The sequence below is a fragment of the Camellia sinensis genome, chromosome 3 (genome assembly GCF_055761805.1).
Source record: "Camellia sinensis isolate YWXY chromosome 3, ASM5576180v1, whole genome shotgun sequence".
Lineage (NCBI taxonomy): Eukaryota > Viridiplantae > Streptophyta > Magnoliopsida > Ericales > Theaceae > Camellia > Camellia sinensis.
Genome location: NC_138963.1, coordinates 218,517,734 through 218,589,822, shown reverse-complemented (window position 1 = coordinate 218,589,822; position 72,089 = coordinate 218,517,734). Strand labels below are relative to the sequence as shown.

Genomic DNA, 72,089 nt, shown 5'->3' with positions numbered 1-72,089 from the left:
CGGCTCATGGGGGCCCACTACAGGTCCCGTTTTACTAATTGGAACCGTTCAATGTGTAGAACTCATTGAGTACTATATGCTTGTAAAAAATCACTTTAATCGGATATCGATATCTATCTGATCGGATTAGTTTTTTGTCAACCGTTAACTATAACACCATCCATTTTTTATACAAAACTGATTTGATCATTTAGTTAGTGATATCCAATCAACGTGCTTTTTTACAACATATATTACTCGACGAGTTCTACACATTGAACGATTCAAATTATCAAAACAGGACCCGTGATAAGCCCCGATGGGCCAAACAACACCGTCTTGTTTGCTTCTCCTCATGTTCCCTTTGTACAAATGATGGTTTGCTAAAGTACAACTCACGTGACATGTAAGTTGTATTTTTTTTTTGTAAAATTATTATTATTATTTTTTTTTTTGATAAAAGTGATAACTTTTTAACTTTTTTTTAAGATATGCCAAATCAGCCCTAAGCTTAAAATTGAGAACAAGGGACCACACTTCATATTTTGGAGACAAGGTTCACATGTAGAATAGTATATAATGAATAATGAAAGATGTTATATTCTTTCAATCTTTTTTATTACGAAAGCTCTAGATCTAGATTTGAAGAGCAGTTGCTTATTCTTTGAAATTCTTTAAATGTCTTTTCAATGTTTCTTAAAGAAAGTTGTTGATGTGATTAGCATCATTTGGTTTCAATCCAAGCATGTTCTCCTTTTTTTAACATCTTATCTCAAAATTAATACATTTTATTTCATCATATTGTAACCTATCAATGTCTAGGCCTTTCCTTTCTTAGATCAAGAAAAAAAAAAAAAATCAATCTAATGGTACTACTAATATTATTATTATTTAATGGATTTGGCACCCACTCTGGCCTCAAAGAGTGCTGTCCAAGCCTGTTAGCATCAAAAGAATTCTGATAGAAACCCAATATGACATGGCACAAACCCAACACAATTCCGACCTTATGCAAAGATTTCTGTTTTGAGTTACATTGATGATGAGAATAAAAATTCCAACAAAAAAGGAGGTAAGGTGGATATTATTAAATTTTTTTTTTTGTGGATGATATTATTCCTCTCTACCACCTTGTTTGATTTTTTTTTTCTGTACCAGTCGTTGCTGCAATTGTCATAACTGATTTTTATAGTATTGCATGTATTTCTCAGAGCCACTCATGTGGCGAGTTGGGTTTTGTTGTAGGGCAGCCATGTTGGCTTGGGTTTTGTCTCTCCGATTAAACTGTTGTTTTACGTGTACAAAATTTGATTATAAAATCAAACACAACCCTCTTACATTGGGTAAATTGTGTCTGATTCTGTAATCAAATTTTATATATTTACAGAGATTCTATATACTATCCAAATAGTTTATCTATTATTATTATTATTTTTTTTTTTTTGTGGTAGATACATTTATTTTTACTCAAATATTGCTCATTTTGTACCAAAAGAAGAAGGGTGATTTTCAAAATTATAAGAGATAAATCATATTTTAAACAAATTTTAAAAATATATTTGTAATTTATCAAAAGTGAAAAGTCTTCTCTTATGTACAGCTTTAACCTTCCTCCTAGTTTGGACCATGGAGCCTTTATGGAATCTTATCTCCTCTGTAGTCCACATATTAAAACCTTCTTCTCAATCATTAAAATCAGTATTGGGCTCGGCTTGGCCCAATATTACTGACCCAATGCCGTATTCCCCAAAATGCCCCCAATTTTTACCCACACACTCGAAGTTGGAGCCAAGAGTGAGAAGGATAGAGATGTCAATAGCACTGAAAAATGGGAGGAGTACGGGCCTGTACGGGCCTGTACAGTTTGGTCAAGGTCAATATCAATGTCTGGAACTTTTTTTCAGATTCAGATTTAAGAGGCTCAAAACCTATTATATGAGACGGAGAGATTCAATGATGAAAAATATTTGACATTCATCATCTAAGCATAGTCTAAAATAATTTTTTTAATTTAATTTATAATAATATAATATAATAAGTGTTAATTTTTAGCTTGTTATACAATATATAAAACTCCACCACGTTAATCACATTATTATTGATGAATTTGAAAATTTAAATTGTGAGTGTCTGACATTTTTTTACAGACATAATGAGATTGGATTGGATATGTTGATGGGGTTGGGCTCCACATGTTTTCTGGTCGGTTTTGTTTCAACCACTCAATTGCAAAACCCAACTCATTTGGGTTGTCCGGCCCAGCCCGGTGGGGGAGATCCCCATGTGACCCATTATCACCCTACACCCTGCTCTAGTGGGGACCTGCCGTACTTAAATGGGCCTATTGCTCACGTGCCCAATCTGTGGCTTGTTTATTTTAGCTGTCATTTCATAATATTGTCATTTTTTTTTATTTACAAAAAAAAAATAAAAAAAATTGCTTTTTAAAAACAAAAATAAAGAAATATGTTTAATGAATGGTAAATGGTTGAGCTTGGACGGTAGAGGTGGTTGGAACTTGGTGGTCTATGTCCAATGACCATCAAATTTTCAATGTTTCAGAAAAGATGATTAAAACTTGTTGAAAGTCATGTGGAACGTTGTTAACGGTTAATGGTGGTCGATGAAGACTAATGGACGGTAGGACTACAAACAAGCCAAACCGAGTAGATGATGGGTCGTTGAACACATTAAAAATAAATCTTAAATTACACCAAATTTTTTTAGAATAATGGCAAGTTCAGGTATCGATCCACATGGACAATTGTGAAATTAAACTAATTTAATTATTAAATTCCTAAATTAATTTTGATAAACAGATTGATTGTTCATAGCCTAAATTAATAACAAATAAATTAAGTTAAGAAATTAAATTATTAATAATAAATGAAATTGAGTTTACTGAATTTGGGGAAAAACTAGGGCAAAGAGTCTACCACTAGCCACGTAATTAGGGTTTCCAATTAAAATCAATTATGCTATGGTTTGAACGGATTAATGCTTCGCAACTACAAGCTCAAAACATTTAACGAGAAGATCATCACATTCAATGTACGAGCACGAACCATCTCAAGTAATACGAATCGTTCACTCCAAACTAAAGTAGTGATACGACTCGTTCCTCGTAGCATGGTTCGTCTCATACCTTGAATGTGAAGGAATAGAAAACTCATGTATGGATAACATTCAACAATCACAGAAAGTCAAATATTCGAAAAAATAATGAAAAATATATAAAAGAAACTTCTAAATCACCATACAAATATTCAAACCTTTACATAATTAAAAATCAAAAAGAAAACAAAATAATTACATGGCTAGGGTTTCATCAAAACCCTAGAAAAGAAGACTAGCCACTCATGGAGGAGTGGAAGGAGGTAGATGGAGAAGAAACCACCATAGGAGACATCCTCGAAGCTTTTAGTTTCTCTTCCCTTCCAAACCCTAGCCTCTCTCTTTAGGTCAAAACAACTTCCGGACCCTATTCCAGCCTTTTCCTTGCCTTTTTATACTTCCAATCTCGTCCAAACAGGTTTAAAATGTCGGGTTGACTTTCCCAGAAAATGTCGTGCGGAAAAGTCAACGCAAGTGCGGCTCGGTCAACTCTCTCCAAATTCTGTCTTTCTGCCCATTTTATGCTCCGACTATGTACAACCTGATTGACATTCAACACACATAAAGTATACGATTTGGCCAGCAAGTGAAGTTAAGAGATTCTAATTAACGGCCTCAATGGTATACAATTCGGCCTTAATCAGTCGAGTTTTAGTATATTTGAACTTGTTTATTAAGATTTTAACGAACTCGAGTTCGAGCTCAATAAAAATTAACGAACCGAACTCAAGCCAAGTTAATTTAGGCTTGACTCGAACTCGAGTTTGTTCACGAGTCTTAACGAGCTAAAAAATTTATAAATTCATATTTACATCTGAGACTGAAGTTACAATTAAAACTTTGATCATACAATCATATATATACAATATATATCAACATTCCAAAAAAAAAAAAAATCAATATTTTATCAAAATAATAATATCTATTGCCACTATTATATAAATATATTATCTATAGTTAACTATCATTTACATTTATATTTTTTAAATATATAAAAAACATATTTATCTTATTTTTTATACATATTTTTATATTATTTAATATATAAATAATAAATATTAAACGAGAATGAACCGAGCTTATGAGCCAAACTTTAGAATGTTTGACCTTATTTATTAAAAATTTAACGAGCTCGAATGTAAAAAAAAAAAATAATAAAATTAATGAACCGAGTTCGAACAAGGTCTTACCGAGCCAAGTTCAGGTCTCTTTACGAACAGTTCTGTTTATTTGCAGCCCTAATAGACCGAAAAAGAGGAAAGAGTACAAATTTATTTTAATAATATATATCGTTTCTCAAGAATCAATTCTATTTTTTGAAAAACTAAAAGAAAAAAGGAAAAATTACTATGTAGTCCTATGTAGGAGATCTATTTCCCTTCTAATCTCAATATATTTTCAATAGATTAATAGGTCCACAGTTTTTTAAGTTTTGTACCCAAAGGTCCCGTTTTTTATTTTCGTATTTTGTAAATGATTGTATTACCCTTTGTTTTGAGATGTATATATACGTGAAAAATCAAATATTTGCTCCATTCAAAAAAGAAAATCAAATCTTCGCCTCTGCGATCTGGATTTCTCTTCGTTATGGCAATCTCATTGTGCTGTGTGGTCGATCTCATTGTGCTGTGAGGTGGATCTGGTTGTGCGATCTGAATCTCTGTATACAGGCAATCTCTGCGTACGTTCTCTTTCTCTCTCTCTCTCTTTCTCTGTGTATCTGGTTTGTATCTGTCGATACATATATGTATGTGTCTGTATGTATCTGTCGATACATACATATACATATATATATATCTTTGTGTGTGTATGTGGTTTGTATCTGTCGATACATATCTATATGTATATATAGATAAGCAAATTGGCGTGGTATCTGGTTTGTGTTTGACAATGTTGTTTTAGTTCTTTGTTTTGTGATAAATTTTGTTTGTTTGATACTTATTTATTTGATTTTTGTATGTGATATAGTGTAATGATTTTCATTTTGTTGATTTTGTTTATTGTATAGTGTAATGTGTTTTGAAGTTGTAGTTTGGAATTGTGAATTATGGTGTTTTGATATTGATATGTTGTAAATGTATAATTTTGCAGTTTGAAATTGTGAATTATGCACTGTTGGTACTGATATGTTATAACTGTATAATTTTGCAGTTTGAAATCTGTGAACAATTGTTTGTTGGTTTGTGATTTTGTAGTATTGTAGACGTCCCCGAACGTCCCGGGAGAGAATCCCGTTTTGTTCATTGGGGCTCACTACAGTTCGGACTCAAATTGTCACGGTTCTTAATCTGATCTCACAATGTACGACGTGAGATTGATAAATCACCAAAGAGTCCAAATCCGGCAAATCGTTTTGGAAAACTGATTTTTAGAAAGAAGTGCCAAACATGGACTGCTTTGCTAGATACAGAGTCGTCACCTAAATATTTTATTTTGAGGGAATTTAGGAAACCCTAACTCGTTGCCTAAGGCCACATGTTCGTCATCACCAAAGTTGCCTCAGCTCGGGAACTTGGGTACGATTGGGGAAGGTCAGCTATGAGCACCCTCACTCACCCGATCAAAGATCGACCACTACTAAACATGATATCTCGTTTTTGAAAACACAAGTGTTCTTATTCCGATTAATTAAGTAGAATTACTATGTGATGCGAGCAAAAGCATCGCATATCCATTTGTTTGGAAATGGTTTGAAGTTTGCTACTCGCAAGTAGGCTAAAACACGGATTCTAATGAATTGTTCCAATTCAAGCAACCCAACCTTCATCCACAGGCATTCAGGCAGTTATATCACATAAGCAATTAGCCTCATGACAAGCATGCTGTCATGTTAACATTCACATACATGCAAGATGCTAAAGCATAAACACTCACAGTGTACTCCGAGCCAAAACAAGAAACTAGTTAGTAATCATGCATGATCCTAGTTCATGTTAGCAATCGTTAATGCAACGCATGCAAAATACAACTAAGATAGGCTCGGATACCCTAAGAATGGCATGTGAAATGCGACAACTCGATACACGTATTCAAGTTGGAATTGAAATACTATACAATTAGTATGATGCGCCGAGCCCGGTGCGTGCAATACGAATGAATGTATGCAAACATTCTATCATAAGTATGCTAATTGAAACGTTCCCTAAGACTAACCATTGAAAGCAGGTAAGTAAAAGGGAGAAAGACGTGGGGTTGAAAGACATGCATCACACACACGCACGCTTATTACAAAATTCGCCCTCTCTCAGAGGGTCCAAATAAATAATACAAACCAAATAAATAATTAACTACTCTAGCTAATTAAATATTACAAAATTCTAATTAATTAACAAATCAATTACAAAAGGAGGTGGCCGCAGCCCTGCCTCGGAATGATGGGACGATGCATGCTCGATTCGCCTCGCTTGGAAACCCGTTGCCATGCCACATGTTGCCTCTGTTTACACTGTTCCGCACCTCTGAGAACTGCACTAGTCCCAAGGATGCTTCTGGACTACTCCCTGAGCACTGTGGGAGGTCACTGACTAAGGAGAAACACCACCGGCTATGGAGAACTGGTCATCGACCAAAATTATACCACCGGCTGGGTTTTGATAGTCGGCCGGCATTGAAAATTGCCGGCCGGCCATTTCTTCCTGCAGAATACTGGTTTGCTACAACAGAGGACAGACCAGACATGGCAATGCATTTTCAAAGCAATTTATGCAACACCACTCTCCTCAGCATGTTTGAGACTTAGAGGAGCGTGGTTCTCGACCCTCGGGCCATCAATCACGCATTTCAATACATGATGGCCCAAGGTGCCAAGTGTGCAATTTGATATCAAATGAAATGCACACAAACACACAATGATCCTAACCTCTATCATAATTGATCAAGAGGCAAGGGATGCAAACATGCACAATGCTATGCAACCTAGACATGCAAGCAAACTAATGCAACATGAGCATGTGAACAAGCATGCAAACATGTAAGCATGTAACAACATATTAAATTCATGACAAAATGCAAGCTAACAAGCATGCAAAATGCAACTTAAGCATACAACAATATGCAATGGGCCAAGTATGCAACAACATACAAGGTAAGCATGCAACAACATGCAAAGGATGGTCTTAAAAAAATATGGGCAGCTCTTAAATAGGCCCAAATCAATGGCCAATATACTAAGGGATAAGGGACAAAGTCACATACAAACATGCATGTATAATGGTCCAACACTTAAGCATAAAAGGGCAAATTTTAAGGACACTTAAAAGGGACAAACATGGACATATGGCATACATTGTAAGCTCTAAAATCATGTTAGAAATGGTGCCAAACCAACTAAACAAATCAAGCAAAGCATGCAACCAAACCCAAAACTTGAAACTAGCCAAAGGACTCAAACCAAGGCTACATGAAGCAAGCCCTAAAGGGCCAATAGGACCTAAAACAGTCCTAAGGCAAGTCTAATCAAGACCCAAAACCCACTTAGATGGCATCTAAATGGCCTACACATGATGGCATACACAATGGTCCAAACATGGAGCATAAAATAATAATTCTTTAAGGCACTAAAGGAGCATCAAATGTAAGTAAATAAGCATGCCATATGGACTGAAATGACATGGTAAGTGACTCCAAATCACTGAAATAAGCCAAGTAATGCATGCTAGGGGGTTCAAAACTCAAAGCCTTCAAGCTAGATTGCATGGTAACTATTCAAAGCAAGTCATGAATGACTCAAACGACCAAAAACAGACCTCAAGCATACCAAAAGATGGATAAAAACTTCTTGAAGCCAAGCCAAAATCATGCTAGAAAAACATGTTACAACATGATGCATGTTAGGCCAAAACAAGGGATTACAAGACAAGTGTATAGAGCATACATGGCATGTCTAAACCAACTCAAAAAAGAGGTATATCATGCTAAAATAACACTAAATACCAGCTAAGACATGGCCAACATGAACTTATGAAAGGTGCTCACATATGAGGCAAATATGATAAGTATTGAAAGCAACAAGGAGAGGGGATGCCCCTCTCCTTCTTAGGACCTCAAAACACCATCCTCACCGCTGAAATCCAAAGGGATTTCAGTGGTGGGAAGGCCAATACATGGTGGTCCCGGAGCTCACAAAAAGGGCACAGAAATGAGGCCAAATAAGGCTTAAGATGGGGTAAACAACCCCAAACACCAAAGTGATCTTAAACAACTATTTTAAGCACTTAAAATCAAAACTTTTATCAGTTATAGACTAAGCTTGAAAACAGATGCAAGATAGGTTAAAAGCTTGTGCAAAAATGGGGAAACTAAAGCAAGAACACTCACCCTTGTAGACCTTCTTCAAGAACAATAGTCCAGCAGGTTTTTTGAGTTCAAAGCAACCCAAGAACACTAAAATCAACCTCCAAGGACCTCAGCTCCAAGAGGATGGTGTAATACTAGGTGTTTGTGTACAAAAGTATGAACAAAATAACCTTATACCCATACAAATATGTAAAGAGAGGGAGATATAGAGATAGATAGATACAACTATTTCTAACCCTAATTTTCAGACCTCTGGAACCTTTTCTAATGAAGGAGAGGCCCTCCTTTATAGAACAAAACAAGCCTAAGCTTCTTGGAGAAGCTAAGACAAAGGGGTCAAGCTTCCTCAAGAAGCTAGAACAAAGGTTCAAGCCTCTTGGGGAAGCTAAGACAAAGGTTCAAGCTTCTTGAGGAAGCTAGAGCAAAGGGTTTAAGCTTCCTCAAGAAGCTAGAGCAAAAGGGTGCAAATGGTGCAAATCCTCCATACACGTGTATGGAGGACAGGTATGTGTGCTTCAGCTGGAATAGCTGGCATGCACAATGCCTAAAAAAGGCAAAAAAGAAGTCCCGGCTAGAAAATATGGCCGATTGACCAAACAAATGGCCGGCCGACCAAAAACAATGCCGACCGGCCATCACCAATGGCCGGTAGCAACAAAACAGGGCCGGTGGCCTCAAGCCAAGGCCGGTGAGGTGTGGGGATGACCAACAAGCCATTCTCTACCCTCAGAAGCAAAAACATAAGTGTTTGGTCCATGACCAAGCACAAAACATCCAAGTTGAGAGATCTTGAGGCAAGGCCCGTAGCCGAGACCTCCGAGAACTCAAAACGAACACGAACATGAATGATCACCGAGTGTTCAAACGGTGACGTCCAAGTCTTGAGGACGGTCAAAAATGGGGTGTCTACAAGTATGAAGGGGTGTTTCACGTTAATGTGCAAATACAGTAATTCTTGTGTTGCTATTAAGATTAGTGAGGGATGCAGTTATCATGAAGTTGTTGAGAAAATATGTGCGAAGTTCAAGGAGTTGAGTGTTGGTAACTTTTGTTTGTTTTTCTCTATTCCTGGATATTCTAATTGTATTGTTGAATGTGATGATGATTTGGGGAATATGCTGTCAATGGTAGGTGGTGTTGGTTGTCGTGTTGTTGATGTTGTTGTGGGTGATAAGAAAATTGTGGAGGTTGATGATGATAATTCTTGTAGGATTGATTCTGTAATTTGTGAGAGTTCTTTGGTTAACGATTATGATGATTTTGGTGGTTTGTTGCCTAGTTTTTATCCAGAACCAGAGAGAGTTTTGTTGTCTGCTAGTTGGAAGGGGATTATACATAGTGTTGGTCAAGAATTTGAAGGTAGAGTGTCGGCGTTCCGCATTGCATTGGCTAAGTATGCAGTTGAGTGTGGTTTTGCAGTGAATTATTTGAAGAACGATACAACAAGAGTAACTGCTGAATGTATGATGAAGTTGTCTACGGGTTGTAAATGGTTTGTGCATGGAAGAGTGTTGATGAATTTCAGTATTTTTTTATAATGAAGTTGGAAAATGTGCATACTTGTGGGGTTGTTGCTCATAGATCTTGTAGCAAAATGGTTGGTTCTAAACTTGTGTCTGATATTGTGTAAAATGATATTAGTGATAATCCGTTGACTCGTCCTATTGAAGTTAAAAAATAAAATAAAAAAGCAATATGGTATAGATGTTTCTTATCGAGTTGCATGGTTAGGAGTTGATAAGGCAAGAGGTGGGTTATTTGGTGATTTTGCAACTTCTTTTGACTAACTTCGATGGTACCTTGAGACGACTATGAGAACGAATCTGGAAAGTGTGTTTGAATGAGATGTGGATGAAAGTAGTAGGTGTTTTCGGAGGTTGTTTGTGGCATTTCATGGATGTTTGTATGGCTTTCAATTTTGTCGTCCGTTGTTGTTTGTTGATGGTACATTCTTAAAGGGGCGTTACAAGGGGCATTTGCTTGTAGCAACATCAAAGGATGGTAATCAAGGTATGTATTTATTTGCAGTTAGTATAGGTTTGGTTTGTCAGTGTGTTATTGTATTGTGAGTCTGTTAATTTTTACAGTTTCATGTTATTTTGTTTGCAGGTCTGTTTCCTTTGGCTTTTGCGATTATTTACGCTGAAAATCAAGATAATTGAATGTGGTTCTTAAGTCAGTTGTTAAAGGGTGTTGGTTCAGACCGGAGATTGACCTTTGTGTCAGACCGTCAACATGGATTGCTAGATGCTCTTTCTGTGGTTTTTTCTAATGCACATCATGCATATTGCTTGAATCATTTGAAGAGAAATTTGATTGACAAATTGGTGGGACTTCGTATTAACTATAAGCTGAATTTGATGAAAATATTAGTTAAATGTGCTTATGCGCCAACGGTTGCTTCTTTCCAACATTATATGGAGAAATTGAGGCGTATATTGGGAATGGTAGAGTTGATAGTATGTTGGATGGTTTGCAAAATGATAAGTGGGCGAATGCATTTTTTAGAGGGAAACGATATGGTGAGATGTCATCTAATGCTGCTGAGTCTTACAATAATTGGATTGGTGGGGCCTGTGAGTTGCCTATTACTTGTATGGTTGATATGATTAGGGTTCAAATCATGACTCAATTGTTGAATAGAAGAGCTGAATCTAAAAGATGGACTACGAAATTGTATCCAGTTATGGAAAAGAAGTTGGTGGACTCTTTGGAGCTAGCTGAGTCTTGGGATGTGATTGTTGCTAGTGATACTGTGCTTGAGGTTCATTCTTCTATTTCTTTTTATGTTGATATTGGTAGACAGGCTTGTTCTTGCCATGAATGACAATTGAATTGTTTTCCTTGTTGTCATGTTGTGCATGCTTTACGTAGTAGTGGTAGAGATGTGTATGATTTCATTGATCCCTTTTTTCATGTAGATTGTTTTAGAGAGTCATATAAGGAATCTGTTTATCCAGTGCCTTCAAGTGAGAGATTTGACTTTGATGGTGCCGATAGTTCGATTATCAAACCTCCTATAACGAAGAAGCAGCCCGAGCGGAACAAGAAGAAGAGGATACCTTCTAAGGGTGAAAATGTGAAGCAAATCAAGTATGGGAGGTGCTTGAAATATGAGAATCATAATAAGAAGACGTGCAAGGCTGCTATTTGAGGACACAGTCTATTCTTTTGGATTTGTATTTAAATTTGAGGAATTATGATAATAAAAAATGTGATACTTGCTATTATGGAAATAATGAATAAAGTTGGTTGAACTGTTTTTTATTTTTTGATGTGTTCTTTAGTTATTGAAGTTGTTTTGTAACAGTCTTGTTTTGTTTTTTATTTTTATTTTTTTTATAGGCTTGGTTGGTTTTATTTTTATGGAATGTTGAGAAGGTTGTTGAAAACTTCTTATTGAAACCGTATAATATTGAAATGCAGTTTTACTACATGATTCATTTATTTCTTATTTCATAGCGACAAAACTATAAAATTTTACAGTTTTATTTTCAATTTTGAAATATAGTTCATCTATTTGTTGAGTCATGAAATTGGATACACAATTGTGTAGCATAATTTTTGTTTGAGTAATGAAACTGTATAATTTTACAGTTTTAAGAATTATTAGAAACAACCTGATGAAACTGCATAATTTTGCAGTTTGAAGAATTATTAGAAACAAGCTTTACTGTATGAAAATATATGCAACCACAAACAAGTACACAAACAATCAAAAGAACAACCACAATAATAATAACAAGAAGAAGAGCAACAACAACATCAATGACAACAATCATTTTCACCATAATAACCAGAAGAATATCATTTCCAAAAGTATAAAAAGTACTTGTCACATGTTAAAAAAAAAAAAAAAAAGTACAAAGATATGTTCACTTGAATATTTGTATTGTCAAGAAGTTTGTTCATTGTTTCTATGGTTTGGTATGTTTTGTCAACATTTGGTAGTGCTCGAGTTTCCAAGATCGATTCTCATCATTGAGGAATTGACTGATGATTTCTGCTCGAAATTTGACCCACTCAGTTGGTCGAAGTGATTTCTGCACAGGTTGCCAGTTGGTACATTGGTTGATAACATTGCAGACGGTGATTGCACAATCATTCCTGCAAAGTTTTAGATGAAGTTAATTAGTTAGGTAAAACTGCAAAATTTAGCATATTGGAAGATTAGTTTATTGATTTTGTATCTTACGAGTGTGGGGTTTGTTGTGGGCATTCCTCAATTGATGCAATTACTGTCTCGCACTCTTGAGATGATAACATGTCTCCTTGATTGCTGAGTAATGCTTTATTCCATCTCAGTTGATGTTGTTGCTACAAAGTAGTTAATGGGTGTTTTTGTTAGTTATAGTGATGAGTTGAGATGTTTTTAAAGAAATGGAACTAAGTAGGAAATTTTATTTAACTTATAATTTCCTTTGCAATTTCAAAGTGCTTGTTATGGCAATCTTTTGTTGGTCTTAAAGAGTCAGAGTGTCTCCATATCCCATCAGCGTCGTCAAAGAGCACAATTGTCCAATGGTTGTCGTGGTTGATTGGGAAATGAATATATCTGTTTTTCATTGCTTCTGGAAAGTGGTCGTCCATCATTTTTTTTCTCAGTGCTTGATCTTAGTTTTGTAGTGGAGTCTGTAAGTTATATATATGTTTGAAATATGTTATAAAACTATGTAGTAAGACATGTTAAGAAAGTAGAAAATTTTGCAGTTTGAATAATATTGAAAGGTATGTTAAGTTTTGCTTACATTGATGAGTGTTGAGAAAACGTAAGATTTTCCCGCGTATGGATTTCTTGCAAAGGCTAGATCATTCTTCTCAAATTCTTCAATGGTTGGTTGGAGTGCCGATTTCTTTTCTGAGAAGGCATCAATGACCTGAAACATGTTATATATGAGAATGTGTTAGGTTTGTGGAATAGGTTATTGAATATGAACAAAAACTGTAAAATTGTGCAGTTGGAGACCTACATTCCCATATAAGGGTTCCCTGTTGGTCAATCTGCATATATCTAAAAAGTATACGTAATTTTCATCTTCGCTGCCAGACCAGACACAAGCACTTGCTTGTGTGTTGTTAATGAGTTGAATTTGGTCTTAGTCTTTTTTGGATAGGCTATGCCAAACCTTGTTTGTTTTGCGACATGAAATGGCGAGTGGCTTGTTTTGGATTGCTTCTTCCTTGAAATCATCACCACTTTCCAATACTTGAAGTTGTGTCTTCTCTTGATTAACATCCTCTTTTGGGTTGGTTTCAGCAGCAACTGCTTTCTGTTGGCCAATATCTTTTTGCATCTTTTCTTTCTGCTGTTGTTTTGCTTCATGAGCACCCTCTTTTTGCTTGGGTTCAGTAGGAGGTTCTGTCTCTGTTTCGATTTCTTCTTTTTTCTTTTCATTCTTTTTCTCTTTTTCTTCATCGGTACCCTCTGTTGGTTTGGGTACATTAGCAGCAGTTTGTGTCTTGTTCCTTGTATCTTCTTTGGCTTTTGTCATTGGTTGGTATTCAAAATCTGGGTCATGTGCTTGTTTTCTTGACTTTTGTTTGATTCTCTTGACCATTGATCTTTGTTCGGGACTGCCAGTTTTTTTGGTGGATATTTCCTTTAATTGATCTTCTTTTTTACGCAATTCAGCCATGAATTTTTATTCCATATATTGCATTTGTGCTCTCATGGCTGATATGAGCTTGTCCTTGTCGTCCTTTTTGGTTGGTGTTTGTGCTTGGTCATGACCTATAAAAATGTTAGATTGTGTTTTGGTTAGTTTAATTAAATTTTGCAGTTTGCTTTAGTATTAGACAATAGTTTACCTTGTGTATGAAATATGTTAGATTTCTCTTGGAGTTCTTCTTGTTGGTTTGTCAGTTCTTGTTCATTGACTTCTTGTTGTTGGTTTGTTTGTTGTTCTTCTTGTTCTTGTTGTTGGTCTTCTTCTTCATCAGTGTCTTCTTGTTGATCACATTTTGCTTCTTGTCTTTCTTCTACTTCATCATTGTCTTGTTGTTCATCAGGTTCTTCTTCTTCTTCTTCTTCTTCAGTTTCTTCTTCTTCTTCTTCTTCAGTTTCTTCTTCATCAACTTCTTCTTTATCAGTCACTTGTTTTTTTTTCATCATCACTCTCTTCTTCTTGTTCATCACTTTCTGGTTCTTCTTGTGGTTTTTGCTTTCTTTTATATTTTTGTTGTTCTTCTTGTTCTGATTCTAATTCTGATTGATGTTTTTCTTCGAGAAAGTCATCCTCATCACTGTTTAGAAGTCTTTTTTTTTTTTTTTTTGCTTATTGTCCTTTTTGTGGTCGTGTTTCTTTTCTGAAGAGTCTGTTGATGTGCTTTGATTGATATGCAATAATTGTATTTCTTGTTCAGTTGGGGTTAAAGCACCTTGGTTAACTTGCATTGGAACAATGTGGCATATATCAGTAATCATAAGATGAGTTGTACTGTGAGTAATGTGGGTTAAGTGTCGAAATATATTTCTTGAAACTGAAAAATTTTACAGTTTCATAATATGAGTGATGTGAAATAGATTTGTGCGTTTAAATGGTAAAATTTTACAGTTTCATAACATGAGTGATGTTAAATAAGTGTGTGCTTTGAAACTGCAAACTTTTATAGTTTCATAATATGATGTGTACTATGAATAATGTTAGTTAAGTATTGAACATATGTTGTTTGAAACTGAAGAATTTGACAGTTTCATAACATGATTTTTACTATAATGACTGTGAAAGGAGTGTTGAATAGATTTGTGCTATGATAGTATAGAAGACTTTGAATAACTTTTCAAAGCGAGCAAGGCTAATGTGTTTCCACTTGGAGTACATTTTGCCAAGGTTCCATTTCATAAACCTTGGTATGCGGATAGCAAATATTCAGGCAAGCCCGCACTCCTTTCTTCCAAGTTCCTGTCTGTTCGATCTACCTGCGAGCACGACGGCGGTGAGCTACCCGGCGGTGTGTGGCCGAAAAACCCCTCCGACGATCAAGTTAGACACACACACAGGGATAGAGAGAGAGAGAGAGGACTGAGTTGTGTTTTGTGTTTATCTCACCAAAAAAATGTGTCATCCACGATATGGGGGGCGCAAACATGCTTATATACCTTCGGCACCCTAAACCTACTCCCAGTGATCTCTCGACACGTGGTGCTGCTATCCCATCTGTCAGCACAAGTCTTGCTGAACATCACCTAACCCAACTGCCAGCCCACTCTACTGGGAGCTCGGCAGCCGAGCTGCAGCATCTCGGCTGTAAACAGCCATGCCGCGCTTTATGCCCAAGTGCTCCAATAACCGAGCTCCTTTCCAGCCGTGCTCGACTGCATTCCGGCGAAGCCAAGCTTGAGATTGGTCATACCAGTCAACCAAAGGCCTTCCTGCCGAGCTTCAGGCATGAACCTTCATGCCAAGCTATGGATGCGCGCTTTCCAACCGCGCAACGCATAAACCGTGGAACCTTTACTTGACCGGCCTCCGTGCCGACAAGGTCAAGCAGCTCGGTTCCACACGCCCTTGCCATTACCGAGCAAAAATCGCTTCTGGGTGGACCTAGGATACCACAGCCCAAATGTGTTCAGCCCACAATATGTCCGGTATTACCATGGCCCAATCCAGATCATACTTCTTCCTCTCAATTGCCCCTTAATTCCGTCCGCGCTAGCGTGACCGGGATGAACTCTTCCTCAATTCACAATTTGCCAAAGGCAAACCGGACTAATTTCCGCACTCGGTTCCTTGTCTTGCTTGGTCGACGCCTCGTCTGACCTTCCTGTCTCTTGACTTGCTTGGTCGACGCCTCATCTAACCTTCCTGTCTCTTCACTCTGACGCTGCATTAATGGGGGGACACGTGTAGCGTGCTGATTGGCCTCGAGCAGCTAACCGTCCCTTCTCATTCAAATTTTGGCGGCTTTTCAACCTCATGAGCATGCCCAACCTCCTTCATTCCACTCTTCTTGCCTTTCCTTTCTCTTTGACGTTCCAGAGCTCGTGCCATTCCTCCCTTGCCATTTCAGAGTTTGTGCTCGAAGAAGGAGCCACTACTCTCAACTAGTAAGTCCTTCAACTCGTCTTATTGTCATTTCATTTGATATTTCTCTTTTTAGGGCACCAAATCCGTAGGTTTTAGGACATAACCCCCCCCAAAACCCATATTCGCCCCTATTCTCTTCGTTGTTCTTCAATCCCAGTGATGAACATATGAATACGCGAATAACCGGGGCGGACCAGGCTCCAGGTCGCTTTTTGATCCCAAAATACAATAAGACCGAGCAATTCACAAGTTTATCAAAACCTTTAGCAGAAATCGGGGTAGGCAGGGAGCTTGGACGCTCGATCGGGCTAACATCTGGTCCGCTTGAGTGGCCGAGCTCCTTGGTTTGTCGTCAAGACCGAGGTGGTTGGCACTCTTCATAACCGAGCTAAAGTCAAGCTCGTTTTGCGCGACCGCACTCACACTTACCATTGCCATCCTTTTCTTGCAGAGTCCAAAGGGACCACTGACCAAATATTGAGGCTCTCAAAGACCGAGCAGCCACCAAGACACCAGTCTGTGCCAAACCACCTAGCCGAGCTAAACCAGCCGGCTACACATGGGGTGCTTCCGCTTCCTTGTCGACACCCCGGCTGCCATGGCCGTATTCCAGGAAGACTATGGCAACCAGACAGATGTTCACCTAGAGCTTGCCGAGATCGAGACAACCCCTTAGGGCAGATTAGACCAGTGCCCCTACACTGTTCTTTCCATCGTTGAGGGAGGCCTCCGCTTCCCGGTCAACCCTCTGCTGACCGAATTCCTACGCCGTACCGGGCTAGCACCCACACAAGTATCAACCAACACCTACAGAATAATCAACGACATTCACGAGCTAAATAACCGGCTAGGGACCAACTTAGGTTTAGCCGAGATACTACGACAGTACACACTTGGGCACACGGGCGACGGCCTCGCCTATTACTTAAAAATTTGACCGGGGAAAGAAAAGATAATGACTGGCACCCCAGACAAGGACTTACACGATGACGATTTTTTCTGGGTGTCTGGCAACTATGAAACGGCCGACGTACCGGGCTGGTTCATCAGCAAGAATTTCGATACCACATGTAAGCTGTGCCAACTTGCTCGGTCAATTGCCTTTGTTCCATATTCTGTATTTTAACATTTCTCTTCTTTCCTTTGCAGCAATCCAAGCCTTACAAGCCAACTACCACTATCCCAACGAAGAAGCCATCAGGGCCGTGCTCCGTTATAGCAACCGGGATTGCAACGAGCTGCTCGGCTACACCCCAACCTACCGGTACTCTGCTCCACGCTGGAGTAAAGTCACAGACTTTCTTCGTGCTCCATCACCTCCTCCAGACCCAACACTACCGGACGTGCTCCTAATCTGGTTAACTGAGGCGGAAGAGATGGCAAAGAGAAGCCGCATCAAGAACCTACTCACAGTAACTTCCACCGAAATCCCGAGCATCCAAACCTGTCCAACTACTGCCGGTCAATCCAGTGGGGCCGTGGTTGCCTTGGCTTCTCTGGCTGTCAGTCAAGCCAGCGGAGAGACACGTCGTGCTTGCAAAAGACCACGTGCGGACCCTTCTGCCGAGTTGGTGACCGAGCTCAGCACCGAGTAACCTGTCATCACCGTCGACCCAACACCGGCATGGAGGCCCCAACTCAAACACCGGGGTAAAGACATCTCGGTAACCGCTTTTGTCAAGGGCGACAAAGAGCATCTGCTGGCCTTTGACCTTTCAAAAGCACTCATTCTACCCAGCGATGTGGTTGGCAGCGACCACGTGCCAGACACCCAGTTGGTGAAATCCGCAGTGAAGTCCATGACCAGGGTAAGTCCCAACTTATACTTAAATTTTCACAAGTGTTTGCACGGTTTCTTCTCTGATCAAGCTTTCTTCCCGCAGGCCATCTAGAAGTAACACTTGGTCATGGAGAGAATTCATTGACTGCGGCAGAAGGCAAACGACACTGCCAGCCAAGTCCAAAGTCTTCAAACCGAGCTTGACTGAGCAAAGTCTTCACTGCAGATTTCCAACGCTGACAACACCAAGTTGCTCGGCCAGCTTGGCGACGTCGAGAAAAAGAGGGATGAGCTCCAGGCCGAGCTGGACGCACTCAAAGAGTCAAGAGAGAAGGAGTGCGAAGACACCAACAACGCCAGCTTTAAGGAGGCCGAGGACAGCTATAAGAAGCAGGTCTTCGCCACCCAAGACATCTATTTCAAAGCAGGTTGGAAGTCTGCCTGCGAACAGCTCGGTTAAGGTCCTAATACCGACGTGTTTGCCTCTCCGCCAGCTGTCTTCCTACCGACCTATCTCGTGCCATATGCCAACGACGTCTTCAGCGCGTTGCAGGCTGAGGCCGATGAAGGACTTGAAGGAGCAGCCGAGGCAGATACTGAGGAAGAGGACCGCCAAGAGCAGGAGCAGCCCGGCCAAACAGAAACCGGTGTCCAAGACCAATCTCCAACGGTCAACTTGGAGGCAACCGAGGATGAATTCACCAACCTATCCCCCTTAGCCTAGTTTTCTTTTTATTTGCTTTTTCTCTGAACATGTAACTGGGCTAAGTTTCCCACCTTTTGTATTTACTTTCACATCAATGAAAAAGCTCTAATTTCATCAAGTGTTTGTGCGGTCTTCAAGCCTTATAACTTCAGCCGAACAAAATACCTCGGCGAGACAAACCACATTAATTAACTGATATAACTGGAAAAGACGTCTCGGTTGAATCATAGTTGAACTAGTCATCAACTCTTTCGACCGAAATAAGCACCTCGGTTACAGTTGAGAACACCTAAGTTGAGCAAAACATCAACTCTTTCAACCGGAATAAATATCTCGGTTGAGAATCACAGTTGAACAAATCATCAACTCTTTCAACCGGAGTAAACATCTCGGTTTGAATCATAGTTGAACAAATCATCAACTCTTTCAACCGGAATAAGCACCTCGGTTGAGAACACCTAAGTTGAGTAAGCCATCAACTCTTTCAACCGGAATAAACATCTCAGTTGAGAATAACTAAGTTGAGCAAAACATCAACTCTTTCAACCGGAGTAAACATCTCGGTTTGAATCATAATTGAACAAATCATCAACTCTTTTAACCGGAATAAGTACCTCGGTTGAGAATGACTAAATACAAAGCAACAATAAAAATGCCAAGGCAAAGATGTGACACTTCTATATATTGACAAAAAGAATATTACATCTTGAAGTGTAAGGCAAAAAGTTCCTTTGCACAAAAAGAAAGCAAAAGCTAGAAATAATACAGTTTGAGGTTGGCCGCATTCCACGGCCGGGGTATTCCTCTATCATCCAAGTCCTCCAAGTGGTATGCCCCCTTGCCCGCTAGACCGGTTATCTTGTAGGGTCCTTCCCAATTTTCCCTTAGTTTGCCTTCACCTGGCACCAAGGTATTGCCCATGACTTTCCTCAAGACCCAATCACCTACTTTGAACGGTCTGGGGTGTACCGTTTTGTTGTATTTCCTTGAAAGCTCTTGTTGGTAGGCGGCCACATGGATGAGAGCCTTTTCTCAGTGTTCGTCCACGAGGTCCAATTCCAGGGCAATGGCTTCGGCGTTCAACTCGGGCTCAAAACTTTCACTTCTGAGGGTGGGCATTCCAACTTCCAAATGTATGACCGCCTCCATGCCATATGCCAAAGCAAAAGGAGTTTCCCCGATAGATCACTGCGGGGTTGTTCGATATGCCCAAAGGACGCTGGGGAGTTCCTCAGCCCACTTTCCCTTTACCTTCTCCAGTCTTTTCTTCAACCCATCAAGGATGGTCTTGTTTGACGCCTCGGCTTGACCATTAGACTGTGGGTAAGCTGAGGTGGAGTTGTAGAATTCTATCTTCAGGTCTTCACAAAATCCTCTGAAAAGGCGTCCGTTAAATTGGGTGTCGTTGTCAGAGATCAGAATTTTGAGGACGCCAAACCGCGTAACCACATTCTACCAAACAAACCGCTTGACGTCTTTCTCCTTGATTGTTGCCAAAGGTTCTGCTTCAACCCACTTGGTGAAGTAGTCTGTGGCCGCGATGAAGAACTTCCGATTGCCTGGTGCGGTTGGGAGTGGCCCCACTATATCGAGCCCCCACATCGCAAAGGGCCAAGGGCTTGTGAGGGAAAGAAGTTCCCTGGTCGGCTGGTGGATCTGGTGGGCAAACTTCTGGCACTTCTCACGCTTGCGAACATACGTCTGTGCGTCGGCTTGCATGGACGGCCACCAATAGCCTTGCGAAATAGCTCGGTAGGCCAAGGACCTGCCCCCTTTATGACTGCCACAAATGCCTTCGTGAATTTCGCACAAGAAGGCTTCCACGCTGCTCGGGTGCACACACTTCAGGTAGGGACCGATGAAAAACTTCTTGTATAAAGCGCCCGATGGAGAGAGCCAAAATCGCTCTGACTTCATGCGCACTTTATGTGCTTCCTTCTTGCCAACTAGAAGGGTCCGCTCTCTGAGAAAAATGATGATAGGGTCCATCGAAGAAGGACCTAGCTCGGTGCAGAGTACTTCTGTCTGCCCGGTTTCCTCAATGCTGGGCCTCGGAAGGAATTCAATCAAAAGAGGGTTGGAGGACGCGCTGTCGACCATGGAAGCAAGGCCGGCCAACTCATCTACTCGGCCGTTTTCTTCTCGGCCGATCTGTTGGACCCTGATCGCCTGAAATCGCTTGATGTGGTCCTGAACCAGAGCTTGGTACTTCATCATTCGGTCATCCTTTGCTTCGTAAACCCTAGAAACTTGGTTAACCACAAGCTGTGAATCACTGTACACCATTAGCTCGGATGCTTGCATCTGAAGCGCGCTGTTGAGCCCGGCCAAGAGCGCTTCGTACTCGGCCTCATTGTTGGATGTTGGGAAGCCAAGGGTGATAGAATGTTCAATAGTCAGTACGTCAGGCGAAATTAGTACTATGCCCAACCCGGCACCGTGACGGTTCGAGGCTCCATCAACAAAAAGGTTCCATATCTCACCAACAAAGAGCTTCCAACACTCTGAGGGGTCCTGAGAGGCTTGGAGGGTGATAGGATCACGGTTGCTCGGCTGTTTGGCTTTCAGTTCCGTGCTGAGCGGTTCCACTTCAGCCCCCCTTGGTGATTCAACGCCGGACTCAACAAGTTGATACATAATGCCTAAGTCCGTAGGCGAATCGCCAGGTTGCGGTATTATGCCGGCCGCAGGCTCTGTGCTGAGCGGTTCCATTTCTTCCCCTCTTGGTGATGCGGTACCAGACAGAGCAGGTTGGGCGATTATACCCAACTCCGTGATCGCATCGCCAGGCGGTAGTATCGGATTATCTGAAGGTGCCTCGGCGGGGCGCGCAAGTTCCGCGGCGCCAACATCGCCAAGCTGTGGTATATCGGTCAGGCTGACATTTACCTCTTCATCTGCCACGGCAATATCGACCGGGCACGCCGGATGAGTTCCGGGTGAGAATTCAGCAACGAAGTCGGCCAAAGTCTGGGCTTTTATGGTAGTGCGCGGCTGGAACTTGACGTCAAACTGTCCCAACTCGACCGCCACTTAAGAAGAGAAGTCCGCCCGCTCGAATAAAGCTTTGAGGGGAAACTTGGTCAGAACGATTATAGTATTCGCATGGAAATAGTGCGCCAACTTCCTTGAGGCCATCATTAATGCCAACGCAAGTTTTTCCAGCGGCAAGTACCGCGACTACGCCGGTAACAAGGTTTTGCTGACGTAGAAGATAGGGAGATGCTTGATTCCTTCCGACCGGACAAGCACTGCACTGACTGCATACTGCGAAACGGCCAGATAAAGGTACAATTCTTCGCCGGGCTTCGGCGTTACCAACAGTGGCACCGAAGACAGATACTCCTTTAGCTCGGCCAAAGCTCGGTCACACTCTTTATCCCACGAGAACTTTGATTTCAATGCTTGAAAGAAAGGGCGGCAACGATCTGATGACCAGCTTATAAATCGATTAAGCGCAGCGGCTATTCTGGCCAGATGCTGCACGTCCTTAGCCGAGCTGGGCTGCTGCAATTCTTGTATGGCTCTGATCTGTGTGGGGTCTGCTTCGATGCCTCGGTTCGTGACTAGGAAGCCTAAGAATTTTTTGGATCCCACGCCAAAGACACACTTAGACGTATTCAGGCGTAGCTTGTGTGTTTTGAGAATGGCGAACATCTCGGCTAAGTCGGACAAGTGGTTTTCTTGATGCCGGCTTTTAACCACCATATCATCAATGTAAGCCTCCATTGTCCGGACCAGCAAATGAGCAAACATCTTCGTCATCATTCTTTGGAAAGTCGTCCCGGCGTTCTTCAAACCAAAAGGCATGACTCGATAGCAAAAGAGTCCCCTTGGTGTAGTGAATGAGGTGATCTCATGGTCCGGGCCATGCATGGCAATCTGATGGTAGCCACGGTAGGCATCCAAGAAATTGAGCCTGTTATGTCCAGCCGTTAAATCCACAAGCTGGTCAATTCTGGGCAGAGGGAAGCTGTCTTTCGGGCAGGCTCGGTTGACGGTCTTGTAATCCACACAGACTCGCCACTTCCTATTTTTCTTGGGCACCACGACCGTGTTTGAGATCCACCGAGGGTAGTGCACTTCTTGAATGGCGTGTGCCTCAAGCAAGTTCTTCACTTCCTCTGCAACTACCTCGGCGTGATGCAGCGCCGATCTCCTTGTTCGCTGAATGACCGGCTTGGCTCCGGAGAAAATGTTGAGGTAATGGAAAATAAAACTCGGATCGAGGCCAGGCATGTCGTAAGGCGACCATGCGAAGACTTCGATATTTGCCATCAAAAATTCCACCATCTCGGTTCTTTTTTGGGTGGTGAGGCTTGAGCCGAGCAAGAAGAACTTGTCCGGATTCTCTGTATCAATTCACACTTCCACCAATTCCTCAACGGCTTTGTCCTCGACCTTAGTACCCACATCATCAAGGACTCCTCCGTCTTCCGGTCCCTCAATCATTTGGACGAAGCCCTTGGCAGCCCGGCTCCCGTTCACTGCCACGGAGAATTGCTTTGACATGACTTGATCCCCCCAAATCTCCTCAATTGCCCCCATAGCCAAGGGAAATCTCATTACCTGGTGGTAGGTTGACGCCACGGCTTGCATAGCGTGAAGCCATCCTCTTCCAAGGATCAGGTTATAAGTAGATGGCACCTGCAACACCCAAAACTCCACCTGCTTGACCATGGATCCCGCTTTGACCGGCAGGATAATCTTTCCCAAAGGCCACTCTGGTTGTGAGTTGAAACCAACCAGTGGCGAAGTTGTCGGAGCCAAATCTGTATCTCAGAGCTTGAGCTGTTTGAATGCATCGTAATACATGATCTCGACCGAGCTTCCCTGATCGATCAACATCCGTTTGACATCAAATTCATTGACGGGGAGTGTAACCACTAGGGCATCGTTGTGCGGCATCTGAATGCGCTCTAGGTCCCTTGAGGAGAAACTGATCATATCTTTCACTTCGGTCTTCCCCTTCTTGATCACAAGCTGAACCGACAAAACTTCCCTCATATGTTTTGCTTTCTTAATCATATCGCGGAGCTCGCATACACGCGACGGTTCCACTATCCCGTGGATGACATTAACAATCCCTTGAGGAGGCGCATCACGGTTATCCGGTTTCCGCGGGTCAACCAGAGCTTGATTGGCCTTCACACCTCCATCAATGTAAAAGTCCAAGTGTCCGGCTGCGACTAGCTCTTCCAAGTGTTGCCTCAAAGGCAAATAGTCCTCCGTCCGGTGGCCGCGCTCCCGGTGAAACGTGCAATGGTACCGTGGATTGAAGCCCTTCTGTCCGTCACCTAACTTAGCAGGAAACCAGACATACTCCTCGTCACGGATTTCACTAAGTATGTGATATATTGGAATCTTAAAGACCGTGGTGATACCTGTCCTGGCCTTCAATCTTCTGTTTGCATCGGCTACGTCATCCCGGGGGTAGTCATCCCGGTCATTCCGACGTCCCCTATCCCGGTTTTTGCGATTTAAGCCACGGTCCGATTCCTCAGCGCGGTCATTTGAACGGCTGGACTCTTGTCCGATCGCGTGCACTTTGCCAGTCGACCTCTTGTCCGTTGCTACCGGAATTGCCATCGCGGTAGATGCTGACGCATCCTCCTCCACTTGAATGTGCTCATTGATGCGCTGCACGAGCTGGCCCATGGATGTCGGCTGGTGCATGGTAAGCGAGTCCCGCAGTCTATGTCCGACCGGGAGACCACGCTTGTACTGCGTGATTGCAAGGTTGACCGGGCAATCCAAGATCTCGTTGAAGGTCTCCCAATATCTGGAGTTGTATGCCTTCAATGTGTCGCTCGGTTCCATCTTGACACTTAGTAGATGATCAACTTCCTTTGGTGTTTTTGTGTTGGTTTTGAAGCGCGTCACAAAGGCCTCGGCCAACTGCTGCCACCTTTTAATGCTCCCTTCCGCCAGCCTCTCGAACCATTTCAAACCCAGCTCGCCCAAACTCGACGGGAAGATCAAGCACATAAGAGAGTCATTCCGCCTATGTCCGGCCATGACCTGTCGGAAATGACTTACATGCATATACGGGTCGGTTTTTCCGTCGTAGAGCGTGAACTTTGGCTGGTGGAAGCCCGCCGAAAGCGGTGCTGTCTCTATATCCACGGAGAATGGAGTGGCACTGAGCCTCGCCAAGTCTGTGTCTACAGGGAGAGGCGCGGCTGGGCGAGGTGGAGGCATTCCGACCTCGTCGCTGGCGTGAACCCCATAGGATAGCCGCTGGAACGCCAGCACCCTCTAAGCCTCCCGCCAGCGAGCCCGTTCTTTCAAAACTGCCCGCAAATCCTCTGATTGAGCGGAATAAGAGTACCTCGACGTCGTCACTGGACGTGAGGGTTGGTAAGTGCTATCTTGTGCACTGGATTTCTCTACATGCACGTCGGAATCTCCAACCTTGTAACTTCTGGTGATAGAAATGGAAGGAATGTGCCGCTGACTCTGACTTCCTGAACGGCGGGGTTGGGTGCACTCACTATGGTCTCCCCCTCCAGCTACACCCTTCCCTTTGACATGCCGCTTCAGCTCCTCCATTTCCGCCGCCATTCGCCGGATGACGGCGTCCTGGTCCCTTAGCTTGTGTTCCAGACGTCTGGCGTGCGATTCTCTCCGCCGCCGATGACTGTCTGGACTCCATGAATGACCATAACTTCTGCCGCGCTTATCGCGCGCGTCTCTTGAGTGTCCTCCTAGAGAAGTCTCCAGGTTCGCCATCGGAGGAATGATGGAGGGATGTTCTTCTCTCTTTCTGCCCGACTCTGGGGTAACTCCGTCGACGGCAGACAGCGGAATCTCTTCGTTGTTCGCCATGGACGGCGATCAGATGAGCCTGGAAGACAAGGTTTTGTCTGTAATGTTCCCACAGACGGCGCTAATTGTGCGGGGAGAAAATATTCAGGCAAGCCCGCACTCCTTTCTTCCAAGCTCCTGTCTGTCCGATCTACCTGTGAGCACGACGACGGTGAGTTACCCGGCGGTGTGTGGCCAGAAAATCCCTCCGACGATCAAGTTAGACACACACACAGGGATAGAGAAAGAGAGAGAGGACTGAGTTGTGTTTTGTGTTTATCTTACCAAAAAAATGTGTCATCCACGATATGGGGGGCGCAGACATGCTTATATACCTTCTGCGCCCCAAACCTACTCTCAGTGATCTCTCGACAAGTGGTGCTGCTATCCCATCTGTCAGCACAAATCTTGCTGAACATCACCTAACCCAACTGCCAGCCCACTCTACTGGGAGCTCGGCAGCTGAGCTGTAACATCTCGGCTGTAAACAATCATGCTGCGCTTCATGCTCAAGTGCTCCAATAACCGAGCTCCTTTCCAGCCGTGCTCGACTGCATTCCGGCGAAGCCAAGCTTGAGATTGGTCATGCCAGTCAACCAAAGGCCTTCTTGCCGAGCTTCAGGCATGAACCTTCATGCCGAGCTATGGATGCGCGCTTTCCAACCGCGCAACGCATAAACCGTGGAACCCTTACTTGACCGGCCTCCGTGCCGACAAGGTCAAGCAGCTCGGTTCCATACGCCCTTGCCATTACCGAGCAAAAATCGCTTCTGGGTGGACCTAGGATACCACGGGCCAAATGTGTTCGGCCCACAATATGTCCAGTATTACCATGGCCCAATCCAGATCATACTTCTCCCTCTCACTTGGGAAGCCTTCTTTGTTGGATGGTCGGAGGAGTTTACTGTGCTCACACTACCAGTACTGTGAAAAAAAATTGAAATATGTTAGATAGTTAGAAATAGGTGGATGTCTGATATTTTTGTGTGAAGTAGTTGAGTAATGTGTTTACTAAGAGTAACATGACGCATCCAGTGACATGCATTGGGTTGTTGTTTGCATTTGCCATTGAATTCATCAGTGTGTCTTTTATTGCTTCAACCCAATTGTATTTCTTGATGTTGTTGAGATTGTCAACATAGTTGAGGAAACTCCAATTGAGTGTATGGCCTGGTGTAGGCATAAGAAGTTTCAAGCACAAGTAAAGGGTGATGACCCTTGCAAGATCTTGATGATCATTGGTTGATTTTCCTTTTTTTGTTTGTTAAAACATTTTGGTCAAAGACTTGCCATTCAATCTCTTTACTGATTTGCATCTTCGTTTGTAAAATGGAAGCTCAAAATCCTTTGGTCTTGCATAGAATTTGGTGATGATGTTGTCTTCTCCACAGTCGATACCAAAAATGAGCTTGACATCACTGTTTCTGAGTTTCATTTCCTTTTTGCTAAGTATAAATGCTCTTTTTCTTTTGTTGTAGAGTGTTGTCATTTCTGCTACAATGGAATTGTAACATCTGCACCAAGAGGCCTTCAGTTGTGTTGAGGAGAGAGCATTTATAATGGGCTAAAAAGAGATTTTTTCCAACTCTGTCTGTTGGCCTTTTGTGAATTTGACCCCCTTCAAGAGTTTGATTATTGTTCCGATGTTGAAACGGTAATTAAATTGTTGGACTCTCTTTGCAGGGATTGCTGTTTTTTTCCCTTTTGATGCCTTGATTTTTGTTTTGAGAGATGATTGGCTTTCTTGGAGCTTCCTTTTTTTGGTTAGAGGAGCTTCTTGTTTTTTTGTTGGCTTTCTTTTGTTTGTTTTTGTTGTGGTTGGAAGTGTGGTTGGTGTTTGTTGTGTGGGTGGGGTCTGTGGTATAGTTCTTGGGCTTTTTCTTGTAAGTAGTGTGGTTGTTTTGTGGATTTTTTGGTGGGGTCTGTGGTGTTTGGTTGTTTTTGGTTATGGTGGTTGGATTTTTTGTCGAGGGGGAGATGTTGGTGGCATTTTAGTGGATACAGGAGAAGGACTTTCAAAAAGGGAGATACTTAAATCACTGATTGGATTTTTGGGCATATGGGTTTGTTTCTTCCAATATCTTCCGATAGCTATTTCTGAAAAAATGAAAGCGACAGCAGGGTATGAGTAATATAGTGACAAAACTGTATAATTTTGAAGTTTTATATGCAGTTTAATATGAAGTTATATGTATTTGTTGGTAACAGTTACGAAACTGTATAATTTGACAGTTTGATTTGCACTTTATAATAAGTTACCTATTTGTTTTAAGTAGTGATTAAACTGTGTAATTTTGCAGTTTCATTTGCAGTTTGAATAAATTTAAATATGTTACTTGTAGAGTGATGAAATGAAACTGTATGATGTTGCAGTTTTTATAAACAGTATCAACAATAAGAACAGCTCATTGTATTTTGTAAACAGCAACAATAACAACGAGAAGATTAAATATTCAACAATAACAATAAGAAAAGCCAATATTGAACAACAAGAATAAGAATAAGGTGTTGAATGTGTAAAAATAGGGATTTATGTGTAAAAACAGTAAATTAGAATGTTTAAAAACATGGGACTAGAATGTTTTAAAACAGGGGATTATATATAAAAAAGGGTTTATACATTTTGAAGTATGTAAAATGTGTATATACGAAATATGAAAGAATAATGTACAAATTTGAATGAAAAATAATGAATAGGTGAAGAGAGATGTTACTTTTTTTTCCCATTTCTGTGAATCGGAAGTCAGGAACTGTGAAATTTCTTCAGAGTGGTAATGGTTCTTCGTGTTGTTGAGAGTCGCCGATTGGAGAATATGAACGGCTTGGGGTTGTGTTTGAAGATGAACGGCTTTGTTTTGTGGTTAGGGTAGGGTAGGGTTTTAGAGGGAATGGAGTCGAACGGAAGAGAGATGGAGGACTGAGAATGCGATTTCGAGCGGTGGAGATGTAACAGTGTACTGATCAGACTGAGATGATCGTGGGTGATGAAGATGAACGGTTTCGTTTTGTGGTTAGGGTAGGGTTTCAGAGGGAATGGAGTCGAATGGAGAAGAGATGGAGGACTGAGAATTCGATTTCGAGCGGCGAAGATGTGACAATGTACTGATCAGACTGAGATGATCGTGGGTGATGGTTGCGCGCGTGTAAATTGGATGATATATTGTGGATATTTTCGTCTTATTGATAATTTAAGGCCTTAATGGAGTATTAAATTTGTTTTGGACCTAAATGGGATATGATATGTTGGGCTTTGACTTTTGAGCCAGTTCCCCAAAAAAAAATCAAAATCAAACACGCAATCAGCCTCCGTTTGGGAAGTGGGTTGGCTTTTTGACTTTTTGACTTTTTTAGCCTGGGGCTAAAAAGCCTGGTTTAGGAAAGACTTTTTGACTTTTTGACTTTTTTGACTTTTTTTGTGAGAAAAAAGTGTAATGATTATGGGTTGGATTTGATATTTTGTTTTTTGTGGCTAGAATAGCCTATTTTATTTTTTGTGGCTATTTTAGTCCCTAACCCACCAAAACCAACTTCCCAAAATATGTTAAAGAAACCACACAATCAAAGATTGATGACGTTGGGGAGTCTACATTCCCTAAATGTAGAAAATTTTTCTCAAAGTTTAGTTTGAATATTGATTGTATTAATGCAATTTAAAAATGGTTTATTATTTTAAAAAATAATTATTATATCATTCTTGAATTTTTTATCCATTTTTTATTTACAAATCATTTTGCACAAGCTTTTAATTTTAAGGGCAAAAGTGTACATAACGGGGGGAAAAAATTGTATTGAGATGCAATATCATTACTATTTTTCTTAAAGAAAATCTTAGGACTAATAAAAAATAAATTAAAGCTGAAAGCATAAGCAACAAGCATTGATAATGTTATATACACCAACATAAGATTTAAATTCTACAATTTTTGTTGGATGCATAACATTTATGTAAGTGTAACTATTTATTTGATTTTTTTAAGTATAATTATTAATATTCAGTTCATTCTAATTCCATCAATGGTCATTCCTTGTTTGCAGAAAATTAAAAAACAGAAAGTAACAAATTATTTATATTTTATGAAAGTTTTTACAGAAAAAAACTGAGTTATGTTCAGGCAAACAAATAAACCACTGGAGATCCTCATCATCATCATGTACAGCAATTTCATACAAAAACTACCTCAAGTTTGATCACAAACAATTCTCTCAGAGGGACAAATTGCAAAATAAGCTTCTGGGTTTGAACCTCTTAAGAGCCATGTGATTGTGATTCATGAACGATCGAAAAGTCTCCAAAAATATGAAATACAAACACAGTTTCTTCACAAAAAGTGGCTTAATGGAGATGGCCTTTTATGCATGTACAACGATGACCCATCTCATGCACCAGCAAAACTCAATCCTTGAATTCGACCTGGTTTGAGAACAACATTCTAGAAATAAAAAACCGGCCAAGTTGGAGATGATTCAGACCAACACCAACAGAACTCTGCCTATTAAGCCTGTGAGGTACAAGCCTAATAGCCATTTTTCCCTTTGGAGGAAAAGAATCTGCTAAATCCACGTGAATTTTTCTCCGGAGTAGTTCCAGAAGACTTGGAAGGTCGATCTTTTGCATGCTTCGAACTGACTGGTGATCTCAAAAGAGCATTATTTGCTTCGGTGTCAGAAGGGCTGCATGGGGCGTTGTAATGATCCATTGGGGATTCACTACCTACTCTCTGCAAATTGGGAGAGGAGGGACTATCCATCTCGGTCTGATCAAGATCCTGCAAATTCATGCCACTGGTAGTTGGTTCTTCTTCAGTAAAGCCATCACTGCTCCTCTGAGTCCTCTCGCTGTATGGAGACCCCATACGTTCGGTCTGAGGACGCAAACCTTTCAGTTGCTTGCCAAGAAGAAATATGGTTTCTTGACACTCTGCTAGCTTCTCTGCTGCAGCAGATAGCTCCTTCTCCTGCAATAGAAACAGATGCTCCTAAGTACATGTTCTTTGATCAATCAGCCCACCGGTTGAAAGGAAAATGAGAGGAAATTATATAATTTGGAAAAGAAAATAATATGACATGAAGTCCACAAATTGAAGTTTCATTTGATCCTAGCTATAGATCGGTGTGCCTGAATGTTGGGGATTCTTCAACTGATGATTAATTAACATGAATAAAGCATTTGATTAATTGATCCAAAATGCATAAGACAAAATAGTGTAGTTAGAAAATTCAACTATCAAAATAATAAGAAAAGCCCCAACTGTATTGCTTTAAATAGGGATAGCTGTAGTTCTGAAAACAGAAAGGGAAGGAACAGGTCCTGAAAGCAAATTAGAATATTTTTATGAACTTAGTCCTAGGGGATTTCAGTTACAATTTATGTACTTAGGAGCTAAATGTTGAAAGAAAATCTTCAAACACTCGAACAAGCATATAATAATCTGCTGAAGGTGATTTACATGGCCTATATCACCATGTTAGATGTGATCCAGCGTTCGACATAACCTTGGACATAGTAAGCACTACTATTTTAACACATTCCTTCTAGTTCTGACTGCTTGTATCCACTTTAGATGTCTTCTGAAGGACCACAAGACACACACATAGAGAACAAGACGGTTCTCTGCAGAAAAGTTCAAGAGAGAGAGAGAGAGAAAGATTTCACCATTTTTAATGAGATTACCAATCTAGCCCTAGGGATCTCAGTTACAATACATATAGAAACTTAACCTTAAACACCAGAAATTTTGGATGCACAATGCCTGTGATATTATCTGCTCATAACTATCAACTTTCTGAGCAAAATGACAAAATTTCAAAGGCTTACCAGTTACCATTTCATGCGTTTTTATATTGCACAGTTTCACAATGAGGAAATGTAAAACCAAGATTAATGTACAGTTATTATGTAAATATTTATACATATGTATCTGACCAGTGATGTATCTCATATTACACCACCAACTTGTGTCACTCTAAAACATGAGGGATTGCCTCAATTTTCATGTCCAAATGTCCCCCTCAGAGATTCTTTAGCGCACATATTTAAAAAATTTAATGAAACAACATATATTACATAACAAATACAAAACAGATCAAGCTCAAGACCATAAAATAACTAAAATGTAACATTACACTTTAAGGCTAACAAGTCAGTAAGGCAAAAGCCAAGACCTCTACTTCTAAAAAGTTGGAATGCCCGTCATGAAATCTCAAATTTCAGAGAATGCTAGTCAAGACTTCGTTCGTATATACAAATAAAAGGGTAATAGATTATCCATATTATAACTAAGATACCGACTCAATTCACTAAGTTTTACTTCTCCAGGAAGCCATGGAACACTCATAACATGCAATTTCACAACTATTTTTAATTTCTAACAGCATTCGGAGGCAGATCCAATCATATAAAAAAAAATTCAGATGAAGGATGACTGAATTAAAAAATTTGTAGTTTCTTTTGACACAGACTGGGTGAAGTTATAAGTGAAAAACTTATAAGAGTAGATGAACTTGAATATTGGAAACACACAATTGTTACAAGCCCTCACCTGGTTAGTCTTGGCGTCAATATCAGCTGTTGCAAAGCTCTCATTCCTTAAAGAGGGGCAGAGAGAGAGAGAGAGAGAGAGGCAAGAATCAGAGTTAAATCAAGATCTGTACTAGGAATGAAGATATATAAAGAAATAGATACACTTGTATACATAGATAACAGAGTTATAATATTAATAATTTTAGGATGCTAATCCACAAAGCTGACTGCGACTGAAAATGAACATTGCTCAATCAATCCATATCTTTAACTTAATGAACTATTAATGTTTGTGGATATAGGAAGTGCAATCAGAGCTCAGTCGCAAAGGAAGCTAATGGCCTGTTAAGTTTATGGATTTGATAAGGGAAAAGGAATAAAAGTACAATTGAAACCATTACACCTTGTTTGTTGTCCAGGTAAAATAATAAGGAAAGAAAGAATGACAAAAATAGAGGAGAAAGTTCTAGTTCTATAATATCTTTTTTTCACAAGTTCTTAGCGTTTCATTTCTAAAAAAAAAAAAAAATTAAGTGGGAGAGAAAATGTGTAGGAAAATGGGTTTTCCTTCTCACTCTTCTCCTTTTCCTATTCCCTTACCAATTTAGAGTTTTAAACAAGGCCTATGGAAAACAAAAAAAATGTGTATTGAGAAAGGAGAGTAGAGGAATAGATAAGGTCCTCTACCACCCCAATTCTGAAGGTTAGATTAGTCCTTTTAGGATGTGTGGTTGGTTTGACCCTAATGAAACTCCTGTTGGTATTACCCCGTTGTGTGAATATGAATATTCTTTCCTTTCCTCTAGTTCAAGAGAAAGGAGACTTGCAAAGGTAAAATTTCTACATTTCTATTTTTACGATGTATGACATACAGAATGCAGCAAGTTCAATAAAACTAAAATTAATCTTGGCCTTAGTACTGATAATAACCATCAGTTTGGGCAGGATGGCCACTCAATGCCTACCCATGCAAAAAAATGTCAAGTACTAACCTTTGCAATTGCTCTTGGAGATCCTTGCATTTGGCCACAGCATCCTGATGGTTCCTCCTTTCCTCTTTAAGCTCATTATCTAAACTTTCTGTTTTCGCTCGCAGCAGATTCACTTCAGTTTGAAATTCCTCCGCACGTGTTTCAAGAGACTTGTATGACTCAGCCATACATTTCAGCTGTGTCTCAGCCAAGCTGTTCAACTTTTGAGAAGATGTTAATTGTGATTTGACTTCTGCCAGAAGCTGCTCTGTTTCCTGAAGCTGACTTTTAGTGTTTTCCAGATTTTCAGTACATCTAGCCAGATCCAAAACCATGCTATCTTTTTCTAGTTTTAATTGTTCAAACTCCTCAAGTGAGCATTTCCATGATGTGGCATTTGATCCGAAGCTTGGGATGAAACTTCCTTCATGGGGAATATCGGGATCAGAAGTGGAATCAGAAAAGTGAGCACAACCATTTGGATATATCTCTCCCAATGTGTCCTGAACCACCTTATTCTCAGGTAAAGCAACCTTGTCGATGCAGTCACAACTATTGGTTTCTACTTCATTACTATTGAAGCCCAGGACATTATTAAAGTGAAGTTCACTGGCTTTGTTTAAAACATGTGAAAGATCAAGAACATAATCAAGCAAACTTGTTTTGCTGTGAATAACCCTATCAAAGGTGGCAGAGAACTCCTGGATTTTTTGGCTCAATCCATCACCATCAGGAGATGAGCCCTGGATAGACATAGCTTCTTTCTCCAGATTCAAGACAAAGTCATGAATCTGAGATACGGCAGCTGCCAATTCTTCGCTAATGGTATGTACTGTTGCTCCATCTGGCTTACAATCTTTGGACATAGAGATTTCCTTCGCTACCGGTTCTTCAGACCCCTCAGGACAGGCCTGTCTATCACATGTGGCATCAGAACTGTGACTTTCTTCCAAAACACAACCCATGGAGTGCTGATGCAGACTATCATGTGTTTCCTGCACAACAAGTCTGATGTCATCCAAAATCTTTTCCATGTCAGAGTCCTTAGACATACACTCAAACAATGTAGAGATTCTTGATCGAAGCTTTGCCAAGGGTAGTGAATCAGCATCAGATTGTGGATCCATTACTGACAATTCCAGATTAGAAGGCACCTGATTTGCCAACGAATCCAACTCAGGCTGTTCTTTAGAGTGGAAATCTGAATCAGGTATCACTTCTTCTGAAGTATCTCGGTTGGTGATTTCTGAAATATTATTATTTGAAACATCAGAACCAGAGATGGCTCCATTTGAATCATTTGATAAATTTGCCAATTTCTCCATCTCCAGGAAGTCATCCATAAGCTGCAGGTGATTTGTACCTTCAGCCTTGTTAGGCTTCTCAACATTCTTATCCTTCTTGAAATGGGAGAGCTCAGAGATCAATGCTGTAGCCCAAGAACCAGCACAACTTCCATCATCATCATTTCCATCTTCAGACATGGAGGTAAAGCTAGGTGGACTGCTAGCATTTTGACTTAAGGAACCTTCAGTGGGGATGTGGACATTAGATTTTGACGGATTTTTCTGCTGATTATTAGCTTGAAGTGTTTCTAAACTTTGAAGCTTGCTAACTGTCTTAGCACAAATACTTCTGGAAGCTTGCAATTCACTGTTGCGCTTTGCCAAAGCTTCTTTCAACATCTTCGTTTCTTCTTCCATTGCCAATAGACGTTCTGTGAGAAACTCATTCTCTTTATGGAATTTTTGTACACTGTCAAAGGAAAATTCAGGCAATTGGGATGGGTGTGGACTAGGAGGCTTTACAGGAGACTTCCTTAATCGAGTGTCTCCGTAATCCCGGCCTAAGCTCTCAACTTCTAACTTCATTTGGGCCAGTGCTGCAGGACCAGGCAACTTCTTTCGAACAAGACCACGCAATCTTTGGCACTCTGCTTCCAGCTTAGCTATTTTCTTTACTCCTTCCAAATGCTGCTTGTTGGCTACTTCTGCAGATCTTACACTCATATTCTTTTCCTCATTGCGGATTTCTAGCTCTTTTGCAGCTATATGGTGTTCGTACTTAAGTGAATTTATTTCTCTCTCACATGATTCAATATTGCTCTTCAATAATTCAATCTCGGCCTCTGCTTGTGATTTTTCTTCACTTATCTTAATCAGCATGTTAGAACGCTCCTGCAATGACCTTGAAAGTGCAGCATTTTCTGCTGCAGACCTGAGGAGTTCTTGGTCCAAATTAGCTATCTTTGCCTCGAATTCAAGCTTTATTTTATCGCACTGCTTTGTTTTGGTAAGAACAACTTCATGCAATCTCTGTTCATGTTCTTCCTTTAAATTTCGTATTTGTCGCATGCACTCCTTTAAAGCACCATCTAAATGCGAAGCTCGATCTTCAGCAGTAAGCTTCAAAAGTGTGACAGATTCTAGATGATTTTTCAGTGCCAAAGCTTCTGCCTCAGCCTTTTCCCAACCTACAGCATAAAAGGTTTTAATTTTTAATACTCATGACAAATCAAATTAAAAAAGGAAAAAAGAAAAAGGTTGGTCATTAGACAATGTGTATTAAACTAAATTACTAGAGCTAAATTTTAAATATTATTACACAAAAAGAAAAAAAAAAAAAAAGAATGGCAGAAGTGCACAAGTTTCTTTTCCTTCTATATATCTCAATTAGAGATCAACATCAAACCTGAGACAGCTTCTTCAGCAACTTTAGTATGTTGTTTCACTAGGTTGTCCTTGTTAGTCATCTCTGAATGGGCTGCAGATAGCTGTTCGTTCAAATCCTGAACTTCATCTTCTAAAGTCTTCACTTGATCCTCATAAGTCTTCACTTGGTCCTCATATGACTTCACTTGATCCTCCAATCCAGTTAGATGTGAATACGACTCCATGGAGATTTGAACATAGTTTGGTTTTTTGTAATTCTCCTGTTACCAGAGAGGTAAATAATTAATTAATTGGAGAGAGAGAGAGGGGTTAAAAAGAAGAATATTGGATCAACTGCATGAAAATGAAAAACAATCTACAAAGCAAGCAACTATTTCATTGGATCCACTTCTGACAGTGAATCTCAAATCATCATATGCTAGCACAAAGAAAAATATGAAATATGTTCACTAAAATGAATTAATCAGGAAAAGGAGGTGCAAAAATATGCTTAAGATAAAATTTTGTATTGATTTGTCCTTTTACAATTATAATTCCAAATTTATTTCATTCCTGAGCAATAAAATTGCATGCAGCTGAAACAGTTTTCCATCCGTAAAACACTGGAAAGTGTGCAATTAGAACCATTTGAAAGTTTCACACAAATGCTAACTGCAGGGAGTAGCAAAGCCTCGAGTTTGATTTAGTGCATGTCAAAAGGTATTAACTGTCACATTCCTTTCAACCTTGATAATAAAGGAAATACCCGTGCTAAAACAAACGGTTCTGAGATCAAAAGATGGTAGAAATCTCTGAAGTAGGCATACAACAGGTTCAATGATCAAACCCAGATTGAACAAGAAGCTCTCACAGTTCATCAAAGATTTGAAAAGCAGTATGCACGTAACAGCCAAATGTATTCAAAGCTACATTTGATACCAATTTGCAGTGTTTAAATTTGCAGGAAATTCAACATAATCAGGGGGCTACTGATAGGAATCATGGAGGGCTAGATAACTGGTAAATACAGTAATGGCCATCAAATTTGAAATGCAGAAATAGGGGTTGTTTGACAACTGGGGGGGGAACACCCACATAAACGTAATGCCTAGTCTCCCGACACTGGATTTAAAGGAAACAGATATCCAAAAATAAAATAAAATAAAATTGGAATATGATCAGTTTTTAAACTGAAGAGTAATAAATAAAATCAGCCAAATTATATAACGGTGTTAAATGTTAATTGTCACACCTGATCACCCTGAGAACCAGCTGAAGCAGCAGCAGTCTCTAAAGTAGCAACTACTTTCTCAGCTCCAGACTTGTCAGAGGATTTTTTCTTCCAGGGCCAACTTCTCCTGTCCATCTCAGACTGTATGGTTTGCACATATGCAAATTAGCCACAGACTATCAGAATTTAATATTTTGCAGGAATTGATTTATCAAAATACATCTTTTTGCTTTTCTTTCTTTCACCCCTTTTCCTAAGTTAAGTATGAGCTTCACTTGTTAGTTACTTAAGAGGTTTGAACCACAACTCACTGCTGCCCCTTCATTGCACAATGTTCAGCCAAAATTACAACATATAGTGAAATTGTAGTTTGAAATAAGTTTTTAATCAAATAAAATTTCATCATCAATATAGGAAATCGATGTAGTGTTTCAAACTTCATTTTCGATGTTTCTGCCTACATAATACCAGGTCAGAGGAACAGACAAGACCAGGGGCTCACTAACAAGGATGAGAAAAATGGTTGAGTTAGGACCTAATCATATTCAAACAAAGGTTATAAAATAATAAAGAATTCAATCAATTTACTGAGAAGATTGGAGAGAGAAACATAGGGTCAATGAGTGTGGTTCTATGGATAAATGGTTTTGAATTATTATAGATGCAAATGTGTAAAATAATATCGACTTGACTATATACATAAATATCAGGCATCAATAGTAATACTACATTAACCATACAAAGAAAGAAAGAGGAAGAACTACAGGAAACTATGTTGTGAAGTGTAAGACAACACCTAGAATGAAGGGATTAAAAAAAAAAAATTAAAATCATCAATTGCAGCAAAATTATTTGACAAGAGAAATAATATTCACTGAGATTTTTGCCCAATTATGAATTTGTTCTGCATTAATATTCATATATTTCCATTGATTGGCCATGAAACTCAACGACTAATATCTCCACTACACAGCTGGAAAACATGAACCCAGATATATAATGCAATTAAATGTTAAAACCCATTTTCACTTTTTTGTGTTTTTTTTTTTTAATTTATTTTTTTAATGAAAATTCACAAAACATTGCAAATTTTGAGGCTTCTGTGGCCATTGTTATTGAGAAAATCCCATGCTCACCAAGGGCACAAAAACAAAAAAAATAAAAAATTTTATTTTTTATTTTTTTTAACAAATCAGGAGCTGGGGAAACGAAAAAGAAAAGAAAAACAAACCGACATACCAAAATTGGCTAAAATCTGATGCCTCTAGTCATGAAAATTGGGTCAAATCAGAGTCCTATAATCATGAAACCAGAGACAAACTATCATTGCTTCACATGCTTCAATCAATGCACATTGAATCAATTGAATGATATCAAACCCAATATAGCTTTTTTAAAAAAAAAAAAACAAACTGAAGATTAAGAAATCAGAAGAAAAGTTCACACACCAGTAACAGAAGATATAGACTGAAGAGATGGAATCAAGCAAAGGCACAGTAAGCAACAGTGAGACCATAAATAAATAAAAAAAAACAGATGGTAGCTTCTTTCGGTTTCAGCAAATCGCTGATAGATGTACGATTACTGACACGAAACAAACAGTTATCAAAACTCAAAAAACAGAATTGTGTAAATTCGCCTCATGTTTCGGGCATTCATATCCCAAAATCTAATCCAATAATAGAAGAAATCAGGAACAGGAAAAACACACCGACAAAAATCAGAATGCAAAATCTCCACAAATGAGAGACCGAGTGTGAGAGATTAAAAACAAAAACAGTAAGATTGTTAAAAAAAACAAAAACAGTAGTTTTTTGTGACGCCATCGATTGACTCGAGAAGAAGAATCCGAGGAGGATAAAAATTAACAGCAATCGACTTACCAGTACACCAATGCAGCTTCTAGAGAGAGAAAGAAACCCAAGTTCTAATTAGAATCAGAACTCAGTTACAGAGATAAATAAAGATCGACTCAGAGACTTTGCTTGCTCTCCTTTTATTTGATCTTTTTTGTGGATTTTTCTAGAGAGAGAATGTAAATGTATATGTATATGTATATGTATATGTATATGAATATATGTGTGTGTGTTATTGTAGTGAGAGAGAGAGAGAGAGAGAGAGAGGGGGGGGGGAGAGAAGGCGGAGGAGATTGAGAGATGGTGGTGGTGGTGGTGGTGGTGGAGTGGTGGTGATTGTGGTGGTGGTGGGTGGAGTAAAATATTCGGAGTTAGGTGTCACTTATATAAAAAGCCAAAGACGTTGGGATGCTCCGAAACATCAGCCTTTAAATAAATAAATCTGGAAAAAAAAAAAAAAAAAATTATGATATTAAGATTTTAAAAAATAAAAGACATATATTATTTTTATAATAATTGGAGTCTCTTAATATTTTTCTTGAGAAATTTTGATACAATTTTTTTATATTTTGAAATTTCTCTAGTTTGCCTAATTTTTGTGATTTTTTTCTGTGTTTTTAAATTTTCCTGGTTTACTTGCAAATTTTTGTTTGATTTGCTCGTAATTTTATCTGTGTTTTGACCAAATTAGATAAAATTTTATCTTTTCATAGGTAAAAAATTTTCTGTGAGAATTAATGCTCTTACTCAAATTTATGCTTGAATTTGAGTTTGTTTACGGGAGTAATCAAATCTATATATTAGCTCTATTTGCTGGAGCTTTTTTAAGTTAAAAGCTAATAATCAGAAAGCAGAAGTCAAAAGCACTCTTATCCCAGCTTTCAAATAATCAGCTTATTTAAGTTATTTCTACCTAATAAGTTATAAGCAGAAATTGCACCAAACAGTTTGGAACAGATTCCCAAATCAAAATAAGTTATAATTACACTCTAGAAACTGTAACAAACAGTCCCATGGGCTCATTTGGCAAACTAGTTAACCCATTTTGAGTCACATCATCTTTCACATTTTTTACCCATAAAAATATATTAAAAAAAAGGTCAAAAAACCAGCTTTTAACAAACTTCCCAAAACACCCCTATATAAAAGAAAATAGAGTTTCTAATCCATAAGTCTTGTGAGAGCTTCAAGTTCCCAATTTAAATTTCATAATTTTTTTATTTTTAAAAATTAAAAAAATCTTCTATTTATTTATATATTTTACAAAAAAAAAATACTTTTAAGAAGTGATTTTATTAAAGTTTTAAAATCTCATACAAAATCTATATACTATTATAATTAAAAAAAACATTGTCATCTTATTAAAGTTTAAAGTTGTAATTCTTTTCTTTTTTTTTTTTTTTGATTTTATTTAATTTTTGTTAATCTGTGTCACAATATGATTAGTTTATAAATTAATTTTATAATTTTAAAATAAAATTTTAAATTTAGATTCTTTCTTAAATTATGTTACCAAAATAAGATCAATATTCATTCATTAATTTATGCATCTTTTATTAAATTATAAAATAAAGTTTTAAATTTAAATTCTTTTTAAAATTATGTTACTACAATTAGAATGATATCAATATTCACATGTGTGACAATGATGTGTCATAATATTATTGGTCTAAACATAATATGTTATTAAATACACGTATTCAAATTATTAATCACTATTAAAAGTTTATATTTTTTGGCAAATTATTTATAAGTCCTATTTGGGTGACTTATACAATATATGGTCTTATGAAAAACTTATAACCCAATACATCTTGTGAATTTCTTGTGGACACATCTGCCCCCAATCTTAATTAATTAATAACCTGACTAATGATTATATCATATATGAAAAATCTAATATTGCCATAGATTGTGATTATATCTATATGGTTAAAAATTTTAAATTCAAAATAACCTAATTAATGACAATATCATATATGAGAAATCTAATATTACCATGAAGTGTGATTATATCTATATGATTAAAATTTTGAAATTCAAAATAATCTAATTAATGGAAATACCGTATATGAGAAATCTAATATTACCATAGATTATGATCATATCTATATGATTGGAAATTTGAAATTCAAAACATAAATGTAACATTTAACATTGCAAACCCAACGTGACATTCGTATGCTTCCCATCTCAAACCCAACGTAAATGTAACATGTAACATCTTAAACCTACCGTAACATTCCCATATGCTTCTCATCTCAAACCTCACGTGACATTTCAATACTCCACCATTGAATTTTGAATAATCTAAGCTCCTAAATGTAACATGTAACATCAACCCAACCCGTGTATTGAACCACCATCACCTCTAACCTAGCGTAACTTCAACATTGAACGATGGGATTCAATCTACATTCAATTACAAACCCAAATTCCCAATGATTTTGTATAACGTACTGTGAGATGTATGTAAAAACTAATTACAATAAAGACATGACACACAATTAAATACATGTACAACCGAACAAATACACAAATGTCATCTACTACATGGTGTATGTGGATTAACATTGCACACTAAATGTAACATGCATCGTAACACGCTCATCCAGGTTCTAATGTACAATTGCTATCCTACGACTTGGTTCACATTCAACATCCAATTAACAACCAAAACCAAATACTCCTAACCCAACCATTGAACCCATACACACTACCCCCCACATCGAACATATCAAAACGCATTAACTATCACAATGTCAAATACACACAACGTTGGCCAAAGTGTTCCTATCAATGAGTGTAATAAATTGTCAATGCCCTATTATAGATGAACAATCCACACTTCAACAAACAGCAACACACTTAAAAAAATAAAAAAAAAATACCACTTGTCCTCAACCAATTAGAGTCGGAATCTATCAAAGGAATTAACACACAACTCTCAAATTTCATCATATCATTGACCATATCCACATCCATTTAAGCAGCATTTTGAAAATATACTAGAATAACATGATAAAGGCGAAAAAAATTCGCACGATCATTGCCTGTAGACTTGTTTTTCCTAAAAGTCTTCCCAAACATGATATGATAAATGAGAAAATAAGATATAATACGGAAAACAAATTAGGGATACAATAGTACACTAATATCATTCATTTACAACTCATAGGACCTTATGAAACATATTCCTATTTAAATAGGATTTCAAACTCTAAAATAATAATTATAGGACTTTACATTAAATAAGTCTTCTAAATATGGCTTATAAATATTTTTTCTTTTTATTTTTTTATCATCTTTTGTTTTAAATTTTATGAAAAAAAAGATTATGTCTTTCTAAACTATAAGGACTTAAACAATAAATTTTTTTAATAAAAATATTTTTTTAACAAAATACAAAAACATTAGGAAAATGAATGACTTTTTTAACAATTGCCAAACATAATGGATTCTATTATTATTATTATTTTAAAATTTCAATTGTCAATTAAACAAATTAAAATAACTTTTTTTTTTTTTGCTTAAATAGTTAAGAAGTAACTTTTACTAAAATCAAATAGAAATAAACATTTTTTTTCTATTAAAAGTGATAGTGAAACTTACTTTTTTTTAATGAGAGCTATATGTGATAATTTATTATTTTAGCAATGTTACAGATTTACACTTTTATCCACAATGATGTAACAAGGGAGTTGAGCCCCATGTCATTATATAGCAAATTAAGAGTTGACACATATGATACCACATCATTGTAGATACAATTGTGGGTGTTTTTTTGTGGGTTTCAAACATTTTTCTTATTGTTCATCTAGATTTTTTTAGTACTTGCGAAACATAATGGATCCTATTATTATTTTTTTAAATCTCAGTTGTCAATTAAACAAACTAAAATAAAAAATGAAATTTTTTGGCTCAAATTGCTAAAATGTGAATTTTTCTAAAACAAATAAAAATAAATGTTGTTTTTTTAATTTTAATAAAAGTGATGGTTTGTGAAATATTTTTTTATTTTGAAAAAAAATGAGGGTTATAGGTAATAATTTATTGGTCATTTATAATTATTTTTAGATTAAATGAGAATACCATTCAAAATTTTATTCTTACCTTCTTTCTTTTTTTATACAAATACTTTTATTTTGTAGAAATTTAATGTATTTAAATATTTTATTGTAATTTTTAAATTAAAAATAATTTTTGAAACATCATATTTAAATTATTTTATGCCATTATAAAATATAATTTTTTTAATATCAACTTATTTGATGATCCATTTCTTAAAGGTGTATTTGCTTTTGTTCATTAATATTAAATTTTTAATTAATCTTATTTATTATTAAAAAAATAAATTTGCAAATAATTTTATATATTTATATATACAATTTTGTTTCAATTGTTCAGGTTATTTGGTGTCTCTGTCCAAGTCCATTCAAATTTATTCGAATTTTACTTAGGTTCTCACCAAATTAAAAATTATATTGCACAATATTTAAAAATTTAAAGGCTTGACTCGAGTTGCTTGGGTTTATAACTCGCTTTAATTTACAATTTTAGTAAGGAAGTTGAAAGTTATATTATTGAAATTGTGACAAATTAGAAATTGATACATAAATTGTGATAAAATTGTAAAACTTAAATTGTAGGGTTCAATATTTTTTATTTTCATAATTTACATACAAAAATCAAATATTTATATTATTTCATATAAACATATTTTATTAATTTTTTCATACCAGCTTTTCACGAATTGAGTATAATAACAAACTCATACAAACAAATATATATATATATATATATATATATATATATGAGAGGGTAATTTGTACCTAAACTGGGCCGAGCTGAGAAAATGGGTCGTTCTTTGGGCCACAGTAAAAAGGGCTGGATGAAAGGGGGCTTGTAGTTAGCTCGGTCCTGGTAAACTTTATTGTTATCTCGGTCCAAAAGAACCTTGAAGTTAATCCGGTCTAGAGAAGCTTTGCATATAGCCCGGTCACCGTACTCAAAGTTAGCCCGGTCGTGGCTTATCGTGGTTATCTCGGTCAGAACCTTGTTGTTTGTTAGCTTGGTTTGATCACACCATGGTTTGTACATAAGAAACTGAGGTAAGAGCAGTGAAAGGAAGAACCAAATTAGCTATAGTTCGGTCTAGTCTGCGGCTTAGCATAACCATGCTTACCTCGGTTGTATTTGAATCTGACCATGGTAAAATCATCTCACTTGGTTTAAGCAGTGAGGGGAGTGTTGAAGGATAAGTATTATCTTTCAGAAGTATGACTCCTAGGAAGTCTCTACATGGATGAGTAAAAGTCATACTAGGATTGTGCCACGCAAAACCTATAAAAGCTCATAACATCACCTATGGAGAGGTAACACAGCTTTGATTCTCGAATACACAGAGCTTTGTCTATTTGTCTATTTTTGCTGAATTAGGCATCGGAGAGGTATCCGGCACACACCCGCTGGCTAGCTCACGTTTGTGTTTTCAGGGAGTAAAGCGACGACGTACGGAGGAGCGCAGACTTGATCAACAAGATTATACGAGAAGGTTTATTTCTTTCCCGTACAATATATATATATATATATATATAAATAGCTGTGGTTAAGGAATATTAACAAACAAGTGAGATTCGTGAAATGAAAATGAGTTGAGGCAGTTAGAGTTACCTAGTTGGAGTCGATGGCGGAGATGTTCTATCAAACGGTGAAGCCATTGGATCTGCTGGTGTAGAGAGTGAAAGGTTGGCTTAAGGCGGCGCTGACAGTGGTGACTCTGAGATGGAGGAGAGGCGGACCATATTGTAACGACCCAGAACCGTATACCATGATTACCAGTAATTAATTATGTGTTTATGCGAATTAATTGAAGAATAACTGTTTGAATTAGATGAATATCTGTTGAGATGAGAATTTGGGACTGAAATTGATGACCGTAATGGGTTCAGAAAACGAAATTGAGCACGCCTATGTGATACCGGGAATTTTTAGAACCATTTGGGAAAATAAATTGAGGACTGAATTTCGTCTGATTCGTTAAGCCTTGTTTGGCTCAAGATTATGGCACAATTCTATTTTTATGACATATATGTACATATAGATAAGGATGTTGACCATGTTTTGACTCAAAACAAAAGAAAGAAAATATCTAAGAGAGAGAGAGAGAGAGAGAGAGAGAGAGAGAGTGAATTCGTGGAAGAGAGAAACCAAGGAGAAAAAGATAGAAGAAAAGGGGAAATCAAGCTTAAATCTTCCTCAATTAAAGAATCAAGGTAAGGATCTTCTCTAAATTCTTGAAGTAAGGTTGATGCATCAATGATCTCATGTTAAATAAGAGGATTGAAAGGGGAAATATGTTTAATTTGAGCATGCATGGCATGAATAGATGATTTATGGTTATATTTGTCATATTTTGAGGAAGAACCTCCATGGATATGAAGAAATGAAGCTTTTATGCTCAAGTTTATGATTTTCTATTTTACTCCAAGATTTGATCTTCTATTGTTCCATATGGGTTTTGATTTGAAGTTTTGATGTTGATTTAAGATGGGTTTTAAGGATTTTGGGTCTTGGATTTCATAAATGTGGAAAGTGATTTTTTAAAGAGGAGAATGAAGCTTGAAAGAAGAACCAGAAATTCGGATTTTTGCATGGTCCGCTCGAGCGGAGGTATTCACGCTCGAGCGTGAAAAACAGCCTCCCAGCAGTTTGGGACTTTTTACAGTACGCTCGAGCGGCCAAAGTGGCGCTCGAGCGGGAAGGCCTTTTTCAAGAAAATTCTGGGGAAGTTGCAGACTTGATTTTAACATGTTAATTGCATCATTTATCATCTTATGAATATGAAATGAATATGAATCAAAGTAAAGAAAGATTAGAATGAACATGAAATGAAGTAAAGGAAAGAATGAAGTGCATGAATTACAGGATTTAATGATAATGTGTATTGAGAAATGTGTGATATGTTGATATTTGCAGGTCAAGATTTGAAGGCCGTGCATTCGGTTTTGGAAACCCACTGTGAGTAACATTTCTGTAAAGATATGTTATTATGAACTATGTTTTAAATGTATTACGTTATGCTATGCTTTGAAATGGGAATGTTTTCTGTGAACGAATGTCCAGTTTGCGAATCTAGTATGGCATCCATAGATAATTGGGTCATGGGGGCGGGAACATGCAGGCCCATGCGTCATGAGTCATGGGGAACGGCATGGAAGGACAAGCCCATGACTAGTTACGAGATCTCGTAGACTGTTGACTGATAGACTGTTATGAAAGGTTCTATGGAGTATGCCATTACGTATGTTCTTATGATGACTGATGACTGATATATGTTTATGATTGATTTATTGTGGATTTATGAAAATGTCGGATTTCATTCACTAACCTCTTTACTGTTATGTTACTTGCTGAGCTCTAGCTCATTGTTTGTAATTATGTATTATAGGTGAGCATTCTGGAAGTCAAGCCTAGGCGGAGTCTGAGCCGAGCCGCCGTTTTGAAGCCTATCCGGTGTTTTGGTGCCTCCGAGTTGGGGCTAGGCCTAGGAAGGCCGTTTTGCGAGCTTTGTCTTATTGTATCTGTGGCTTTTGCCTATGTGTTGTATATGATCTTTTGTTGCATGTGATGTACAGTAAGTGGGTAAATTAACATTTTTGGCATATAATGTATGTTCATATAAATGCACAGCTCTTTGGACTATTAGTAGTTTTTGTTTTCGCTTCCGCGAGCCCCTTTTATTTATGTTTTGTATAGCAAGGCCTGTGATAATCTGGCCGGTCTCGTTGCCAAACTTCTAGGGGCGAGTTTGGGGCGTGACACATATACACGCAACCATTGTTAGAGAGAGAGAGAGAGAGTTGGGTGTGAGTAGGTTAGTCGTACAAAAACGAATGGGACCTTAAGCTACTAAAAAAATATTGTGAATGTCTTCCATTATCAAAAGTTGAAGAGAGATATTAGATTAATAAATATTCTTAAAATGAAATATGTGGAAAAAGAAAAAAGAAAAAGGAAAATCAATCAATTGGGAGATAATTAATATTTTAGTTAATTAAGAATGAGTCCTTAGAATCAGGGGATATTTGTAAATTAACCTGATTGAGAAATAGCAAATGACGAATTGAACCCTAACTAACCAGATATTGACGTGGTGGAGGGACACCCACCACCTCCCATCCCCATGCTTTTGCCAGAAGTAACTGCTGAGCTGTATCCAATGTGAGCAATGGTTTTGACCCGAATCTTTTTATTTCTCAATTTTTAAAATTTATTTCTTTAATTCGTGTATTTTCATTAAATTTTATTTTAAATTTTTTTAATTAAAATCTCATTTTCAAGTTTTGTTTTCGTGAGTTAAATTTTTTATTTTAAAAGAAAAAACTACGCATATGTAACAATTGATTTTAAAATACTTTGAGAAGGAAAATATTAATAAACTGTATGTGAAATATTTTTTTTCTTCTTGGTAAATCAGGGACGTTGATCACTATCCTAGCCAGTCAAAGGACAACAAAATTGAAAGCCTTCATGCACTTTTATTTTTTATTGATCAAACTGTTAGAATTAAAATGCAAATGGAATACAGCCTAGATTAGGGAGTGCAAAATTCAATGAACTGTCCACTCTCCTCTTCAATCTCTGAACAAATATTTCTCCCATCAATTTATTATTTTTATTTTTATATTTTACTAAAGCCAAATAATACACCTTAAAATGCCATATTGGTCCCCTATTCAACTGATGCTGTCAGATTGTCATCTTATAGCTATTTTCATTTCAATTGAGATTTCACAGTAATTAAAATTCGACACACTGCTTGATGTTGGGTTAAACCAAAAAATACTTGATCATTTATATGCAATAAACAACTCTTATTTGGGCAATCACCACTTAATGATATTTTAGAAGTCCTCAATAATTTTCCCACTAAAATAAATTGCTAGGGATTCAAATTCAAAACTCGATGATGTTGGAAGATAGATCAGATCAAATCTTTCTGTAATAAAGAGGATTCTACATTGGATAGACATATTATTGTAATCTCAAGCGAAGTGTAAATGTTTAAAATTAAAATTAAAAGAGAGAGATGAATCTTCATAATTTAAAAAAATGCCACCCTTATTCATCCTTGGTTCTAAAATAATTATAAAAAAACAATAATAATAACTAAAATATATTACATAAAAAAAATGCAAATGTAATCATAAATGTTACACTTCATATTAACACCAACTAAATCATTAAAATAGAATTATCATTCATGGGGACAGCACATGAGACATGTGGTTGTGACATTTTGGCTCTTTTGTAGGTGTCTGTAATCAAAAGAGAACTAGTAAACATATGACACATAAGACCAATATGCAAAGCAAAGCAGCACCAACTTAAATTAAGTAATGGTATATAAATAAATAAATAAATAAATTATATATAATTTTTATACATAATAATGTAGTTTATTATGAACTTTTCATTTCAAAATAAACGAATTTTCCTAATTTAATACATGCAACCACAAATAACAAAATTGGGAACCTAATTGGAATCACCTGGAGTGTTATTGTATAAATAATTTTGGGATAAAAATATGTAGAAAAAAATGATTTACAAATAAATTTTTTATACATAAAGTTCAATTAAAATGATGTAGTAGTTACTTTTTTAAAATTATTAAGTCACAATAATAAATGTTATGATAAAAAATGCGAGGGATCATCGGCACATCATCATAAATATAAATTTTGTAAAAAAATATGTTTGTATCTCATTACTCAAAATATAAACAATTATAATTTTTCAAGAAAAATGGGGGAGATCCCCACTGGGAGAGACTCCCAACGCTTCTAGTGAGTGCTGATTGGTCCAAATTATTTTTTATTTTTATTTTTTTTGTTGGCCCCCACATGTATGTGGGGGTGGTGGGGGTCACCCCAATTAGGGTCTGGATCAGTGTTGTTTTTCCAATTGTTTTCCTGACAACCCTAATTAATTAGGTAATTAATGCATACCAGCCTAAATTTGATCAATGCCACGTGGTGTGGTGATGGCATTCAGCTTGAATACTTGTCAAATTGATTGCAATACATGTCAATTTTGTGTTGTTGATCAAAGAACTCTCATTAGTTGAGCGCATATCAAAAACAAGAATGTATATAGATACAAAATATAAATTCATTTTTCATGAAACATTTGTATTTTATTCATATTTTATATTTATACACTTACGCTGTATTTGGTTGAAAGATTTAGAAATTTCACATAATTTCACATACTTTTTTTATTTCTCTTTCCAAATCTCCAAACCAAACACAGCATTAATTTCATTGTAAAATTGATGTCTCAAATCTAACAATAATATGAAAATTATTGTAAAACAAATATCATAATTTGAATTTCATTCACTATTCAAAATAAAAATGTCATTGAATATTTCAATTATATTATATTTTGATGTACATGGCAAGACTGCTTGCGGTTTCTATTTGGGGTTAGGGGCCAAGGGGAGTAATGGCCACATTTAAGTCTATCTCACAAGAAAATTAGTTCGTTGCAATTATTAAAGGCCATTAAGAAAATTAATTCATGTCATGTGTGACTTTGTTTCATTTTGCTTTTGCATTTACTCGGACCAAAAAAAAATTTTAACACGACATTTTCATAGCCAAACTACACTATAACCAACCACCCACAATTGGAACTGTTTTACGTGGCATGTATGAAGCATGAGGCACACCCTCTATAGCTTCTAAAACAATATTTTATTTTTATTTTATTTTTAGTTGTAATGATAGTGGACTTCACTTCACATTGTGAATTCCTTTGTAAATTGATTTTTGTAGTGAATTTTTAATATCTATGAAGATATGTCAAAAAATTAAAAATGACTTTTTTAAATAATTTTTTTACGGATGATCTAAATAAGTCCACTTTTTTATTTTTATGAAATTTAGGTTGGGTATGGATTGAGTTTGAAGATTAAATAAGGTGATGTGACTTAAATAGGATAGTGACTTTTTAAATTTTTGACTTTTTAAAATTATGACAAACAAAGTGTAAAATTTCGTCTTTCCAAACGAGTCTTAAGTGATGGTGTGAAACTTTTTTTTTATTTTGAGAGTAAAATAAAAATATACACTACAACATTTTCTTAGTTTAGTGACATTTGAAAGTGCCACAAAACTATTCTTCTAATGACATTTTTTGGTCTTGTGGCATTTTGAACAAGTGTCACTTCTATCGGTGCCACGGTAGATATGAGTGCCACGGTAGATACTTGCAAGTGCCACTGCACCATCATGATTGAAAACTTTCAATGACATTTTAATGTCATGGTAGATATTATTTGTGGCACTATCAAGTGCCATTAAAAAAAGAGTTAGTGACACTTGTAAGTGCCATTGCACCATCAAGACTAAAACCTTTCAGTGACACTTTAATGTCATGGTAGGCACTATTCGTGACGCTATTAAGTGCCATTCATGACGATAATTCGTTGTAGAACAATTTGATCCACTCTTGCGGAGACTCGAACCGCCAACCTTCCGCATTATAAACCTTATACACCACACTCTTTCCACTACACCTCTATAGCACCACATGATTATATATGCAACATATATTATTTATATAGGACATACATCCATATTAATATAAAAGTATATGTATAAACATAATTATTTTATTGAACATAATTTATGTAAAATAAACTATTTACTACCAAAATAAAAAAGACCACTTTTGGCGACTAAAAATATTTTTCAGTCGTCAATTCTATACTTTTGGATACTAATTGTTTTTTAGTTGCTAAAAAACTTAACTTTTATCAACCAAACTCGGATTTGGTCGCCAAAGATGCACTTTCAGCTACCAAAATTTTGGTCACCAAAAAATTTTATTCCCGCCTTAGGATTTTAGTTCTCCTGCGCTAAAAATGACTACTTTTGGCGACTAAACTTATTTTTTAGTCGCCAATTATAGACTTTTGGCTACTAAAATTTTTTTTGGCACCAAAAAACTTTACTTTTGGCTACTAAAATTTTTTTAGTCGGTAAAACCCATATAATCAGCGACCAAACTTATTTTTAGTTGCCAATTGTAGATTTTGGCTCTTAAATTTTTTTAGTCGCCAAAAAGCTTTACTTTGGGCTACTAAAAATTTTTTAGTCACTAAAACCCGTATAATCAGCGACCAAACTTAGTTTTAGTCGCCAATTGTAGACTTTTGGCTACTAAAATTGTTTAGTCGCCAAAAAGCTTTACTTTTGGCAACTAATGTTGTTTAGGTCGCTGACTTTCAGCAACCAAATTTTTTTGGTCAGGAAATTTAGTCGCCAAATATGCTTTTTCCTGTAGTGTATATTGAGTTTAATTCATTTATTTTTAATCATTTACTGCATTTTAAAAATTTAGAAAATATATTGACATTTTTTATTTTTTCAAAAATGTCATTATAAGCTTGGAAAGTTTTTGGCTTAGTGTCATTTCTCAAAATGCTATAAAATATTTGTTTATGACACTTTTCACCTAAGTGCCATAAAAAGTAATTTGCACCTACCTAGTGTCATGACATTTTTTAAAAAATGCCATTGCAGCTAAAGTTTAGTGGCATCTGTTGGTAAATGTCACGAACATAATTTTTTGTGTCATTATTTTATAAAATGTCATAAAATTGATGTGACATTTCTTTATTGAAATGCCACTAGAGCCTTATATGTTTTGTGGTTCTGTGGCATTTTTCTAAAACATTTAATGCCAATTTTTATTTTTGTGGCATTTTCTAAAAACATGCTACTAGTGTAGTGTCACTAAAGTGTAAATTTGTTGTAGTGACATTTTTGTTGTAGTGAAGTGACACTTTTTTTAATTGAAATGCCACTAGAGCCTTGTATGTTTGTGGCTCTATGACATTTTTCTAAAAAATGCCACAAAAAATTCTTTTATGACATTTTTTAAGAACATGCCACTAGTATGGTGTCACTAAAATATGTTTTTGTTGTAGTGTTGTGACACTTGTTCATTGAAATGTCACTAGAGCCTTTTATGTTTGTCGTTTTGTGGCATTTTTCAAAAACGTGCCACTAAATATCATTTTTGTGGCATTTTCTAAAAATATGCCACTAGTATAGTGCCATTAAAGTATGTTTTTGTTGTAGTTTTGTGACACTTGTTCATTGAAATGTCACTAGAGCCTTTTATGTTTGTCGTTTTGTGGCGTTTTTAAAAAACGTGCCACTAAATATCATTTTTTGTAGCATTTTCTAAAAATATACCACTAGTGTAGTGCCACTAAAGTATGTTTTTGTTGTAGTGATATATATAACAATTTAATTGATGACCCAATAGTAAAGTGCAAAAAAATTACTGAATTAATTTATCATGAAGGATATAAGATCATCTTAAATTTTTAATAAATACTTAACTAAATGACTCCTAAAAAATAAAATACTTGCATTATCAAAATCAATCCAAAATAAATTTAGGGTAAATTATAAACACACTCCGGAAGTTTACTTAAATTATAAATTACTCCCTGTAGTTCTAGAAATTAGATTATATCCCCTAACGTTTCTAATTTCATAACAAATAGGTATTTTTATTAATAAATTATCAAATTAAGTAACAGTTTTTAATAATGTTAAAATTTTATTTCAATTAATAATTCAAATAATTTTATTGTTGTATAGGTGAATAATTAGAAATTTCACTTTTTTAATTAATTCTGTTAAATAAAAAATTTCGACAGGAAAGTATTTATAATTTTCTAAACTACAAAAAATAATTTATATTTTAAGCAAATTTAAAAAATATATTTATAATTTACATATAAATTTATTAATTTTAAATACTCTCTCAAATTAGATAATGTAGAGAATCAAAACCAAAAAATGATGGGGGCAGGGCATTCAAATTTTGGTGACATGGGGGAGGTTGCTTTCAACATCATTACGATTTTGCTGGCATGTTTTCTGCACCGCAAAATGACCACCGCCTTCCATGTTTTTCGTTTCTTACGAAATTGTCCTTACCTTCGACTGCTGTCTTTTCTTTCTCCGCAGCAATAAAATATGATTTTAGTTAACGAATATTTTTTTAAAAAAATAATTGAAAGATTAAATATAATATATAATAATAAAATAAATATTTTCTCCGTCACAAAATATTAGTCTCTTATTTTATTTTTTATTGTTTCAAAATATTGGTCACTCTTCAAAAATCAAGCACAAAAATAATATAAATTTTTTATTTTGCCATTCTTTTAAATTAATAAATAATATAAAAAGTACAATTATGACACTGATATTCTCAAAAAATGTACTATCAAAAGGGTAATTTTGAAAAATTAATTTTTTTAAAATCCAATAATTGTACTACTAAAAAAAGTTAAATTCGCCAAAAAGAACTATTATTTTGAGACAAAGAGAGTAAATAAATTATAATAAAAACTTTTAAATTAAGGCTCATTTACATTTAATTTTTTTAAACTACAAAATTCAATAATTAACTTCCTCAAATATAAAGGGATGGATAGAATTGCAAACGAACCAAATTATTCATGAACTCGAGTTCGGTTAGTTTGAGCTTGACTCGTTTATTATGAGCGAGTTCGAGCTCAATTTTTAATCTCCTTTATTAATCAAGCCGAACTCAAGTAACCTCAAATTTGACTCGATAAGACTTGTTAACATAAAAATATATATATATATATATATATATTTATTTTTAATAATATATCTAATATTTTTTTACCATTTTATTTTATTGTCTATTTGTGTTGGGTATTGTATAAATTTACACATTTGAATAATGAAATTTACTGTATTATTAATATAAGCATTTTCAAACTCAAACTTGACTCATTTATATAATTGAATTAGTTTAAGACAAGCTCGAATTTCATTATTTAAATTTCACTTAAACTCAACTTGAACTCATGTTAGACTTATTATTAGTAAATAAATTTAAATATTTAAATAAATTCAGTTGGATTTGAGTCATTGGCCGTTTTTGAGAGTGCGATGCAAATTATATAATTTATTGAATAATAAATAATTATGAATAGGGGGTGTTTTTGTAAGGAAATGAATGAATAATAATAGACATAGCAAATGCGGCGGCCATAAAGGACTAGTTGGGAGCTTTTTTTTGGAATTTTGCATGATAATAAAAACAGTCTATCAAATCTGAAGCCTATGAACCACCCAGCCTCCCTTCTCCTAGTCTCGTAGGTTGTGCAAATGTACACAAAGTCAAACCCAATCCCCCGCAGTTTCATATTAATCTTCTCATCTCATATATGACCTCACTGTTCTCATTCCCACTCTGTAGCCTGCGTCACACACACACCCCACCGCAATGACACCATCCACTGCATGCATGCATGCAGTCGTACATTAATGTCATTTTATAATTACTCAATCACTATTGTTACAAATTATTTTCGGTGTGTTTAGTTTTTGTTTGTAGAGTAATTTTTGAAATAAAAAATACGAAAACTTGTTTAGTTTGTCTTTTTTGAAAAATTATTTTTAAAAGAGAGTTTTTAAAAAAATGATTGATTTGATGTGTATGAGAGAGAGAGTGATTTTGGAAAGTAGATAACTAAACAAAATTTTGAGATTTTTTTTAAAATTTTTTTTTTGACTTGATTACTCTTGAAAATTTGTTTGCAGATAATTTTTCCTAAAAATTTTTCTGAAAAATAAACCAAACAAGCCCTTTATTTTTTATTCCTTTTTTTTTTTTTTACTTTTAAACCCAAAACAATAATAGGGTATTTAAAAATATATATAATATGCTGTAACATTCTTTATTCAATAATATCAAAAATTATATTGTTTACATTATGTAGTATTTCAAACTAATCAACAAACAAAATTAAAAAAAAAAAGTCAAATGAAATATGCTAGTAACTAATTTTTCTTAGATTTAATAGTTAGGTAAAAAGTTTATTAGCTAAAAGTAAATTTACAAAATAACTAATTCTAAAATAATTAGTTTATTAATACATTTTTAATTTTTATTTTTTAATGACTTTCTAGAATAATTAAAGTGAATTTTTTACATTAAAATAAATTTACAATGAATTCAAACCTTTTTAGTAAAATAAATTTTTTCATACACTTATTAGCTTAACTTTAAAGCCTATTTTGAGAAGATGGTTAAAAATTAATTTTTAATTTTTTTTGATTTTTTTTTAAAACATGTAAAAAAAATTGTGAGAGATAAGATATGATTAAAAATAGATTAAAAAATTAATTTTTGACTTTTTAAACTCTTCACGCAACTTTTAATGCTTATTGTGACATATTATTTTTCAAGAATATCACTTAATAATAATATTATTATTATTTATTAAGTATATATTTTCAGTATATGATCATGATGTGTGTAGCAGTGCGAAATTGTTGGTTGTTCTTTTGACTTTGAAAAGGCAACGGTGTGTAGGATTTCATGATTCCTATGAGCTGTAATACGCTTAATTTTTGAAGAATCGTTCAAAAATTACTGTCTATCTAAGTTTTTTTTTTTTTTTTTTTTTTTTTTTAAGTGATGTGATGTGAACATTTTCCTATGGCCTCTTTTAATCACTTACGTATAATGAAAGAGAAAGAGCTTTGACTTAAATCTAGATTATTCCCCGAGTTTAAATTATTTTGACTGTTAACAAATTTTATTTATTTATTTTACTCAGATTGTTTTAAAAAGTGGATATTTTAATTAATTTTATTTTTTTATAAAAAAAAATGTAAAAAATCCTTTTTTTAACAATTTTAAATGCTTTCCAAAAGACCCTTCACAATTACACACTAACACAATGAGACAATCGTATTTAAAAAAGTACTATATACTTTTTTTTTTTTTTTTTTTGGTGGTAATTGAGATGAAGCAGCTCCCAACCTACTCTAGGGCACCTATTAAAATTACAATTTACATTCTCTAAACTTTTATTGAGAGGAAAAGACATCTGTTATAATTTTTTAAGTATATTGAGATAATATTATATAAATAAAAAATGAAACGATTTTGTACGATATTTTTATTTTAAGATAAAACACCACTCATTATAATTTAAAATTATAGAAATGTCACTCATATATCATTTGTGAGATCAATCATTAAAATAATATTCATGTGTGTATGACATAAAAGAATGACTAATATATCTGCTTTCCTTATAAAATTTTTAACTCATATATTCATAAAACTTGCAATCTATATTTGGTAATGTGCGTTCTCACTAATATGAAGTCGCCTTATCACTCATAAGTAATGTTGTAGGATTATTTTCAAATGAAGACAATTTTAGAATTGAACAAAATTTGATGACACCACCACACCAATTCATTCAATTTGGCCTTATTGAATTGTTCAAATTACGTATTTATGAATGACAGCTATTTTTGAAAGAAGTAAAATTCATCCATTGCAATTACAAATATCAATGTAAAGTCTCATTTGCGAACAAGTTATTTTAAAAAAAATTTAGTTTTTAATGAAAAAATATGCTGAAAAGTACAGAAAGTGATTTGATAATTTATAGTAATTTTTTAACTTTTTAAATAAAATGTATAGTTGACAAACGAGACTAATTTAAGAAATAATATCATATATTAATTTGAAAGTTTGAATTTATAGTTTGTTTCAAAATTAGTTTGTCTCATAATTTGTCCTTGATTACTGTACGACTAATATGAATTAATCAATGAATAAAATATCATGACATTGTTTTAGACTATAAATATTGTTTTAGAATAATTGGAAGGAATGCTCAAATTTTTATATTTCTTTTTCGGTATTGCAATTTTTTTTTTGTGAGTGTATTGTAAATAATAATATAACATAATATAATTAAGAGTTCTTGGGCGTTATGAAGAGTCATGATTGCGAGTGATGAAGTGCGCGATAGAGGGTGACCCAAAAGCCTCCAAGTGTTTAGTGGACCCGACACCTATAATTAAAAATGAGTAAGGATACATGTCTCTAATTTGAGAGTTTTAAAAGGAGCACTAGTGAGGTGGAAGGAAGAGAGAGTAGAGAGAGATAGAGAGAGAAATGTGAATCTCACCTTCATATAAGTACACTCCATATCATTAGAGTTACATTAAAGCTCTCAAATTAAAGCTCTCAAACATTATTGAATTAAATGGTAATGCTATAGATACTCACTGCTTGTTTGGCATGTAATAAAAAATTATACATTTTTTTACATATATATATTTATTTTGGTCACATCAATTAACATTTATTAACTTTTTTCAATCCACATGTCTGCATTTATTGATTTGGTCAAAATCCTTAATTAGCATTTAAAATCCCCTTATACAAATAATTATAAATACAGCCCGTGCATAATTACTGCAGTAGCCTTTTTAATTTCTCCTGTACACTATGGTTAGTGATAAGATTGTTAAATTATTTTTATAAAAAATCTTAAAAAACATAATTTATATATTAAAAAAATTAAAATAAATATAAATATCTATAATTATCCGGTGCATAGCACGGGTGATAGGCTAGTTGAATTAAATGGTAATGCTATAGATACTCACTGCTTGTTTGGCATGTAGTAAAAAATTATACATTTTTTTTACATATATATATTTATTTTGGTCACATCAATCAACATTTATTAACTTTTTTTAATTTTTCTACTCATTTTTTTTACATATTTTTTTAATAAAAAATCAAAAAATATATTTATTTAAAACATTCTAAACCACCTTTAAATTTTCTACTAAACAATACTTGTATAAAAATATTTAATCATTTATTTAATAAAAAATTTGAAACAAACCGCGTCTAATTGTCTGAGATCTCTCAGGACCATTCCATTCAGAGGCAGCCTTTCAGCCTCACACACTCACGTTTCTTTTCGATCTCAAGTTGCTAGAATAAAAAATTACACCCAAAAAAAAGAGTAAAAATATATCAAATATGTATTTTAAGTCTGAGTATTTCGAACCGTTATCATTAATAAGAATTTTATTTGAATATTTACTCAATTTATATTTTAACTACATTAGAACACATATTTACCTCACAAATCACAAATATTCAGTACATAAAAGGTTTCACTTCTATAATTTTTATTAATTATCATATATTTGAACACATAATTTTATTTATTATATTAGAGATAGTTCGATCCATTCACAAAACTTATATCAACTCAAATATTTACCAAAAAATGGTGGTTAAATTGTTAAAAGACAAAGAATTAAAGATTAATTTTTTTTTAAAACCTAAATTGATTAAAGGAGATTCTTCAAATAGATTAAGTAAAATTTTTTTAAATGATGAAAATTTTGATTGTCACTATTAAAGTGAAGTATACTAAATTAAGTTTATTATTATTATTTAAATTGTTGAATAAATTTAATTAAAAAATAAAGATAAAAGATTAGAGAGAACGAAAAATGATGGAGCAGCAACAGTGAGTACAATGGCCCCGTTTGGTGTAACTTTTAAAACAGCTTATAGATTATAACTTAACAGATTATAGATTATGACTTTAATCAGAAGTTGTTAATCTGTTTGGTGTAACTGTTGGATTATAGATTTAAGTTGCTGAGTAGTGTTTGTTAAATAAGCAGTGAAATAACTTTTTCAATTAATTTTTATTTTTTGTTTGTCTACATTTCTCATAAAAAATAATAATAATAATTTATAGTCCATTTGGGTCTTTTTCTATTTTTTAAAAAATAAAAAATAAAAAAATTTAAGAGTAGAACCAAAAATTAACATGTCTACAGCAGAAGCTGATAATCAGAAGCAAGGGGTGAGCAGCTTCTCAGAATCAGCTTTTTTTAGTTAAAATAAACTGTTAGAATCAGAAGCTGTTTGAAATAAGTTTAATCAAACAGTCCAAAATAACTTTTTCAAAGCTAAAAGCCATAAGTTAGCTTTGAAAAGTTGAAACAAACACCCCCAATGGATCAGCAGAATCAGTACAATGGATTAGCAGAATCTATGCCTCCGTTTGTGAAGTTGATTTTGAGGTTTTTTAAGTTAAAATAGTCACAAAAAACAAAATAAGTTTTTTAATCTAATAGGACAAAACATCACATCCAATCCATAATCATTACATTCTTTCTCTCATAAAAAAAATTAAAAAAACCAAAAAAGCCAAAAGCTCTTCCCAAATCAGATTTTTTAGTCTCAGGCTAAAATAGTCAAAAAGCTAATCCACTTCCCAAACGAGCTCTAAAAGTATTTCCACCGAAACTTTCAAATTTTGATATGTTCATTTTTTTTTTTTTTATAAAATTTGGGTGGTAAATTGAAATATATTAATTTGATTTAAAAACTCACTCGATATATCAAATGTATTATTTTATTATTTTTAAAATTTAAACTCTGTGTACTTTAGTCTTCTTCTATTTGAAAGTAGAAAAAAAATGACATGAATAAATGATACCCAAAAAAGTCATGTCAACTTTTAATACATTAGGTGAAATTCAATTAATAAACTAAAATAGGGTTGTTAAACTGTAACATTGAATTTGACATATCAATAGAGATGCTTTGAAGCTACTTAGGGTTCGTTTGTTTTCAAAAATAAGTTGGGTGAGATTGTTAGTAAATAAATTATTAATGAGAAATTGTTAGTGAGGAGATTAAAAAAAAATGTTTATTTGATAACTAGTGGACTAGCAATAATTCCTATTTATTTTGAGAGATACGAGTGAGATTAATCGTGTAAAATTCTACAAATATCTTTGTTGCATTATTATCAAATTTGAGCTTGTACTAACTAATAAATGCATTATATATTTTAATATTAAAAATATATTTTATAAATATTAAAATTATATTTTAACATTAAAAATTATATTTCATAAATATATATTTTTTTGGTGCTATTTTATTTTTTTAATATAATTTTTTTGGTGTAAATATTAGTATGCTATTATATTGTTATATTAAATTATTTTGATATAAAGAATAGTGGAGTAAAAAATGATGGAATAATTAAAAAAATGATAGAGAAAAGACCATATTAATCAAGTAGAGTAAGTAAATTAGGTAGGATAATAGAGGGTAAAATAGTAAATCCCCTCTAATTCTAAGAGATTGTTTTTCTAATACCATCTCCTATGATAGCATCTCCAACCCACTAGGCATATAATGTTTATTAATCAAAATGCCTAATATGACTCACTTTTTTTAACTTCAATGCGTTAGGCAAATGATTAGACATTTAACTCAATTCACATTCACTAGTTGCATGTAGTTAGCCTTCAAGATTAGGCAAAATATATTTAATCATTAGAATCATTTCCCTCAATCATTATTGTTGATGTGCCATTCTATAAAGTTAAATAATATTTGAATGAATAGTTAAAATAAAGAGTATAATTAGAACAAGAACATGAAACAGTCAATAGGTGAAATAAAATGTATACTTTATAAAAATATTTAGAGTAAATTACATTGGCACCCCCTGTTTATTACAGTTTCCCCCTCACATTTTGGAAATTGCATCTCCCTTCCTGAGATTTAAAATTTCATTACAAATTGTTCCCTCCAGCAATTTAATTTTTTTAAATGCCAATTTTGCACTTACTGGGTAAATTACATTAACACCCGTCATATTTTAGAAATTACAATCCCCTCCCCAAGGTTTAAAGTAATATTACCAATTGGCCCCTTGGTTAGTATTAGTTAAAAAAAATTCATTGAAAAAAAAAATTAATTGGAAAAAAATTAATTGAAAAAGAAATTTGTTAGTCAAATTTTTAAATTTCTGTTTAAAAACCAACGTAAGATAAAAATTACACTGACACTCCTTGATATTTATGTTTATTACACTTGAAAGATAAAAATTATATAAAAATGATAATTATTTTTTTTTCTTAACCAAATTAATTTTTATTTTAAAAAAAAAAATTCTAAAAATCAAACCATACATAACCTAAGAATATTTTGATAAGTCATTTCTTACGTTGGTAGCTTATTTAATTATTTGTTAATTTTACAATATTTTTACCATCTGAGACTTGTTTGGTAACTATTTTGTTTTCAGTTTTCAATTTATATTTATAAAAATTTTAAAAACTGTCATAAAAACTTGTTTAATAATTTTTTTGAATTATAAATGGTTGTTTCAGTTTGTAAATTTGAGAAAAAAACATAAATTTAAAAAATGAGTTTACGTTGATTTTTAAACAGAAATTTAAAAATTTGACTAACAAATTTTTTTTTTCAATGATTTTTTTTTCAACTAATACTAACTGGGGAGCCAATTAGTAATGCTACTTTAAACCTTTGAGAGAGGATTGCAATTTCTAAAATGTGAGGGTGTCAATGTAATTTATTCAATGAGGGTAAAATTGGTATTTAAAAAAATTAAATTGCTAGAGGGAGCAATTTGTAATGAAATTTTAAACCTCAGGGAGGAGGATATAATTTTTAAAAGATGAGAGAAGAACTGTAATAAATATAAATCTCAAGAAGTATCAATGTAATTTATCCTAATATTTAAATAAATAAACTAATTCCATCTATAAAAGCTTATTATAATCTCAAATATTGTAAATTTTCTTTCTTGTTTTGTAAATAAATAAAATATTAGGATTGGTTTAGAATGTTTTAAAAAAATATATTTTTTAACTTATTAATTTAAATGGATTGAATTTGATGTAATATATTAGAGAAATAATATGATTTAAATAAAATAATATAATTTAAATAAAATAATAATTTTTAAAATTTTTATATTATTTTGTGCACCCCAAATCAAACCTTAATAAACCTCACATTGTTAATCCAATCTCCCCTCCTCCAACTTAAAACAAACCGACCCTCACGGAGAAGAGAGAAGTAGTAGTAGGAGTGAAAGGACACGTGTGGGGCCAAGCGCACCCACACGTTTCTGTATGCTTTTAATTATGTGTGTGTGCAGAGGTGAGGGGCACTAGGTAGGGACCACGTAGTAGTAATTGTGAATTGTTTGTTTGTGGTGGGTCGCTACCTCTGGCATAGCTGCACCGTGCACAAACAGAGAGAGAATCCCATATGACACCTGTCATTTGGAAAAGCCACGATGACCTATCGAACATTTTTAACCGAGAGGGTGGAGTGGAAAGGGGTGATTATAACTTATTTGAATTTAAAAATTTATGTTAGATTATTTAATATTTCATTTCCATTGTAATAAAAAAAAAAAGTTAGATTATTTGATATAATTTTTATTTACAGTTGTTTAAATAAAAATAATTTAAATAAAATAAAAAAAATTAATTATTTAGAAACTGAAAAAGAGATACTTTTGATTTTTATTTTTCGATTATCAACTTTTAATTTAGAATAAACTGTGCCAAACAATACCTTTATTGGGTGATTTAAGGATATTGCTCAGTATTATTAAATACTTAATATTTGTCAAGTTATCTTTTATAATTTCTAACAATCATATTGAGTCCTTGTTTGGTAAATATTTTAGGATTAAAAAAACACAAAAAGATAAAATAGATTATACAAAATGTCATATCTAAATCATAATCATTATATTTTTTTTATCACAAAAGTAAAAAAAACCCAAAAACAAAAACTAAACAAAGCTAAAAAAATTAAGTTAAAAAGTCTGAGGCCTCGTTTGGCAAGAGGTTATTTTAGCCAATTAGTCAAAAAATTACTAAATTAGCCAAAAAGCCAATAACCCATACCAAAAAGTCAAAGATTCTCTTTTCTCTCTACTTTTTGTACATCTTTTCGTAATTAGTCAAAAAGTCATCCCAAACATACAAATTTTTTTTACCTACCTTTTTAGCCAAATAGCCAAAAAATTATTAAATTAATCTGTTCCCAAACGAGGCCTATAAAAAAATTGACTACCATAACCAATATCAAATGAAACTTGAGTTGAAATATCACGCAACAATGTCTCAAGATCACTATATAATTTTTCTTTTTAACCCCGGGTTTTCAGCTACTAAATCTCAATCAGCGTAACAGAAATTTGTCGGCGTTCGTCGGCAGGCTCACTCTCAGCCGTCCTTCCGCACCCAAAAAAAAAAAAAAAGAAAAAAGAAAAAAAAAAACCACAACAATAATACTATATAAATAAAAAATTTAAATATAAACTTATTTTAAAAAATAAGTTAAAAATTAATTTTTTAAATATTTTTAAAACATATAATAATAATAATAATAATAATAATAATAATAATAATGTGACTCAAAAAAGTTAAAAATTAAAAAGTTAATTTTTAACCAAAATATTAAAATAAATCATAATCTACGATTGAAACAAATTTTTTAATTTAACTTTTAATTATTTAACTATTATAACGTGGTTAAAAAAGTTGATTTGGTCTAATGATGAGTTTTTTTATAATTGATTTAATAATTGTGAAAGAAAAAATAAATAATTTTAATTTTAATGTGATATTTTATCTTATTATTTAAAATAACCTGTTTTATTTTTATTGATTAGTCTCAAAAATTTTATTCCAAACAATTTTATAATGATGTAGCTTATTGTAAATTTTTTATTTCACAACAAAATATTATTGAAAATAAATTTATTTATAATAATAATATTATTACATTATTCTTATTAAATTTTTTATATAAATAAATTTTAGATATGTTGGAAATTTTTCAAAACACAATACACAAAAAATCGATTTTTTTTTTTTTTTTTTTTTATGAATATTAATGAAGGAGAAAAGATAAATGCTATTAATCACAAAAAGACAATGAAGGACCACGATTTTACTTTGATTTACTTTACGGATGTGACATATCGTCAATTCTTCAAACACCCTCCAAGTCCTAAGGCCTGGTTTGGCATAACCTATATGATCCATCTTTTTATCTTTTTTTCATCACATCACCTCTCTACTTTTCTGCACATCTTTTTGTAAAAAGACAAAAAGTGCACTTTTTTAGGACACCCAAACCAACCCTAAGTCTCCCATGCTGTTACGCAAGTAAATACTCCACAATCAGAATCGGAATTCCATCGTCATATTACTTGTGTATAGGTCTGTAAATTTATTAACTTGTGTATAGGTCTGTAAATTTATTATTTAATAAATTATGTAATAATTAATAATATTTTTTTTATTAGAGAAAATTAGTTTAAGGTCCTTCTCTCATTTTCAATAATATAATAATATAAGAGATCCACAATATTATTTTATGAAGTCTAAGGCCCCTTAACCCCACACCCATATATCGTAGAGAAATTTGACTCTCCCAACCATGACACTCAATCTCTGACAAAGACAAACCAGTATTTCTCTCTCTCTCTCTCTCTCTCTCTCTGTCTCTAAATTTATCGATCTAATTTTGTTGATATTAATTCATTCATATATGGCTTTAATTTGCAGAATGCATAAATCAAATGTTGAAACTGAACGAACCAGTGAATTCAAGTGGAACAGCGAATGAAGAAGTTTACATGATCTTGATCTACTACAAGTTCTGCCAAGACATTCTCTCCCCTCTCATCTACGTCAAGGACCTCCACAAGCACGGCGTAACCCTATACTTCCTCATCGACGAGGACCGCAAGCCTGTCCATGATGTCCCCACCGTCTACTTCGTCCAATCCACTCACCTCAATGTTCAGCGAATCGTTTCCGATGCCTATCGATCTCTCTACGATTTCTTCTACCTCAATTTCTCATCTTCGATTCCTCGCATTTCCTTGAAGATCTCGTATCGAGGACTATCAATTCCGACTTCATCAATTGAATTTCCAAGGTACACGAACAGTACTTGGAGTTTGTAACCCAAGAGGATAATTTTGTTTTCTCTTGCGGATAAGCCTTGTTATGTTCAACTGGTTGCAAAATTATGTGTTGGACGATCAACATTGGGGTGAGATTAAGAGTTGTTTTGTTGAGTATAAGATTTGTAAGAGAATTGAAGATGATATGGGTGTATATATATATACAAATTTTGAAAGATTTGTATGTATAGATATGGTAATGATGAAATACAAGTGAGGTGTGAGAATGAAGCTCAGAGGAGTTTCATTACATTACAACAGTAAAGAGAGAAAGAGAGAGAGAGATTTACAGAGAAATTTCAATTCTCTGTGAACAAACCCTAAGCCAAAGAAATTCCATGCCTAAACTAGAGAAATTCTCTTTTCTGACTTTAAGTTCATTAGCTTGATTGGTGTATTTTCATGCCTAAACCAGAGAAATTCTCTTATCAGTTTTTTTGTTTTTGTTCAATTTTTTCTAGTTTGATCAAAAATACAAATTTTCTCTGGATAGAGCCACACAAATTTTCTCTACACAATTTTCTCTGGATAGAGCCACACAAATTTTCTCTAACATAATTTTCTCTGGATAAAGCTTACAAATTTCTCTGGATAGAGCCAAACAAAGCCACACAAATTTTCTCTACACAATTTTCTGTAGATAGAGCTACACAAAGCCACACAAATTTTCTTTAACAAAATTTTCTCTGGATAGAGCCACACAAAGCCACACAAATTTTCTCTAGATAGAGCAATACAAAGCCACACAAATTCTCTCTAACACAATTTTCTCTGGATAGAGATTACAAATTTCTCTGGGTAGAGCCACACAAATCTACACAGATTTTCTCTACACAATTTTCTCTAGATAGAGCCACACAAAACCACACAGATTTTCTCTTCAAATTTTCTCTGGATAAAGCCACACAAATTTTCTCTGCACAATTTTCTCTGGATAGAGCCACACAAAGCCGCACAAATTTTCTCTATACAATTTTCTCTGGATAAAGCCACACCAAGCATCACAAATTTACACAATTTTCTCTGGATAGAGCCACACAAAGCCACAAAAATTTTCTCTAACACAATTTTTTCTAGATAGAGCCACACAAAACCACACAGATTTTCTCTATACAATTTGCCCTAGATAGAGCCACACAAAGCCATACAAATTTTCTCTAACACAAATTTCTTTGGATAAAGGCACACAAAGCTACACAAATTTTTTCTACACAATTTTGTCTAGATTTCTTTGGTACTGAGAGAAATTTCAATTTTATCTGGTTTGAAAGATGATGAATGGAGCCTTGTGAATGCACCCTGCAATAAATTACAGATTTCTAGTCTAGAGAAATTCTCAACAATTCAAATTTATAGTCTAGAGAAATTCTCAATAATAATGAAGCCTTGTAAACCAGAATTTCTCTGTGAAGTCTAGAGAAAATTGGACCAGAGAAAATCTTTGTGAAGTCCAGAGAAAATTCGTCCAGAGAAATTCTCTGGATTGAATTTTCTTTGACTAGTTGAGTCTAACTGATTCAATTTCCCCTTTCTACAGCTTGCATTATATCTGTCAACTACACAAATGATGTGTTCTTGTACATGTGTGCTTTTGGTATCGTTGTTGTTTCTTGGTAATAAAGTTATCATTTGTGCTGTTTAGTTATTGATATACAGTTTTTTAGGTGAATGTTTTATGATTAAGCCATGTGTTTAACTTGTGTTGTTATGTCATTCAAAATGCTCTAGACTTCTAAAAAGAAAAGAAAAAAATGTTTTCTTGATTTAGGTATAATATCTATGTATTATGTTTGCAATAACTATTCACTCAGTTTTTTATAGCTCTTTATTGCAACGTCGCAACATTTTGCAATGCCCAGAGTGAATGTTTTCTGATTTGTCCAGAGAAATTTAGAATTTTCTCTGTGATGTTTCCAGAGAAATTTGAAATTTTCTCTGTGATTTGTCCAGAGAAATTCTTTGGATCGAATTTTCTCTGGATTGGTATTGAGGGACCTTAGACATTATGAAAATATTGAGTGTCCTTTATGTTATAAAATCTTAATACTAGGGACCTTAAAAAAAAATTTCATTTTTATTAAATATTATTAAAAAATATCATTAATTATTAATTTTTCAACGTCCGCTTAATATTTTGCTATAAAAAAATTATTAATTATAAATTGTAATGACAATTTAAAAAAATTATAAAAAAATATATCACTAATTGTCAATTTTTAGCTATAATTTAAAAAAAATTATCACAAAAAAATATTAGTAATTGTAAGTTTTAGTAACAATTTATAAAAATCATCACAAAAAATGTTATTAGCAACCTATACAAAAAGAATTTCACAAAAAATTATTTTAGCGATGATTTTAATAGAATTAACTTTCAATAATGAGAATTAAGTTTAATTATTAGAACCTATTAATAATTTTTCCCAACTTGAAACTTGTGAAGTTTAGTATAGATGAAGTCATGTGAATCGATTATTTTATTAAAAAAAATTTAAATCAATTCAATAATTATAATATTATTATTTTATGACGTTTATCTCTAAAAAAAATAGATATTTTATTTTTAAAAATTAATTTGTAGTTCATTTTTCTAAAAATAATTGCAATAAATGGTCATTTCGGAAAGTTGGTTAAAAGCTAACTTTTTTGCTTTTTTTTTTTGATTTTTTTGAAAAAATGTATAAAAAAGTAGAGAGATGATGTGACAAAAAATAAGTCAAAAGCTGGCTTTTGGCTTAGTCATCTTCCCAAAAGAGGCCAAAATAAGATGTGGCAACAAGCATTATCCACCAAGCCAAACCCTAATGGAATGAAATGATCATTTCTTAAGCTTACCCATAGAAGGATCATTCGCTTACAATGATGGATGACAATTCCATTTAAAACACATTTTTCATTAATTTTCTTGGTCAACCAAACATAAAAAGGTATATTTTGATAAAACTGACCATTCCATTCTACTTTATTTCAGTGAACCAAACACTACCTTGAGGTTCCAATCCTAAATAAATTATCAAATGCTATCAAAGTTAAAAGGTGTGTATCATATGCACCTTATAACTAAAAAAAAAAAGGACATAATTTCATATTTTTTTTAGTTATAATTAAAATATATATATATATATATATAACTAAACACTACACATAACCAACAGTCTTGTGAGTCACAATTAAAATATTATCATAACTAAATACGAAAATTACATAACTATGAGTGATATGGTACACCCCTTTCAAGGGGTGTGTATAGTAAAATTTCTCTTATTTTATAGGCTAATAACACTTTGGTCCTTTTAATTTTGTGAAGCTAGCTTTGCTCCTTTTTTAAATTAAAAATCACGCTTAAGACTATAATTTTTGTAAAATTTTATAACTACAATTTATTATTTTTCAACATTATTTTGTTATTGGTACAGTTAATCACAACCCCCAAATCAGATGACACCAAAGCAGTTTGAAGAAGAGAGAGGTCAACTAAACTAGATTGCTTTGACATACAAGTTTTGAGGAGCTGGCAACTGATCATTGATCTCCAGATTTGAATTGCTAGCTTACCTAATGGCTTGTACACATTTACATGGCCCATTCTTCTTACTCAGTCAAAGATACAGAAAAGCTTGTTTTTATGTTTTTTTAAATTAAAACAGGCCAAAAAAAGACTTTCAAATAAAAAATTTACTTCCAAAATTAGTTAACATTGATTTTTGTTTTTGTGCTTTTGGTCTCTTTCATTCACTTTGGAGTATGAACTTTCTACTACAATTTCAAAATCTGAACACAGTAAAAGGGTTTGGTTATGGTGTGCAACTTACACCTTACATCTTATACCTTACACTTACACCTTACACTTACACCTTTTGTAAAAAATTAAACCTTACACTTACACCTTTTTTGAGGTTGCACACCATGTGCAACCCACTTACACCTTACACCTTACACTTACACCTTACACTTACACCTTATACTTATACTTACACCTTACACTTACACTTTTTGTATAAGTGGCACATGGTGTGCACTTGCACACTTAAGAAAACTCCTAAAATCATTAAAATTGTGTTCTTTCTAGTGTCACATGATATAATATATAAGACAGTTTCAAGTCTATCCTTCTAAAGATGTTCATTTACCTCTAAGCAATAAAACCAAGCAAACCACTAACAAATCAAAATAGAATTTTATTGGCTTGAAGTACCTCCATTATTGGGAGGAAAAAAACACTAATACAAATGGATTAATGATAAAAGGAATACATGTGCCAACAATGTTTAGTTGAAACAATTAGTTGACACAGTAAACAATAATTGTAATTAAACTAGCACAAGTTAACCAGGACACTTGATTGGATTATTGCTCCCTATAATTAACAGATAATGACTTAATAATTATGACTCATGTCCTAAATTGATAATAGGAACAACAAACTTAACTTTCAAATCCCATCATGCCTCTGCACCACCCGACTTCCTGATTTCAGTACTGGTGGTAACATTAACACACTAATACACATCCATTTGGTTTCATGTCATTTTCCCACCACTATTAAATTATTAATATATTAATTTAACAACAACAACAACAATAATAATAATAATAATAATAATAATAATGGATTATATATATTTATAAGACTCTAGAAAATGAATAATTTGGATAATTAAAATAGGACTGCGATAAATTCCACAAACCTCTCAAATTATTTAAATCTCGACCTTTAAATAGTATGGAGTTTGACCACAGGTAATTGCTCAAATGGTCATAGACAAGACATTTAGGTATCAGGGTGATTAAAAAGTTTAGATAAACTATCAATAGGTTTTAATAGTTAAATTTAATTTCTATCAAGTTCTATTAAAAATAAATCCTAGTAAAATTATCTTTAAAAATAAATTTTTGTGATCATTTTTTTGCATTTGTCGCTAAAAAATTGATAATCAGTAACTTTTTTTTGTCATAATTTTTGTAAATTATCGCTAAAATTTACAATTAGGGACGTTTTTCTGTGATAAATTTTTTAAACTGTTGTTGACAGTTAAATTTAGTGGATTTTTTTGTCAAACTATCGCTAAAACTTATAATTAGTGATATTTTTTGTGACAATTTTCAAATTATCGCTGAAAATTAACGATTGCTAACTTTTTAATAGTGTTTGATTAAAAATATTATTAATTATCATAGGACCTATTAAAAAATAAGTCTACTTATTTAGACTTACACGTAAACTTCTCTTAAAGTTTCATTTTTTAGTCTATGAAAAGACATTGAGGGGCCATCTGGAACATTATAAAAAAGTCAAAAGTTAATTTTTAACCCATTTTGGATCACATTACTTATCATATAAAAAAAGTTAAAAAAATTAAAAAAAGTCAAAAAATAAACTCTTAACTATCTTTTTAAAATACTCCTAATTTATATTGTAATTTAATTATTAATATACTAATAGTTACCTAAAATATAAATAAATAAAACTAAAATGAATCATATACCAATGTTGTTAAAGTTTCAATTCGATTGAACGGTGCATTGAAAACAACAACATCAATCACCCAATCAAACATAATTATGATAATAATATATCTAGTGTTCTATTCATGGTGATGAGACTATAGGAGACAGTTCAATCACGCCCATGTCAAGAGTATTATATTCTTTCAAAAACCAAAATAATAAATTAATAACAATGATACTAATCCTCTTGTATACGTTATTGACTGTCTTAATGTTTTTATGAGGTTGTTGATAAATATATATGATTCTTTTAATAGTTTAGCACTATTGATTTAGCTGGCATTTTAATTGAAAATGTTTGTTTGTTGCAACATATATAAATTCTGAATTGTAAAGTGTAAAAGTGATAAAAAGAGAAATTCCATTGCCAGCTATAGCGATGACATCTCCCAATAAAATAATGAAGTTTAAATGGGATTTACTCTTATCAGACATTGGATTGGAGAGCCAGTCCATTTGTGGATAATACAAAAATATTATACTTACATTTATTAACTTTTTTATATCATATATTTACTTATTATGTAATAAATAAATAAGAAGTGTAACATAATTTTTTATTTATAAACTTATAAATTCGCAGATTATATAAGAAGCTTTTGCAAACACCTAACACATCTTCATCATATATTTTGGAACAACAATCAAGGTAATTTAATATGTATTGATAAATTTATTTTGAGTGCCGTTTATATACTAAATTTAAATCTATACTATAAAATTTTAAAATGCAAGCATAATATGTAATGGCCAGTTTGGGAACTGCATTTTGGGCATTTTTATTTGATCTTTTTTTAATGCAATTGTTTTTATATAATACCATATTTCAAAAAAATTTCATGGCTGAAATTATTAATAGTGAATTTTATTATTTTTTATTTATGCTAATGAAACTTAGCTGTAAAAACAAGCACGAAGTCAAAGGAGAAGTGGGTGAGTTTTGGTAATTTGGGGAAAAAGAAACAACTTCCTTTGTAGTAAAATAAATTTGATATTAACAGCAAGCCAAAATTTTAGGTATCAATTGAATCAATTGTTGATTGACAAGTTACATACACATATGCAAAACTCTCTCACGTGAAAGAAAAAAACAAAAACAAAAACAAAAAATTACAACGAGAGATTATTTGATAATTTTATTTTAGAACCATGCTTTCATGTCATTAATTTTGTGATAAGTATTGCTTTGTCTCTCAAAAGCACAAAAAATAATTATAGATCTTATTGCCTAAATTAATAAAAAAATAAATTAGAACATCATTTGTACTCGTCCAAAATACACTAATAATTTTCCAAATTACGATGGTTTTTTTTTCACAAGAACAATCAATCAAAAATGGTCAGTACGTTTGAAGCAATGGCTCCTTTTAAGTTAAAAGAATCAATCAACAGTGATGCAACGGCAACCTCATGTTGTTTACTGACCGCCCTTAATAGTTGTTAACATGGAATCTCTCTTGATAATTACAAGTTTATTTCAAACACATAATAAATTAATTTCAAAAAATACGTAAATGAATAAAAAGTTTTATAGTAATTTATTTTAAAAAAATATTTTTTTATTCATATATATTATGTTATGTGTCTAAATTTTATAACTAATTCTTGCATTGATAGACTTATTTCAATGGAGGCAAATTCCGTTTAGTCTACTCTAGAAGGCGTTGCTTGGGTTGATGAGGCTCACTATAGGTCTCATTTTGATAATTAGAACAATTTATTTTGTCGAACACTTTATATATTTCATTTAAAAAAAATTAGATTGATCTGATAATTATAACTTATTCAACTAGCGGTTGGGCACACATGATGTGTGCGCAAATTAAATAAATAGGAATAAAAGAAAATAATAATGAAATTAATATTATAATGTGTACTTAGCTTAAGTCGTATGAGT

The 72,089-nt window shown here is 34.5% G+C and overlaps 1 protein-coding gene across 3 annotated transcripts; it reads right to left on the bottom strand.

The window, feature by feature from the left end:
• Positions 1–29,747: 29,747 nt before the first annotated feature.
• LOC114275254 (filament-like protein (DUF869)) lies at positions 29,748–39,342 on the bottom strand. 3 transcript variants are annotated; one of them, XM_082922277.1, is made up of 7 exons: positions 38,530–38,773; positions 38,321–38,376; positions 37,103–37,222; positions 35,891–36,131; positions 33,221–35,672; positions 32,248–32,293; positions 29,748–30,663 (listed from the first exon to the last, which is right to left on the bottom strand). In XM_082922277.1, exons 3-7 carry the CDS (start codon positions 37,214–37,216, stop codon positions 30,223–30,225), a joined length of 3,294 nt encoding a protein of 1,097 aa, XP_082778403.1. In that variant the 5' UTR covers positions 37,217–37,222; positions 38,321–38,376; positions 38,530–38,773; the 3' UTR covers positions 29,748–30,222. The 3 variants fall into 3 exon arrangements, with proteins under 3 accessions (XP_082778403.1, XP_028073063.2, XP_028073064.2); XM_028217262.2 differs by lacking the exons at positions 38,321–38,376; positions 38,530–38,773 and adding an exon at positions 38,965–39,342; XM_028217263.2 differs by lacking the exon at positions 38,321–38,376 and having other exon boundaries at positions 38,530–38,912.
• Positions 39,343–72,089: the final 32,747 nt, after the last annotated feature.

Coding starts and splice junctions, on each gene's coding strand:
- LOC114275254 (XM_028217262.2), bottom strand. CDS start 37,216: ATGGACAGGAGAAGTTGGCCCTGGAAGAAAAAATCCTCTGACAAGTCT. Junction 35,673..35,890: donor TGCTGAAGAAGCTGTCTCAG/GTTTGATGTTGA, acceptor TTTATGCTGTAG/GTTGGGAAAAGGCTGAGGCA. Junction 32,294..33,220: donor CTCCAAGAGCAATTGCAAAG/GTTAGTACTTGA, acceptor CCCCTCTTTAAG/GAATGAGAGCTTTGCAACAG.